The sequence below is a fragment of the Crotalus tigris genome, unplaced genomic scaffold (genome assembly GCF_016545835.1).
Source record: "Crotalus tigris isolate CLP2741 ecotype Arizona unplaced genomic scaffold, ASM1654583v1 scf7180000018301.7375997, whole genome shotgun sequence".
Taxonomy (NCBI): Eukaryota; Metazoa; Chordata; class Lepidosauria; order Squamata; family Viperidae; genus Crotalus; species Crotalus tigris.
In genome coordinates, this window is record NW_024096931.1 from 3,604,020 (window position 1) to 3,676,108 (window position 72,089).

Genomic DNA, 72,089 nt, shown 5'->3' on the forward strand with positions numbered 1-72,089 from the left:
GCTGTGACTTGATGCTTTGTACAAAACAAAAACAGAAACAATGGGGGGGGGAAACACTTCTTTAAGTGCTCATGATTAAAACACAAGCTTTGTCAACTTGCAATTCATGACATGTAGTCAGGCAGAGGCAATCATCAATTGCTCACTTAAAAAGAGACTTAAAGGTTTCTAAGAATTCTCAAGGGTTTTTTTTTAGGCAACAGGGCTTCTGAGTAGGGTCTGAAATCTTCCAGAACGTTTGTCTGCAAAGATGTACGGATAGTGCCCTAGATTCTGGACATACATGACCTTTTTTTTTTTTTTTAATTCTCCACCCGTTTTTAGGAAACTAGATATTGAATTGAATTGAGTTGAATTCAGTTGAATCAAATACTTTATAAGTGTGATGAGGCACACAAGGAATTGGTCTCTGGTGCAGAAGCTCTCAGTGTCCATGCAAAGTAACAATAATCATAATCATACCAGTAAGAGGGGATAGTAAAAAAAAGATAATAAGAAGGATAAATGATAATACCACAGCCATACTACATGGGTAAATATACATGAGCATTAGGCAGCACTGTGAGAATTAGTTGTTCAGCAGAGAGTGATGACAGGAGGGAAAAAAACCCGAAACAGTCCTTGTGTCTAGTTGCTTTGGCCTGCAATGCCTTGTAGTGTTGAAACAGTTTATGACCAGGATGCGAGGGGTGTGCAGATATTTACTCAGTCCTCCTTCTGACCCACACAGTATCCGGGTCTCCTATGGAAGGCAGGCTGGTTGCAATTGTTCTTTCTGCAGTCTTAATTATCCGTGGGAGTCTATATTTGCCCTGTTTGGTTGCTGTACAAACCAGACTGTTATAGAAGTATAAATGATGGACTCAGAAAAGATAGACCTGGAGGGACTTCTCTCTCTAAGGTCTTCCGTTAGAGTGGGATAGAACAGTGGTGGCGAACCTATGGCACGCGTGCCAGAGGTGGCACTCGGAGCCCTCTCTGTGGGCACACGTGCTGTTGCCCCCGCCTCGCCTCCCCCCACAACCCCCTCCTCACCAGCAGCCCCCCTGGAGGAAAGTCGCCCCTGAGCATGGCCCACATGGAGCAGCGCAGCCAAGGACGTGGCAGACAGGCAGCGTAGACAAGACTCTGCCCTCACACCCCATTCCGCACAGTTGATGCTGCGGGGTGCGGGCAGAGGGCGTGGCCGCCATGGCGCTGTTGGGCTGCCTGGGCGATCTGTGGTGGGCCCTGGAGGCAGTGAGTGGCTCTGCGGACAGGCGGGGCGGGGTGGGGCAGGGGCGGGGCAGGGCAGGGGGTGGAGCAGGGGCGGGGCCAGTTTTTGGGCATTCGGTCTCTAAAAGATTCGCCATCACTGGGATAGAATCTTGGAAAGCCAAGGAAGCTGCAGGTGATCAGTGAGAGGGTTAAATAACAGAAATCTCTCTGTTTCCTCAATAACCACATGCAAGACCAACACGGAAGTTCATGAGAAGTTCTTTGAGGCCTTCTCCTTTTAGAAAAGTTTCTGTCCTTGCATCCAATAGAAATAAAACTGGAAAAAACCACGGGGGAGGACTTGTTGGCCTGGAACCCTTCCATCCCACTTTTTATATATGTATGTATATACGTTTGTCTTAACCTTTTAAATGAGAAGTTGGCCACTGCAAAATGAAACAGAACAGTAGCCTCCAGCGTCATCTTTATTTATAAGAATGTTGCTTAGCTCCACAACGGTTAGACGGGGTTGCTGGAAAAAGTAAAAATGATTGGTAACTGCAAGGCAGAATGCATTATTTGGCAGGTTACTTCTCCACTCAGAAACACACACACACACACACACACACACACACACACACACACACACAATTAGGCAGAGGTAAGATGGGAGCAGAAACTCACATCCTGGAGACCTATGGGGCTAAACAAGCATATTCCTTATTGGCCATCCAACTATGGAGATATTTGATGACTAAGAAAATCCTTCTTTATGTCAACCATTTTATGAGCACAGGGACGACTTGCTATCAAAATCAATGATGGTCTGACATTTTGGAGATGTTTATCTTTGACTGTTCTTTCCATTTTTAATTTTTTGCTTTGCTGTTGACTTTATAATGCCTCTGCCCAGATCACAGCTTACTGAATTGTGACATGGTGTAACAGGTCTAGGAACCAGGAAATGGTGAGTTCTAGTCTTTCCTTGGGGATGAAGACCAGCTGGTTGACTTGGAGCCAGTCCCTCTCTCCCAGTCCAACCCACAGGGGGAAAATGTGGGGAAAATGGGAGGCAGAGTGCTAGGTTATATACCATCTTGTGTTGACCAAAATAAAGGTGTGGGGAAAAAAATCTAATAATAAATAAATATCTCATGGACAACAGATGATTATCTGCTTCCATGTTTGTTCTACTTTTTAAAACTTAAATGTGTCTTGAAGTTGCTATAGCAGTACTAAACTATCTCTAATCATCTACTTTTGCTGAAGCTCATTCTAGTTTGTGTGGATACTTTTAATAAACTTAACTTTCCCTATACACACTACATACAATGCTTTTTTTCCCCATTCTCCATTGCTCTTCGTAGCTTGATTGACTGTCTTATGTTGTGATGTCATCTCATTCATTGAACAATCCTTAACAGAGTGGAATTATCTGTTTCACATAATCAAGGAAAAAGGAAAAAGCTGCAATGCGATAGGAATTGGATTGAGAGGCAATATGTTTAACCAGCTCACTAACAAATCTAGCCTCTATATTCAAGCAGCTATCTAAACTTGGTTAGTTTTAAGTAAAGTTAGTGCGTTTTTTAATACGAGGGCAATTCGGAAATAAACCTCCGTTTGGTTATCAATGACAGACACTCGCAGATACAGAACTTTTATTATACACATTAGAAAACTACATTACATTACTTTTTGACATAACCGCCATTCAAATTGAGGCACTTGTGTAACCTCTTACAAGGTCTGAAATTCCTCAGTAGTGGTCACTCAGTGCCAGATCTGGACTATCGGGGGGGGGGGGTGTGATCAAAAACATTCCAATAGAACTGCTTCAAATGTTCTTGGGTGCGGCTAGCAGTGTATGGGTGAGCATTATCATGAACTAACACCACACCGAAAGTCAGCATGCCCCAAAGCTTGTTATGGATAGCTCATCTGAGTTTTTGTAGCGTTTCACAATAAACTTCTGAACTGATGGTTGAACTTTTGTGGAAAACGAAAGGACTCTTACGAATTCCAGAGGGTTTTAGCAGAGAGATTTATTGCGCAGGTTCAGAAGCAATAGCAACTAGCAATTCTGAACCCCGAGGGTTGGTTCAGACTTCAGTTTTATACTTTCCTTTTCTCAGGAACAAAGGAATACACATTGTAATACACATTGTAATACATTAGGTTTGTTTCTCATGGGTATACCATGGAGAGTTTAATACATGCATTGTATCCAAGTGCAATGCGCATTAGGTTAGTCACATACTACTAACACAGCATTACTCCAGTAATTATGCAGACACATCATTATTCTAGTGATTGTTTATTATTCCATGTTAGAACCACACTCCATGAGCCGTACTCCTTTGGCGTCTTCACATTTGGCAGGATTTTTTATAGCACCACTCTTTCAACTCCCTATATACCATTTTGTCTTGCCCTCAAGTGCTTTGGGAAATAGATTCATCTGCTCTTCTTTTTGACAGCCCCTCAAATATTGAAAGACTGCTATTATGTCAACCCCAATTCTTGTCTCTGTTAGACTAGACTTTGCCAGTTCCGGTTACGATGTACATAACATTATAAAACTGTACCGGAGCCTACAGTAACAGCAGAAAGATATGCATAAAATGAACGTTCAGCTGAGCTGTCCTTACAAATGTTGGGGCCAAGCTGACATCAGCAGTCCCTCTTCTTCCAGATTCACATTTGACTTTGCTCACTTTCTTTGATTCGGTACTTTTCTTTTCGCTGATAAGTTGGAGTAACTTGCATTATATAATGACTCCTCCTGGATCTAATTACTCTTTAATTTAAATGCATACACCAACCCAGCAAGGCTCTTGAGAGGAAAGGCAGAAATGTCACTAAAAGCTTGTACTGGATGACCTTTAATGGTGCCCATTATGTAATAAAGAGCATCTCAAATCTTACAAAAAATGACTTTCTGAGGCGTCATTCTCAGCAACCCATCCACAATTTAATTTCCTTCCCACCTGCATTCAAATTTATGGAAAGTAGTCATGGGAGATGAGGACTCATTGTTCACAGTTTCTTAGATCTTCCACTACAGTGTACTTTAAATAAGAGGGCAAGAAAAAAAAAACCTTTTCCTTGTGTTGATGTTTCAACCGTTCCCTCTTGTTCAAGTGGAAAGACAAATAAAATTCCCAGTTTCTCCTCCCTTAAAAATATCTATATTGTTGAAAACAAAAACAACAAGAAGCACCACCTTCGCTGTTTTTAAATGAATCACTTTTTTCCCCTTTTGTGCCATCAAGGAGAAAAGAGCATTATAAATAAAAGGAAGCAGATTTTTTTGGATTTTTTCCCCCCCATAGGCTCCAAAGGGTAAACTTTAGACTTAGGCGGAGGCATGCCTGCATACACACGAGGCTTAGCTTGTTTTTGCTCAAAAACAACAACAAAAAAAAAACAACCCCAAAACAAAAAACCCAGAGATTTCTTTCCTTTCATTAACTTGCTAAAACAAACAGTCCATGACGCTTGGTCTCCTCGGAGTTCACAACAGCTTCCCTGCATAACTCTGCAACTGAAGCATTTTAAAATGAATCAAGTTGAAGGAAACAAAAAAAAAAGGGGGGGGGGCAGAAAATTGTATAAAGGGGATGGGGGGGAGGCTGACTTTGTGTTTTTTCTTTCTTTCTGAGATTAAAAAGGTTTCTCCTGCAGTAATAGCAATTCAGAAATTATTCCTAGGTCAATGAAATCATAATTATGGTTAAAGAAAGCCCTTGAAAGAGATTGAGTTAGTCTCCATGGGGTTGGAAGCTAAGCAAGGTCACGTTCCTACGAGCAATTGAAGAGGAGGACTTCTCAGCTAGCAAGTGAGAGGGGGGGGGAAACTTTCCCCAAAATTTCTGGAAAGATGGGAAGAGCAAACTGTGTCTCCTTGGTCTTTACTTTTGATGCACTGGGATAAATCCTGGCTGAACTGACCTGATTCTCCCTTAAATAATAGCTTTCCAACTACAGGTTTTAAAGGAAGAATATTAAAGCAATATATCAACCGTTTCTAGTATGTCCTGTACCCTTTGTAGTTCTGAGCAGGAACTTTGAAAGAATTATAACAGGGTTTAAGAATTCTGTTTCTTTGTAGCACAAACTTCCCTAAATATTTTTTTTTTCTTATTCCAATCAGCTCCATAGTATTTTTTTTTTTTTCTTTTCCTAAGTCTGGCTTGAACTTATAATTATTTCCTAAACTCTGATTCTTTATTCTTTTGATTTTTTTTTTTTTTTTGCTATTTAGCAGAAACGATCTGGAATAGTTATTTACTGTCAATATTTTTTTCACTCTGCCTTTCACTGCAGTTGTCAAATTTTGACCCTAGTTGGATAGGTTTGATTTTGATTTAAGCTCAAGGAGTCTCTGAGATGTTTACGGTGGAGAGTGATATGTATTGTGCATGAATGCTACATATATCATTACCTTTCCAAAGCGTGCACCAGAACTTATACATCTAAAGTGCTCATGCTCAACTAATCACAACTTCTTCACTTTTGCACAGACCCTGCTTTAAAATGATAATGGTTATTTTTGAAAATGAAGCTATATTCCCATATTCTGGTGTGCACTGCCTGGAATCTGGAGATACATGGACTCTACACAATTCAGTGCTTGCAAAATTCAGAAGACAGCATTTCTGCAGCTATCCCTGAGAAAAGCACCAGCTGCTGATATGGTTTCCATTCTTCCCCAAAAGTTAGAATAGAACAGAACAGAACAGAACAGAATAGAATAGAATAGAATAGAATAGAATAGAAATGGAATGGAATGGAATGGAATGGATTGGAATGGAATGGAATGGAATAGAATAGAATAGAATAGAATAGAATAGAATAGAATAGAATATGGAAAGACTAAACTAGACTAGACTAGACTAGAATAGAATAATAGAGTTGGAAGGGACTTTGGAGGTCTTCTAGTCCAACCCCCTGCTCAGGCAGGAATCCCTATACCATTTCAGACAAATGTTTGTCCAATCTCTGCTTAAAAACTTCCAGTGTTGGAGCATTCACCGCTTCTGGAGGCAAGTTGTTCCATGGATTAATTATTCTATCTGTCAGGAAATTTTTCCTTAATTGTAGTTGCTCTCTTCTTGATTAGTTTCCGTCTGTTGCTTCTTGTTCTACCTTCCTGTGCTTTGGAGAACAGCTTGACTCCCTCTTCTTTGGGGCAGCCCCTGAAATATTGGAACCCTGCTATCATGTCCCCCCTCGTCCTTCTCTTCATTAAACTAGACATACCCAATTCCAGCAGCCATTCCTTATATGTTTTAGCCTCCAGTCCCCTAATCATCTTTGTTGCTCTTCTCTGTACTCTTTCTAGAGTCTCAGCATCTTTTTTACATCGTGGTGACCAAAACTGGATGCAGTATTCCAAGTGTGGGCTTACTTCACATGATCTTGATTCTTGATTCCAAAGAAGAGGGAGTCAAGTTATTCTCCAAAGCGCCTGAAGGCAGGACAAGAAGCAATGGGTGGAAACTAACCAAAGAGAGAAGCAAACTAGAACTAAGGAGAAATTTCCTGACAGTTAGAACAATTAACCAGTGGAACTACCTGCCTCCAGACGTGGTGAATGCTCGAACACTGGAAGTTTTTAAGAAGAGATTGGGCAGCCATTTGTCCAAAATGGTGTAGGGTTCCTGCCTGAGCAGGGGGTTGGACTCGATGACCTCCAAGGTCCCTTCCAACTTTATTATTACTATTAATAGCATTGGTGTGGCTTTTTCAGGAATGTGGGTGTAATAGCAAAGCGATGGATGATCTTTGGAGGTTAACTGAAAGTCTGAAAATTATATAAGGTTATTGAGGGAATAAATTGAGTTTTCCAAGCACAAAGAGGCATATCCTCCAGGCTGCTCAATGCCAAGGGTAAAGTCAAAAAGGAAAAAAAAGAAAAGATTACTGGAATTATCATTAATATTTTAATAAAAGGCAAGATACAGAGAAATAATAAGATGGAGTCAGGCCAGCATTGTTCTCCCTCCGCCCTGGTTAATTGCTTTTTGGTAGGACTTCAAAGTCATTGGGGGTGGGGTGGGGAGGAGGTAATATTATATTTAGAAAGATGCTTTGACACCAGCCAGGTTCATTTACTGACTAGGTAATTGAAAGTAGGGAAGGAATAATAGCCAGTGGATGCTGTAAATTGGAAGAGATGCTAGTGATTTTGCTAATGTCTCTGCAAGTGGGTTTATGATCCAGAAGATTCTGCAAAATATTCTATAGGGGTATATATTGGTTTAGAGAGGGGTTTGGAGAGGTATTTCTCAACATCTGTAACTAAGTTGTGTGGAGTTCTTCCAGCCAGTAGGCTGGCTGGGGGCATTCTGGGTACTGAAGGCCACACAACTTAGTTACAGGGCCTGAGAAACTCTGGTTTAGAAGCAAGTGAGAAAGAATGACTGGCTCAAAGTTACTCAGCTGGCTTTCCTGCCTAAAGAATAACAGACTAATAGAGTTGGAAGAGACCCTGGAGGTCTTCTAGTCCAGCCCCCTGCTCAAGCAAGAGATCCTATACCATTTCAGTCAAATGGCTGTCCAGTCTCTTCTTAAAAGCTTCCAGTGTTGGAGCATTCACTGCTTCTGGAGGCAGGTTGTTCCACTGGTTAATTGTTCTAATTGTCAGGAAGTTTCTCCTTAGTTCTAGGTTGCTTCTCTCCTTGATTAGTTTCCATCCGTTGCTTCTTGTTCTGCCTTCGGGCGCTTTGGAGAATAGCTTGACTCCCTCTTCTTTGTGGCAGCCCTTCAAATACTGGAGCACTGCTCTCATGTTACACCTAGTCCTTCTTTTCACATTTTCAAAAGTCAAGTCAAATGAGGTCACTAACTTTTCAAAAGGTACAAGCTGAAGCTGGTGCTTCTTTGCAGAAGGTCTCAGAATAACCATAAGGTCACATTATATTCCATGATTGTATGTCACTCCAAGAAGTGTTGCAAATGAAGTAACTTCCAAGGAGAATTAGAACACAGCTGTCAGAATGTGGGCCATTTCTAAAATGGAAAAGAAAAAAAGATTTTTTTAACAGCTCTACTAAAAACAGGAGATACACCACTTAAAAATAAAATTTCTCTCTTGTCTTGCCTAGAAATTAGACTATGCAACCCAAAACATCCTGTCTGCAAAGGAGCCGAGTCTTACTACTTAAGGGGATATAAAATATAATCCAAGAATGCTGTAGTGCTTCAAGAATAGCTAGAAAGTTGGAATTTGATAGACATGCACTTTGTATTGTTCATTTGTAGAATCCTAAAAAAGGAGGCATGTTGACTTCTAAAGCTCCAAGTAACAATAATAATAATAAACTAGCAGAGCTAATAACAGTGCTCACTAATAACTCCCAAACAAGCTTTTTCCTTAATGTAAGGGGGGGGGGAAATATAATCAACATGGTGACCCAACAAAAGACACCCACTTTAGATTCTGTGTGATCAAGAGCTGAGCAATATCTTTGGAGGTGACTTTCCCCTCTTTTAATAATAAATCTGTTTATTAGCCCACCTGCACAATATCTGTACTACATTTTATTGCTACATTTCCACTCTGCTTTTACAAGGTGGAGGGGCAACAATAATTTCAAGGTGACTATTGTAATTCAAGGAAATAACTGAACTTCTAAAGTAGATGGGTCCAATCTTGGCAACTTTAAGACTTGTGGACTTCAATTTCCTAACCAGCCTAGGTGGGGAATTACAAGGTTGGACACCCCTGTTCTAAAGGGTTGCGACTACAATCATGAAGAATGTTATTGTGGAATATTGGCCAATGGGTTGTGTTTTATGCTCAGAATCTGCATCTGAAATGAGATTATAGTGTGGCCTGGAATGGAGAAGCAAGGAGTCAAACACAGCTTTGACTGGATCATATTGGTTTAAAGGTGAATAACCGCATTCTAAACAATCACAGTGAGATTTCTGTTAACTTTAGAAGGAGCAGAATTGCCCAAAATGTCTTGAGAATAGAATAGAATAGAATAGAATGGAATGGAATGGAATGGAACGGAACGGAACGGAACAGAATAGAATAGAGCTGGAAGGGACCTTCTAGTCCAGCAGGAGAACCTATACCATCTCAGACAGGTGATTGTCCAGTCTCTTCTTGAATATTTCCAGTGATGGAGCGCCCACGATTTCTGGGGGTAAGCTTTTTCACTGGTTGATCATCCTCACTGTCAGGAAGTTTCTCCTTAATTCGAGGTTGCTTCTCACTTTGATCAGTTTCCAACTAGAATAGAATAGAATAGAATAGAATAGAATAGAATAGAATAGAATAGAATAGAATAGAATAGAACTGGAAGGGACCTTGGAGGTCTTCTAGTCCAGCCCCCTGCTCAAGCAGGAGAACCTATACTATTTCAGACAGGTGACTGTCTAGTCTCTTCTTAAAAACTTCCAGTGATGGAGCGCCCACGATTTCTGAAGGAAAGTTGTTCCTCACTGTTAGGAAGTTTCTCCTTAATTCCAGGTTGCTTCTCATTTTGGTCAGTTTCCAACCATCATTTCTTGTCCTGCCCTCTGGTGATTTGGAGAATAGTTTATGCCCTCTTCTTTGTGGCAGCCTCTCTAATTCTATGCCTCTGTTTGTACAACCCAGGATGGTATTAGCTTTTTTGGCTGCTGCTGCAAATTGCTTGCTCATAGTCAAGTGGTCATCCAAGGTCCCTCTCACAGTTACTGTTTTTGAGCCAGGTCTCGCCCCATCTGTACTTGTCCCCTTGATTTTTCCTGCCTAACTGTAAAACTTTGCTTTTCTCCACATTATTCTCCACATGATTTGTTTCGATTCGGAGGCATCTAACTCTAAAAAGAGCCGAGGTGGCGCAGCAGTTAGGGTGCAGTACTGCAGGCCACTTTAGCTGACTGTGTTCAGCAGGTCAGCGGTTCAAATCTCACCGGCTCAAGGTTGACTCAGCCTTCCATCCTTCCGGGGTAGGTAAAATGAGGACCCAGATTGTTGGGGGCAATGTAAATATATATATATACATTGCTTACTGGTGTACACCGCTTAGAGAGTGCTTGCACTTAAAGCGGTATATAAGTCTCATAAATAAATAAATAAATAAATAAATAAATAAATACATACATAAATTGAATAATTCAGTTCCACTCTCTGATCCAGTTTAGAAAATCAATTCAGTTCAGAGATTCAGCTGAATCAGTTCCGAATGGAATCTCCAAACTGAAGTTTTTTTTTCGCAGCTTCAGTAACAACAAGATCGACTCCTTTGAAACAGTGAAGGACTCCTAGATTGAGCTTCCTTCTTTATAGATTTGGAAGTGAACTTCAAAAGTAATACAATGCATGACGGATCGGGGAGCATCTGTTAAAACAATTATATTTGCCTGCCATTAAACCATTAAATTCCAAATCTATCAGGAAGAAGATTGGTGACATTTCTAATCTTCTTGGGATTTTCAAAAGACAGCCAGAGGTTAATCTTTCCCCTTCCCCTCCCCTCCCCCTCCCCCTTCCCCTTCTCCCCCTCCCCCTCCCCTCCCCCCTCCTCCTCCTCCTCCGTTTTCTCTTCCATACAACCAAAAAGAATATTGGGTAAAAAAAAGTGGTGGAGAAATGTTGATGTGTCTTCCATTTAAAAACTGTAGCAACAGTTCCTTTGGATACTGAATATCTATCTGATGACTACCCACTGAATAGCTGACAGTCATACTTGTTATCTTCTGATATTTTGAGTTTTTGAGTTGAAAAAAATCCTGCAATTTCCCCCTTATCGGTTTTAATTCCATTCAGTGGACGTAGGTAGGTAGTTTGATTTATTCTCTGAATAAAGTAGGGTTTGTCGCACAGTCAGCCAGATGTTTAAACTGGATTTGTCATTTTTCTCCACCTATCAAGTCCTTCTCAAGGACCTGGGATAGGCAGATGTTGATCTTTGGTGGAGTTAAAGGTATTGTTGCAGGATGTAAGCTGTCCCAAGTCAAGCTGTTTTTTGCAATTGACTAATGGTGATTTTGTCAATACCGAAGGGGTTCAAGTGATGTTCCAGATGTTTTGGGATTGCACCCAAGGTGCTTATTACTACCTTTGCTTTCTTTTCCCACAGTATTTCTACTTCTATTTGCAGGTCTTTTTATTTTGTTATCTTCTCCAGGGCTTTCTCTTCTAGTTTGCTGTTTCCAATTACTGCCATGGTCCAATATCCAGACATTTTTTGCCTTTCCTATTGATAATTATTAAATTTGAGGTGTTATGTGGCAGGTGTCTGTCTGTTTAAATTCTAAAGTCTCAGAGCACTTTAGCTTCTTCATTTTCCATAATTGTTTATTTTGTGGTCTCATCAATTCTTGCTTGCAGACCATTTTTTTGCAGATCTTCCAAAGCACCATTCTTGCTTTTTTTGTCATGCTATTGTAGTTCCAGCAGCTAACCGGGTGGTCTACTGTTTCTTTGCAGAGGTGGTACATGCTGTCTGTTGCTGTCTTTTCAATGTTGGCTTTGTTTGCATTGTCTATTCTTGATGTTATTTCCACAGGGTATCATGTTTCCTTCAGTTTTCACTATTTTTCCCCTGTTGATGGTGTGTGTGTGTGTGTGTAGGGAGGTAAAATAGAGTAGATGATGCCAACTCAAAAGTTTTTTAAAAATAAGTATAACTTCTACTGTGTTGCCTGGATTCCCGGGAGGGAGGGGCTGCACTCCAGAGGAGCAGAGACAATTCAGTTTAGATAGCTGTGTGAGCATGAAGACAGCTCCTTCCTCATTGTTTGCAGAGTGGGGATATTAGCATCCTTTAGTTTGGCAAGATTCTGTCTGTGAATAAGGAACACTACAGATGGTCCTCGAATTATCACCACAGCTGAGCCCCAAATTTCTGCTGTTAAGTGAAACAGTTGCTAAGTGAATTTTGCCCCCATTTTATGACCTGTCTTGCCACAGTTAAGTGAATTACTGCAGTTGTTAAATTAGTAACATAGTTATTAAGTAAATCTGGCTTCCCCATTGGCTTTGCTTGTCAGAAAGTCAAAAATGGGGATCATTGCAAATGTCATAAATATGAATCAGTGGCCAAGGGTCTGAATTTTGATCACATGACCATGGGGATGCTGCAATGGTTGAAATAGCAATAGCACTTGGACTTATATAGTGCTTCACAGTGCTTTACAGCCCTCTCTAAGCGGCTTGATAGAGTCAGCATATTTGCCCCCAACAATCTGGGTTCTCATTTTACTGACCTCGGAGGGATGGAAGGCTGAGTCAACTCTGAGCTGGTCAGGATTGAACTGCTGGCAGCCGGGCAGTCAGCAGAAATAGCCTGCAGTGCTGCATTCTAACCACTGCGCTACCGTGGCTCTTAAGTGTGAAAAATGGTCATAAGTCAGTTTTTTTCAGTGCTGCTGCAACTTTGAATGGTCCCTAAATGAACCATTGTAAGCTGAGGACTATCTGTAATCTGTGTGGAAGAATCATGATGTGTCTTTCTGATTTTGGGAGCCTGACATTAGTTTAATTCTTTTTTCTTCAGAACATGCTTTCCAAGTTCAAATTGGAGGAATATCAAAGAAAATCTTGAAAAAGTTAAAAGGTTTTTTTTTGGAACAATAAGAGATCTGGTTTTATTGCTGTTCGATTTCAACATTCACTAGATGCAAATCCCGCTGATCTTTGGGATAAGTGTGTGCATGCTACCTTTTTAAAAATATGGGGTTCAGGGGATTAGAACCAAGCTTCTACTTCCATCCTTTCCCCTCCCATCTCTCCAAATACCAGAAGAAGAAAAAACCCCACTCTTTGAATTCATTGCCTGCCCAAGACTTCCATTTTGGTTTTTGACCTCTGTGTGCCCACCCTGATTTCCCCAACATAGCCACAAAGAAGAATTACATTCCTTTCTTCTTTTGTCCCCCCACCCAGCAGTAGCTTCCATGATGGAGATTTAAAAGACAGACAGAGTTAAAGGGGGGTGGGGTGGAATTAATATGCACAATAAAATTTAGAACATAACGTAGCCGAGGAAAAAGTCTACGCATCAAAAATTGGTCCAGTCCAGCAGTTTTCTAAATGATGTAGGAGAAAAATAATGGGGCAAAGTAACAGATGCCTGACCCTCCTCTCCCATAAGGCTGGAAGATTTATCACCTACATAAGCAGCGTGCTACAGAAAAGAGATCTATCGACTACGGCAATAATTCACAGACCAGCAAAGCTAGTGAAGGCGAAGCATTTGGAACTGGTTCTCCCTGATAGAGCCTTTATTATGTAGTGTTTCAAATGGTTTAAAATAGCCTGGCTTTGCCAGCTCTTGTTTTTTAATATTACAAACCACCTTCGTTCTTTAGATGCACCATTTATTTACAAGAGGGTGATTAGGAGAGGAGCGAGGAAAAAGAAAGAAGGGGGGGGGAGAGAGAGAGAAAAGAATTTGTCATTTTTTCCGATTTATGGTTTCAGCGGAAAACCTCCTTCACATGTGGTTAGAGTAAGAGGGAAAGAAAGAAAGGACCTTACAGCACAAACATATATTTCTGCCAGGACAAAAAGATGCTTAGTGGTGTTTTTCCTCTGTAATTGTATGTAATATTTAAAGGAATGTTGGAGGAGAGGAGAGGAATGGGCTGAAATCAGATGTTAATACCAAAGGGGCCTTTCACATCAGAGTTATTTCTGCCCGCAATTCATTGACAAATATTTATTTCCGTTTCTTTTTCCAGGAACATCTTTGCATAGGGTGTACAGGCGAATGTCATTTGTTTATACCAGGGGTAGGCAACCCAAAACACTCAGAGAGCCACTTGGACCCGTTTCCCACCGAAAACAAAACACTGGGAGTCGCAAACCCCTTTTGATATCTAATAATAATAATATAATGATGATGAGGATGAGGATGAGGATGATGATGATGATAAAGTTGGAATAGACCTTGGAGGTCTTCTAGTCCCACCCCCTGCTCAGGCAGGAAACCCTACACCATTTCAGACAAATGGCTGTCCAGTCTCTTCTTAAAAACTTCCAGTGTTGGAGCATTGACGATTTCTGGAGGCAGGATGTTCCACTGATTAATTGTTCTAACTGTCAGGAAGTTTCTCCTTAGTTCTAGGTTGCTTTTCTCCTTGATTAGTTTCCAGCCATTGCTTCTTGTCCTGCCTTCAGGCGCTTTGAAGAATAGCTTGACTCCCTCTTCTTTATGGCAGCCCCTGAGATATTGGAACACTGCTATCATGTCCCCCTTTGTCCTTCTCTTCGTTAAACTAGACATACCCAATTCTAGCAGCTGTTCCTTATATGTTTTAGCCTCCAGCCCCCTAATCCTCTTTGTTGCTCTTCTCTGCACTCTTTCTAGAGTCTCAACATCTTTTTTACATCGTGGTGACCAAAACTGGATGCAGTATTCCAAGTGTGGCCTTACCAAGGCATTGTATGAAACTAACACTGCATATATCCTTTTTTACCTTTATTATGTGTGTGTGTGTGTGTGTGTGTGTGTGTGTGTGTGTATGTGTGTATGTATGTATATATATACTTACTCTTCTGCAATTCGAACCTGGGCTATATGCATGTTAGGCATATAGCCCACGTTCGAATCTCAGAAGAGTAAGTCTAGCTGAAGAGAGTTAAGACACTCGAAATAGCTATCCCAGTTCTCTATTCTTTGTTAGCAACCTAAAAATGCAAAATGATGTCGCAGTTGGTGACTGCTGCTTGTGGATGGCTCTGGATTGAGCTGATACAGGCAAAAGAAAAGAAAGAAGATTTCTTTCTCCCATATTTGGGCTGACAGGGTGCACATTCAAGGTTATATATATATATATATATATATATATATATATATAATATTGGATATGACAGACATTCTTATAGGGCTTGCTCAGGGATAGGCAACTTGGGCTCTTTTATGACTCATGGACTTCAACTCCCAGAATTCCTGAGTCAGGATAGCTGGGCTAGCTAGCTCTCTCCTGCCCTTCCTGCTTCCTGCTTCCTGCAGAGATGCAGCAAAGGGAGGAGCCACGCCCAAAAAGATTTTCAGCTCGTGGGAAAACACCGTGAGTCCATTCTCTTTTTTACACACAAACAGAGAGAGAGAGAGGGAGGGAGGGAGGGAGGGAGAGAGAGAGAGGCAAGTGCTTCTCTCTGTCTCTCTCTGCAAATGGCAGAGGAGGCTGGGAGCCGCAGCAGAAGGCTCAAAGAGCTGCATGTGGCTCTGGAGCCGCACGTTGCCGACCTGTGGTTTATACGATCGATTCATCAATTTATTTCTTGGTTTGTTTATAGGAAGCTGCCTTCATTAAACTCCCTTTCCATTTCTTTGGGGGGGGGGGATGTGTGAAACTGCACAAAAAAGAAGAATATAAATAGTTTGTGTGTGTGTGTGTGTGTTTGTGTGTTTAAAAAAAGCAGGAGATGATTGCAAGCAGACCTATCCTGGGCTCATTCACAATCCTGAGATGCTTTTGATATCTATAATGGTCAAGTCAATTCTAGAGATATTCAGAACAATATTGTCCATGTTTTCCTAGCTGTGGAGAGAGAGAGAGAGAGGGAGGGAGGGAGGGAGGGAGAGAGGGAGGGAGGGGGGAGGGAGAGAGAGAGAGAGGTCTATACAGGTATATACTAGGTGAAACTTGGCTTAATGCATGGCTGGCTCAGGAATTCTGGGAGTTGAAGTCCACGAGTCATAAAAGAGTCAAGGTTGCCTACCTCTGGTATAGGGTCTCCTACTTGAGCAGGGGGTTGGACTAGAAGACCTCTGGGGTCCCTTCAAATTCTATTATTCTATATCTATGGAGACAGAGGGGGAGCGAGAAAGAGAGAGAGAGAGAGAGAAGGGGAGAGAGAGAGAAAGAAAGAAAGTGAGAGAGACAGAGAGAAGAGAGTGTGAATGTAAAATAATGTAGGAACAGAAAACAGACTCCTGGCTACTGTATCTGTGCAGTTTTCGTAGCAACAGCTGGTTTTTCCAAGATATTTTTCAGTCTACAGTTCTAGCCTTTCTTCATGGTCTCCCATCCAGGCGTTAACAAGGCTTGCCTCTGTTTAACTTGAGATCCAGGCAACGTGTGTATGATGCTGCCATTTGCTGAGACAAAATGAAGGGGAAGTGGTCTTGGCAATGGATTCTGGAGGGGCCCCAGGGACTTCAAAAAGGGGGGGACATTATGCTATGAAGCACCAGGCAGGCAAGCTATAATGATTTTTTTGGGGGGGGAAGAAATTGTCCCCCCCCCCGGGTTTTCTCATTTTGATGCTTAATTTCAAAGCGCACCTACTTTCTTTGGAATTTACCTCTTGTTTTATGATCAGTTAAGGTGAGTGTTTGTACGTCTACATTTATCGCCACCAATGAGGCTGGATTTGTTGGAGTTTTGGTTCAGGGATCAGAAATGGCCCTGAGGCTTCATCGTGTCCCCCCCCCTTTGCATCCACACATTCCTCCTCAACAACACGGACACCTGCTTCCTGCATGGGAAAAAAAAAAAGAAAACAAGCAAGGTGACCTTTCATTGGGGTGATCCTTTGATCATGAGCTACCTGATTCAAAGTCACAAAACCTAGTAGAAATTCTGTTCAGAAGACATCAGTTTGTTTTTCTGGTTCAAAAGTTGGCAGTCTGATCCATATCGGGATGTATTTCCTTTTTGTTGCACTCTTTAAAAGTGAATTTTTTTCATTAATGCCAAATTTAATGAACCTTCAAAAACCCTTCCTTCCTTCCTTCCTTCCTTCCTTCCTTCCTTCCTTCCTTCCTTCCTTCCTTCCTTCCTTCCTTCCTTCCTTCCTCCATCCCTCCCTTCCTTCTTTCTTTCTCTCTCTTTTCTTTCTTTCTTTCTTTCTTTCTTTCTTTCTTTCTTTCTTTCTTTCTTTCTTTCCTTCCTTCCTTCCATTCATCCATCCTTTACTCCCTCCCCTCTCTCCCTCCCTCCCTTCCTTCCTCCTTCCTTCCATCCATCCATCCCTCCCTCCCTCCCCTCCCTCCCTCCCTCCCTCCTTCCTTCCTTCCATCCATCCATCCCTCCCTCCCTCCTTCCTTCCTTCCTTCCCTTCCTTCCTTCCTTCCTTCCTTCCTTCCTTCCTTCCTTCCTTCCTTCCTTCCTTCCTCCCTTCCATCCCTCCCTCCCTCCCTTCCTTCCTTCCATCCATCCATCCTTTCCTCCATCCCCTCCATCCCTCTCTTTCTTCTTTCTTTCCTTCCCTCCCTCCCTCCCTCTTTCTTTCTTTCTTTCTTTCTTTCTTTCTTTCTTTCTTTCTTTCTTTCATTCTCTCTCTCTCTCTTTCTTTCTTTCTTTCTCTGTTTCTCTCTCTCTTTCTCTCTTTCATTTCTCCCCAGCTTATTACTGTACAAAAGACTTCCCAATATCCCAGCAAACATACACAGTCAATAATAAATCTCATTAGGAAACAAAGGATCTTCTTCATGTTTGTGTAAGCATGAAAGTCCCATAAAGGATCACCCAGTTACACCACCCCCGTTCAAGAACAGGATCAATGCCCAGTAATGGCAATCTTTAACAGCCGAGCAGTTCTTTTGTTCTATCTCTGCCCTTTGCCATCGCAAGAATGAAACATTTCAGCGGATACAAAAGTTCAAACCCACAATGGCCTGTGTGAGTGTGTAAAAAATGAAGGCAGAGAAGCAGCTTGTCATTATTTTCCCCAAAGAAACGGCTTCAGGTAGAACCAAGCTGTGCAACGGAGAAACAAACGTACCGTTCCAAAGTGCAACAACTTGCCAAAGTCATTTATTCACAACGAGCACACATCCAAATGGGCCAATATCTACTAGAGAGGAGAAAGGAAATGTAAAGCAAAGTACATCATTTATCATTAGCAGACAGTTCTGCAATATTATGAGCTAAGGGTGGGGGGGGGAGGCTTTGTTCCACTCCTTTCCTCCTCCTTCTGGGGGGATGTTGAAAGAACTCGAGTTTTTTGTGGCGCTTTCAGCTAGTGTTAATTAAGTCTCAGTGCAAACCTATTTAATTGTATATTGGAGAAGCAGTTCTGGATGTGAAAGTCTTCTAAGAAAGGAGGATGAAAAGAGAGCTTAGAAAGAGAAAAGAGAGAAAAGTCAATGCAGTTCTGGGCTGCATCAACAGAGGGATAGTTTCAAGATCACGAGAATTGATAGTACTGCATCCAGTTTGGGGTGCAATGATGTAAAAAAAGATGTCGAGACTCTAGAAAGAGTACAGCAACAAGAGAAGAGCAACAAAGATGATCAGGGGACTGGAGGCTAAAGCATATAAGGAAAGGCTGCTGGAATTGGGTATGTCTAGTTTAACGAAGAGAAGGATGACGGGTGACATGATAGCAGTCTTCCAATAATATTTGTGGGGCTGCCCCAAAGAAGAGGGCATCAAGCTATTCTACAAAGCATCTGAAGATAGGACAAGAAGCAATGGATGGAAACTAATCAAGGAGAGAAGCAACCTGGAACTAAGGAGAAACTTCCTGACTGTGAGGACAATTAATCAGTGGAACAGCCTGCCTCCAGAAGCGGTGAATGCTCCAACACTGGAAGTTTTTAAGAAGAGACTGGACAGCCATTTGTCTGAAATGGTCTAGGGACTTCAGCCTGAGCAGGGGGTTGGACTAGAAGATCTCCAATGTCACTTCCACCTCTGTTATTCTATTCTGTTCTGCTTTATACTGCAGTAGTGAGACCACACTTGGAATACCGCATCCAGTTCTGGTCACTATGATAAAAAGATGTTGAGTTTCTAGAAAGAGTGCAGAGAAGAGCAACAAAGAAGATAAAAGATCTGGTGGCTAAATTGTACGATGAACGGTTGAAGGAACTAGGTATGTCTAGTCTAGTCTAATGAAAAGAAGGATTAGGGGATCACATGATACCTGTAGGACTGTCACAGAGAAGAGGAGGTCAACCTATTCTCCAAAGCACCTGAAGGCAGGACAAGAAGTAAGGGTGTAAGATCATGAAAGAGAAGTCCACCCTAGAAATAAGGAGACATTTCTGATAGAACAATTCATGAATGGTATAGCTTGCCTCCCAGAAGTGTGGGAGCTCCATTGCTGAAAGTTTTCAAGAAAAAAAAAATTGCACAGCCATTTGTCCAGCAGGGTATAAGGTGTCTTGCCTTGGAGAGGGGATTGACCAGGAAGACTTCCAAGGTCCCTTCCAATCCTATTCTTCTATGTACTAAATGCTGCAAAGGCAGGACAAAAATGTTATAATTATGAAAGTAAGGGAAAAAAATGTTATTATAGACCCACTTGTGATGCTAAAACTAAGATGTCAACAGGTTTGTGGGGTGTGTGAATGCAGACCCTGGGTGAGCTTCGGGAGGAAGGAAAGAATGGACATTTTGAATCCTGTCCCTGTTCAACGTAGTGCGGTTTAGGGACACCAGTTATGTTTGTTTTGTCTTCCACGATGACAATGGTGGGAAAACCTGGCAGGCAACATTGCCTCTTTTTTTTTTTTTTTTTTAAGTCACACCAAAAGTACGGCAGTCCTGTGGGCAGCATTCAACGAAGGAGGGTGTGGGTGAAATCACCTCATTGCAAAAAAGCCCAAAGGAGGAAAATGGCATATTGCGGAAACATCTCCTGAGCTGATGCAGCAGATACGACTCGGAAAGGCTGGCGCATCTTTGACTAGCCAGATGTCCATAATGTATTTATGAAATAAAGTGGGTGATTTAATGCAGCTCTGAACAGGTTGCACAAGAGGAGGAGGTCTTCCGTTTGCCAAGGAGGGGATGGACAAATGCCAATTTAAGAGCCACTATTCTCTAATAGTGGAGCTCTCAATAGCATCACTTCATTTCTCCCTCTCCCTCTCTCTCTCTCTCTCTCCCTCCCTCTCCCTCTCTCCCTCCCTCTCCCTCTCTCTCCCTCCCTCTCTCTTCCTCCCTCTCTCTTCCTCCCTCCCTTTCCCTCTCCCTCTCTCTCTCTCCCTCTCCTCCTCTCTCTCTCCCCCTCTCCCTCTCCCCCTCTCCCTCTCTCTCTCTCTATGTTCAGGTAGATTGTTAAGATAATTCAAGCCCTAACATTAGTAGAGTAATAAGTCCATTGTCTAAGTTCCTGCACTTGTGCAAATGTGCCTCAGGCCAGTATTTAATTATTGCTTTTCAGCCCCCTACTAAATAATAATAATAATAATAATAATAATAATAATAATAATAATAATAATAATATAGCCCTTCCCTCTGGCTCAGAACAACAGAGATATGAGTTGCAATGAAAGAGCAGGTAGGGAGAAGGCAATGAAACCATGATGGTTGTTAGTTACTCAGTTACTCAGATGTATTAGAAATACAGGTAGTCCTTGACTTATGATCACAATTGAATCCAAAATTTCTGTTGCTAAGGGAGACGTTTGTTAAGTGAGTTTTGTCCCATTTTACGACCTGTCTTGTCACAGTTGTTAAGTGAATCACTGCAATTGTTAAGTTAGTAACCTGGTTGTGAAGTGAATCTGGCTTCCCCATTGACTTGGCTTGTCAGAAGTTCACAAAAGGGGATCATGTGACCCTGGGAAACGGCAACTCTCGAGCGTCTAAATTTTGATCACATGACGATGGGGATTCTGCGATGGTTGTAAGTGTGAAAATGGCCGTCAGTCACTTTTTCAGTGCTCTTGTAACTTGGAATGATCACTAAACAAAAGGTTGTAAGACAAGGACTACTTTTATATACCACTTCAATAGTAGTAACTGTGAGAGGGACCTTGGAGTCCTAATAGACAATCACCTAATGAGCCAGCCATGTGCTGCAGCTGCCAAAATGGCCAACACAGTGCTAGGCTGCATTAACAGAGGGATAGAATCAAGATCACGTGAAGTATTAATACCACTCTTCAATGCCTTGGTAAGGCCACACTTGGAATACTGCATCCAGTTTTGGTCACCACGATGTAAAAAAGATGTTGAGACTCTAGAAAGAGTACAGAGAAGAGCAACAAAGATGATTAGGGGACTGGAGGCTAAAACATATAAGGAACGGTTGCTAGAATTGGGTATGTCAAGTTTAACGAAGAGAAGGACAAGGGGGGACATGATAGCAGTGTTCCAATATCTCAGGGGCTGCCATAAAGAAGAGAGAATCAAGCTATTCTCCAAAGCGCCTGAAGGCAGGACAAGAAGCAACGGGTGGAAACTCATCAAGGAGAGAAGCAACCTAGAACTAAGGAGAAACTTCCTGACATTCAGAACAATTAACCAGTGGAACAACCTGCCTCCAGAAGCGGTGAATGCTTCAACACTGGAAGTTTTTAAGAAGAGACTGGACAGCCATCTGTCCGAAATGGTGTAGGGTTTCCTGCCTGAGCAGGGGGTTGGACTAGATGAGCTCCAAGGTCCCTTCCAACTTTACTACTACTATATTCATTCTTTCTGGTGGCAGTGCAGTTTTTTTTTTTTCTAACTGAGCTGGCCTTTTCTATGTTGTGATCTTTTAAAAATTGTTCTCTTTTAAAAAATTATTTCCACGTTCTTGAGATCAAACTCAACAGATCTCTTCTTCCTTCTTCTATGGGCAGAATGAACTTTTTAGAAGGCAGTTAAGAAAAAGGAGCTGGGAAGCACCCAATAAATTTCATCGGATCCTGATTTATTTATTTTTTTTAAAAAAACAAAACTTTTATAGGCGCGTGAGTGCTTTCACTAATGAGAGATTAAAGAGATTTCTGGAAATCTAAAATTCAAAATTGCCGAGAAAAGAACACACCTCGGGCTTTTCCTGGATGTGTTTGCTAATATTACAAAGAATATCCCAGAGAAATCTCTAAAGAGCTTGTTTCTTTCAAGCTGGTGGAATGCACAGAATGGGAGGGGTGGGAAAATGAAGAAATGGTACTATAAATTTATATCAAGTCCTTCAGGGAAAGGTCAGACTCAAGTTTGGGAATAGAAAAGCAAATATACTTGGAAGGTAAAGAGAGAAAATTAGCTAATTCTAGGTGGAACGGAGGTTGCTTGAAATGAGTCACCTCCTTTGCTTCTTCCGGGTCCACGAATAAGATTTTGAGAGAAAGAGAGAGAAGCTTCTGAAATACCATTTTGTCTACAGCGTGTTTTACTTAAGATGCGATCTTTGGGAAAATAGTTGAAACAGACGTGAAATTAAAAGGTCGCCGTTCCGGCATCCTTATTCCAAAGCAGCCTCTTGAAATGGGGAAGTTGGTTAATATTTATTGATCTCTTCCTTAAGAAATCCAAGCTCTGCCTTTTGATTTCAAGAGGGCCTCCAGGCAGCTTATAACACATTCATTAAAGGCCCCTAAAAGCATTAGCGAAATCATAAAAGAGAACAGCACACCACAGTATTGGAAAAATGGCATGTATTGAGTCGTATCATTTCACTATTTAGTTATTGGCCATTCCAGCTGTGAAATCTGGACGATGTGAACCCAGTGCATTTAAGGACAGTAGAATGGGAGAGTCTAGGCAAGAGCACTGTCTGAGATTTCCACTGGAGATATTTCCCAGTCTTACCTAATGGTACCCCAAATCCTTATTGGACCATCTTGCACTTAAAGCAGTGGTTCTCAACCTTTTTAATGCCGCGACCCCCAACCGGTCGTAAGTCGAGGATAACTCAACCAGTCGTAAGTCGAGGACTACTCAACTGGTGCAGCACCGTTTGCAGAATGGGACTTTTGGCGGGCTCAGCAGGGCAGAGACAGCCTGGACAATTCCTATTGGCTTTTGAAAGCCAATAGACTTTATTCAAGAGAGTCTATTCTATTGGCTTTCAAAAGCCAATAGAATAAAAGGGAGTAGCACAGCCAAGGAAAAAGGGGAAAAAAATGGCAGACTGCGTTGTTTGGCGACCCCCGTGAAATGGTCGTTGAACCCCAAATGGGGTCCCGACCCACAGGTTGAGAACCACTGACTTAAAGCATGCCCATTGGCATAAGTAAGTGGTGAACTTCTAGAATAAAGCAATAGTGAAATGAAATGAAGTGATGCTAGATCACCATTTAAATATCTGAGTGAACTAGGGTAGATTTCTTCACCCACCTAAAAGACGGTGAAAGTGCTACAACTTCCAGTATATTTGAGGAGTATGACACGGTAGGAAGAGTTGATGTGTCCATATGGTCTGTTTAACCTCAGAAGAATTGCATGCTAAAACATACAACGAACGGTTGCGATATTTAGGTTATGTCTAGTACAGTGAAGAGAAGAATTGAGGTGACATCATGGCAGTCTTCCAGTATTTGAGGGGCTGTCACAGAGAGAGGAGGGGGTGGTCAATCGATTTTCCAAAACCCTTGAAAGCAGGACAAGAAGTAATGTATGGAAAATGATCAAGATCTAGCCTAGAACTAAGGAGAAATTTCCTGACAGTGAGAACAATTAACTAGTGGAACGGCTTTGCCTTCAGAAGTTGTTGGTGCTCCATCACTGGAGGCTTTTAAGAAGAGACTGGACAGTCGTTTGTCTGAAATGGTGTAGGGTCTCCTGCTTGAGCAAGAGGTTGGACTAGAAGACCTCAAAAGTCCCTTCCAACTCTGTTATTCTGTATTCTGTAAGTACTAAGGTGGGACTTGGAGAAGATTACACAGTACAAAAATAGAAGGAAGATGGAGAACAAAATACCCCATCCTTGATTTTGCTTAGCATAGGAGAGGATAGACAGACAAGCTTTCAAGTTTCTGTTAATATACTCTAAAAACTAAAGTAGCATTTCTGGAATCCTTGCAATATCTGCTTCTTGACCTGGTCTACTTCGAAAGGCTAATACCACATTCCCTATTTCTTTGTTTCTGCCCAAAACCTTTTAAATTGTACCTCCATTTACCACTCAAGGCTTGATAGCATCGCTTGACTCACAAAAGGACATGTGGCATCCCTGTAAATGCAGGACAAATAACAAAGCAGAATTAGTTTTGTTACATGTCTGAAAGGCAACAACATCAACATTTGAATGACTTCAAGACATTGCACATCCCTTCCTTGAGTCATCATTTATTTTGAATCTCCCTTCCTCCCTCCCATTTATTTCTTTCCTTCCTTCCTCCCATTTCCTTCCTTCCTTCCTTCCTTCCTTCCTTCCTTCCTTCCTTCCTTCCTTCCTTCCTTCCTTCCTTCCTTCCTTCCTCCCTCTCATTTCCTTCCTTCTTTCCTCTCTCTCTCTCTCTCCCTCCCACCCATTTCCTTTTTTCCACCCTCCCTCCCATTTCCTTCCTTCCTTCCCTCCCTCCCTCCCTCCCTCCCTCCGAAATAAATTTGTTCTATGTTATTCCAATAGCCACACAACTGCCTTTCCAAAAATGAATGAACAGATATTTCAGTGAGCAGTGGCGAAGGAGACTGTGTTTCCGTATTAATGCTTATAGGAAGAGTGGAAGCACAGATTGATATTTGTAGCATCTTATTTGCCTTGTATATGGCTGTCCCTGCTAATGTGGACATTTGCGCAATCCACCCTGCGTTCCGTGACTTCCCAAGAGAGGAGCAGCGGTGGAGCCAATAAAAGCAAGCAATAAACCCCATATTAATAATGCATGCAGAGCTATATGTTTTGTTGTGTACAGCACAGGGGGAAAAAGTGAAATGGCCCTGCTGCTTCCTTTTCTTCTCATTTAAATTTCGGATGGCTGAAAGAATCTGTATCTATCTTTATATACAGGGAGAGAGGGAGTCCTGATTATTCCTGCCAGAGTGAGCCACATCTCGGTAATGCAGCATGTTAAGCAACATTTTTAGATATTGTTTGGTAATATGATCACTCATAGCATAACCAATAGCTTCCCACTATGCACACTGTGATAGACGAATGGAAAGACAAAGGGATCGGAGGGAGGGAGGGGAGGAAGGGAGGGAGGGAGGGAGTGAAGGAGAGAAGGAAGGAATGAAAAGGAGGGAGGGAAGGAGGGAGAGGGAAGGGAGGGAGGATTGAGAGAAGGGAGGAAAGGAATGGGGGAGGGTAAGAAGGAAGGAAGGGGATAGGAAAGAGGGAGGGAGGAAGGAAACAAATTTAACCACATAAATAAAGAAATCAAAATGTTTCCACTGATGGATATTTTAGCCCTGCTGCAAAGAACCAAGGAGACCTTTCACAGCCATAGATAATGGGGAGCCTTGTGTCTGTCCAAAGACAGAACAGAAAAGAATGTTGAAAAATAAATAACACTGCAGTAAACCACAATGGAGAAGTAAAACAAAAACAAAAAGCAAGTGACTTTCTCAAAAAAAGAAAGAAAGAACGTTTTCAAGGAGTTGCTCTGCATGGCTTGACAGCACTTCTTCGCAATGGACTGCTGAGCTGCACACTTCGTCGTGGTGGTTTAGTTAACACGTTCAGCTTTGATGAAAGAGCAAGCGCCTTAGATGATGGCGGAGGGCGAGGAGAAGGAGGAGAGCAAGGTTTCCTTGTGGACGGGTTAATTCTAGGTGGTCTGTCCAGCCACTGCTGCTGGGAGCCCAATTGGAGGGGCAGAGAAGGTGGGAAGGACCTGGTGATGTAGACGTTTCCAGGTGACCTTGGCAGGTCAGCTGCAGAAAAGACAATTCAGACATCCAGACCTCCTTGAATGGGCTAGGAAGGCATGCCCAGAGCAATTTACACCTGGCCCACCTTCGGGTCCCACAGACTTTCTGTTGTTATTCCAGTCATTAGTAAGGTAACACCCATACCGGAATCTGTGAGTTGGATGCCAACTTACGGCTTTGTATCAAGGGTCGAAATTTGTATCTTGGCTGGAAACAAGCACGGTAGGCAGCAGCAGGTAAAAACTGAATTCAGTCAAACCTGTCTTTGATTTCAAACATGTTATTTACTTTTTGTAACTATGATAAATTCCCGTGTGTGTGTGTGTGTGTGTGTGCGTGTGCGTGTGTGTGAAGTATCTGACTAGAAACAGGCGACTGGCTGGCTAAGGAATTCTGGCAGTTGAAGTCCACAAGTCATAAAAGGGCCAAGTTTGAAGACCCCTGGCATATATATTTATATGTGTTCATTTATGTATATTTAAGAATCCTTTAGATGTAATTGTAAGGACCCACCCCACTTTGCATCTTAAGAAGACAGAACTCTTGGAATATTTCTTCCAACAGGCATCTTTTATTAAGAGAAAATGGTTGCAGGCGTTCTAGACAGGACTTGGGGGCCAAGCCCTACGGTTCAAGTTTTTAAGGGGTCCCCAGCAGCCCCACCCCACCCCACCATCCTTCCAGCGACAATCCCAGGCATTACATTTCCACCCCCTTTTTCCTCACTGCCGGCGGAAGGGAAACTTCGGAGGGGAGTAGATGAAAGCTTATGGCCCCATTGTTATGGTTAGTCCTTTTGGTGGTATCCACATTCAGTCTCTTTTGAAGTTGTACCGAAGAAAGTGAGGGCCATAAAACCCCTTTGTTCACCCCCCTTCCCCTTCATCGTATGACAGAATCCAGAGAGGGCAGAAATGAGGTTTTCCATAGTCGATAACTAGAGATGAAATATAATTGGATTAAGAAATGCAATAAATATCACATGATTTTTTTTCTCCCTTTTCTGCCACATTACAAACTACAGCCAGGGTTCAAAACAATATTGATAGAGAGCTACGGATTATCTCCAACATCCAGGAGGTAACTGCTACATATTTTGTTTAGGTGTGTAACGACCTTTTGCCATTAAGGAGCCATAACGAATCTAAATTTCTATAATAGGTTCCAAAAGCTAGCAAACTTCAAAGCACTAAGAAATGGGGGGGGAATAGCCATTCCCCCCCCTCGCTTATAATGCGGCTGTTGTTGTTTTATGCAACTGCAGACCTACTCTTTAAAAGCAGGCCATTTTGTGAAGTCTGTTTGTTTATACCTTTTCGTCTGTTTTTCATTAAAAGTAATCCCCAAGCAGGTTATAACCAAACAAACCAATAAAGCCGTACAAAATTGCAATAGTGAAAAGAAGACGAAAACCATGGTAAAAAAGATGCTCCGTCAAGCTGCAGCCTCAATTCAGCCACAGGCTGAGCAAACAGGTTGCTTCCAAAAGTTATGTAGACTCGGTGTGAAATATACAGTAAACGGCCAGGGAAGGCCATTCAATAATTCATGTATATTATAATGATGCTTTCAAATGGAATACCTCCAAAGGACCTCTCCATTCAGTCTTCTCAGACAGCCAATTAGGTTACCAAAAGCATTCTGGCCAATTTGCTTTTGTCTTGGTGAGAATCCATAGGCAATTAGCAACAGACACAGTGATAAAAATTTACTTGGTCTGGAAACTTGTCACGGCAAAAGTAATCTTTCCCGTCCCTGGAGCTGGAGCATTTCTGAATCAATTCAAAATATAATTGATTCGGTTCAGATTTTTTTTTTAATGGGTTTGGAACATTTACCTTGAGCAAATCAGGCTTTGGAAATCAACTCAGAAAAAAATTATATAATTTTCCTTAAGCTACTGATTTTGGTCACTGTTGCAGAGTGGCTTTGGAGGCATCCAACTTGATTCAGCTTTCCAACTGAATGTTTGAATCAGGTAAGCACTCAATCTTATCCTTGCCATGATCACAACTTGCCCTTCTAATACTGTGGCAGCACCCAAGTTGCTAGTATTCTGGGTCTCCTCTTTGGTTCTTCTTCCTGGCCTAGTTCACAGCTTCTACAAGACAGTGTAGGAGAAGAGGCTAAGCTAGAAGGTGGGGTTAAAGGTGTCATCAGTTTAGAGTCCTTGCATTGTCACAAAATACCTAAGTCCAGCCTCCTGTGAATTGTTGACCCTTATCTAGCACAAATTTAGCTTTGATCATTAATTGACTAGATACTTAGATACTAGAGGTAGGAATAATAAACTCTTCTCTGCTTTGAACTCAATGAATCTGCCTAATTACTTGCACCTGACAGACAGTTCTTAGAACATAGAATAATTGGAATTGGAAGGGACCTTGGAGGTCTTCTAGTCCAAACCCATGCTGAAGCAGGAGATCTCATAAATTTCAGACAAATGGGTTGTCCAGTCTCTTTTTGATGGAGCACCCACAATTTCTGAAGGCAAGCTATTCCACTGGTTGATTGCTCTAACTGTTAGAAATTTTCTCCTTAGATCTAGGCTGTTTCTCTCCTTGGTTAGTTTTCAACCATTGTCTCCTGTCTTGCCTTTTATTGCATTGGAAAATAGTTTGACCCCATCATCTTCATAGGAGCCCTTCAAATATTGGAACACTGCTATTCTGTCTCCCCCGGTCATTCTGTTCAGAAAAACAGAAATACCGAATCTTAAAATTGAGAAATTATTGTAGACAGGAGCTCATCAGTTAAATTATACAAGAAGGAGCACCATCTTAAAACCAAACTCCATCATTTCCTGAGGGCTGGGCCTTCATTTCTGTGTAGTCATATCCATTTCCTCTTCCACGGTTATCATTTTTACTCTATAAGTCATACATTTCTTCACCATTCCTTACTTCTGCCATTGGCTTCTCCAGCAGGACTATAGCATAGGTATGTTCTTCTATGTTTGGTCGAAGGCTGCCTGACAGCTGAAGCAGGAAGTAAAGGAATAGAATCAAGATCACATGAAGTATTAGTACCACTTTTCAAAGCCTTAGTAAGACCACACTTGGAAAACTGCATCTAATTTTGGTCACCATGTTATAAAAAAGATGTTGAGATTTTGGAAAGAGTGCAGAGAAGAGCAACTAAGATGATTAAGGGCCTGGTGAAGAACAGTTGCAGGATTTGGGTATGTCTAGTCTAGTGAAAAGAAGAACTTACTAGAGTGACCTTTTAGCAGTATTCCAGTATTTAAGGGGCCGCCACAAAGATGAGGGGATCAACTTTTCCAAAGCACCAGAAGATAAGACAAGAAACAATGGATGGAAACTCATCAAGGAGAGAAGCAAGCTAGAACTAAGGAGGAATTGCTTGACAGTGAGAACAATTAACCAGCTTGCCTTCAGAAGTTGTGGGTATTCCAGCACTGGAAGCTTTCAAAAAGAGACTGGACAACCATAAGTTTGAAATAGTATAGGGTCTCCTGCTTGAGCAGGGGGTTGGACTAGAAGACCTCCAAGTTCCCTTCCAACTCTGTTATTCTATGTTCTATGAAAGTCTGACTTTATTAACTAGACATGCCTTCTTTTCAAAGCAATTTCTCACATCTACATAATGTGGACACCCATTGATTAGAGGCAGTCCTGGTCTGAACATCTGAATTCGGCTAATTTTGTTCACAGAACGGTGGGCCTTGCGCCGGCTTTCATTAAATGCTCTGCACACATCTGCTATATTCTTTAGGAAGAGGATGAATTTCTCTCAAACAACATGCATAATGAGGAAAGCACGATCCACATGGAGAGGGCTAATTAATCATTAAGCGAGCACTAGTAAATTTTCTGAATCACCAGTTTTGTGACAGGCATGTTGTTAAGCCAGCAGGACAAAACTGCTCCCCAAAACATGCTGCTTGCCCATCAGAAAAAGGACACTTCCCTTTGTGTGCTGATTACTTTTTTTTTTTTTATGAAAATATTACTTTACTTTGAAAGAAAGCCGTACACCCAAATTCAGTTGCAATGGGAAAATTGATGTGCTGGTGGGAAGTGGGTTGATAGATAAGGCAAAAGTCACAAGTCTTCCAACCAGAAAAAAAAAAGTCTTTTTGTTAAAACATTGCAACTCTACTTGTGGATTTCTATGGGATCAAGATCACCTAATTCACCAGAACTTGATCTACTTGAGCACTTCAGTAGAATCCACTAATTTTTAACTGATACGCCATGAAAAAGGTTCCATCCTACAGATATGTCAACCCTTGAAATTTGTGTACATTTTAATTTGCTTATATGCAGGTGGCATGTTTTCCTGGTATCTTGGTTAAAAAAAAAATTGAAGTTGGCTTATCCATGGATAGGTTTATCAGCAATATCTACAAGTACTTTTAAAAAATATTACCGTATGTACCTGTGGAAAGTCCTTCCAAAGATAAGCCAAACCCAATTTCAGGGGCGTATTTTGGTACCTAAATCTCTCGGCTTATTAGCAATCAATTAGAATAGAGCTGGAAGGGACCTTGGAGGTCTTCTAGTCCAACCCCCTGCTCAAGCAGGAGATCCTATACCATTTCAGACAAGTGGCTGTCCAGTCTCTTCTTAAAACCCTCCAGTGAAAAAGTGCCCACAACTTCTTGAGGCAAGTTGTTCCACTGGTTGATTGTCTTCACTGTTAGGAAGAATCTGTAGGTAACTCCTATATATACTGTGCCAGCCAAGGCAGTCAAAGGGAAAGTAACTGAAGCTGCAACGTTAAAAATGTGTGAGGCCTTCAACACATGGTAGACTATATAGATTAACCTCCTTGTGAGGCACACGAGGCAAAGTGATCTGTCATTTCTAGTCTATACAAGGATCTCCCATCAAGAAGAGGCCACATATATATAAAACAATGTCTCTTTTCAGATGCACTAATGCTGTTTTCTGTTATGGCATGCGAAATAAATCACATGGTTATGGCTGCCATTTTGACCTTTTTGACCCCTTGCTTCCAGCATTTTATCTCTCTCTGACTTCTATTTTTTTTTTTCCATGTTTATGGTTGGTTATGTGTGTCATCAAGTTGGTGGTGACTCTGATCAATCACATCAACCAGTGATTCTCAACTTTGGTATCATTAAGACATGTGGACTTCAACTCCCAGAATTCCTCGGCCATCATGACTGGCTAGGGTACTCTGGGAACTGATGCCTACACCTCTGCCACTGATACAGGTTGATGTTTTTCATAATAAAGCCGACTTAAGCTGCGCTGGCTCAGAGGTTAGAGTGCAGTTCTGGAGGTTAACTTACTGCCACAGTTTGATCTTGACAGGCTCAAGGTTGACTCAGCCTTCCATCCTTCTAAGGTTGGTAAAACGAGGACCCAGATTGTTGGGGGCAATAAGCTGATTAGTTATTGATAAACAGATCTCAGAAAATCCAAACAGAGTTGGACCTTATTAGTTCTTGGAAACACTAGGAATACCCATGTTTATAGGCTAGACTGTGATACAGAAGTCGCATCTGCAGAAGCTGGTAATGGCCAGTGTCTTTCATATGGCTATCACAAAGTCAACAGGTCCATGTCTGTGAAGTCATCAGGAGTCAAGATGAAAAAAAGGCAGCGAAGACGGTATTCTGAAACTCTCGATTGATTGAAATAATATTTTCACAAATAATACCTAGATGTTCTCATCAAAAGTTTAGATTGCCTTTTTAACCATGGCATTGGCACGTGGTTATTTCTGGATGGTTCTGCTGGACAATTTCCTACCGCATCTCTCCCCACCCTCCATTAATTTCATTATCATTCATTAACAGAGCTAATTAGGATATAACAGAGATAGCAACACAGGTGCTTACTGAGTTGCAATTATGACATTAATGGGAGCAAGATGCCAATGGCATCCTAATTGTTAATTTGATTAGCGAGTCTTCTGCTCTCATCAGAAAGGTGACATCTGGTGATTACCTTAATAATGGGTTTCCACCATTGTGCATGTGCAGATTGTACAAACTTAGGTTTGTCCTTGTTTTGCATAATTGCTGTCAGCTTGATAGTGGCCAAGGGATCGGTGATGTGCATGGACAACCACATTAAACATTCTGGTTTCCTTTTGGAAGACCCCAAGGAACTCTACCTTCTTAAATCTAAAGGTTTTTGACAAAAACAGGTAGCAATCTTGCAAAGAAATCCACTGAAAAATCTACTTTGTCTCCAAGAAATCTCATTTGCCAGCTCAGAGCTGATGAGTTTCATTATCTGTGTGACAAGTCCTTTTCTTTAGAAGACAAAAATCAAATGTACAAATGCAGAACTATTACATATTCTGGTAATAATAGTTGGGGAAATATGTTGGATGAGAAGAAATTAAATATGAGCTCTTAACGTGGCATGGCTGGAAAGAAACCTAATGTAACTTTAGATTGCGTCATTAGATATATAATTTCCATATCATGGGAAGAAATTATTCAATTCTGGTCTTAATCTGAAGATAGTGTCCAGTTCTGGGTCACAAATTCAGAAGGATTTAGAGAAACTGGAAGAGTTTCATAGGAGGGCAATAAAATGATCAGGGCGATAGAAACCATGAAAAAAACGATAAGAACTGGACTTATATACCCTTGAGGAGGGAAAAAATGATGAAGGGGGGTGATTTGAATAATGTCTTCACACATCTGAAAGTCTTGATAGGATGAGATGATGCAATTGTCTCAAGGCCAAAGGTTTTTGACCCAGTGGACCAAAATACGATTCCATATCATAGGGATACCAAGAACCTTTGTGCCTAATTAAAACATTTGCCTTCTACCTGCTAACACCTAAATGGATAGAAACATTAAATAATGGAGGAGAAAGTTGTTGGGCATTCCTAGAGTTGTTTTTGTATGGTGTGACGTGGTGATACTGGGTGTATTAAAGAGGAGGAATTTGCTGTTGGACATCCAGGTAGTCCTTGACTTACAATCATTCATTTAGTAACCCTTTGGAATTACAATAGTGCTGAAAAAAACAACTTACGATTGATCTTCATATTGATGACTGTTGGAATATTCATGAGCAGGAAGAGTCATGTGGTAATTCAGTCAGCCAATGTGAAGAAAGTGCTGCTGAGTCTGTTCAAAAAGGTATTGAGTTAGGAGCTGGATTTCCAGTCTCAGGTCTGTCTCTATATCTCTCTATAAGAAGTCTTCAATTGAGCTATGTTGCTGTAAAGAAGAATTATAAATTGTAAATATTTTGATATAAATATAAAGAAGTTATTTTGAATCAGCTAAATGCAGTCAACTGTGAGAGCTTCTGATTTATTTTTTCACCAACAGAGAAATTAAAATTCTCTAACAATGACCAATGCAGTGTCCCTGTGGTCATGTGATCACTATTTGCGATCTTCACAGTTGGCTTCCCACCAGCAAAGTCAGTGGAGAAATTGGATTTGTTTAATGATGACATGGTTCACTTAACAACAATAATATTGTAAAATAAGGCACACCTCACTTAATGATTGCATTGCTTAGCAACAGAAGTTTCAGTCCCGATAGAAATAGCAATTGCACTTAGTCTTATACACTGCTCCACAGTGCTTTACAGCACTCTCTGGGCAGTTTATTCCCCCCAACAATCTGAGTCCTCATTTTACCAACTGCTGAAGGATGAAAAGCTGAGTCAACCTTGAGCCGATCAGGGTCGAACTTGCTTGCAATACCGCATTCTAACCACTCTGCTACAATGGCGCCTTATGGTCTTGTGCTGAGGAATATCTGTAAGCAGAACGCAAGAGAGAGTAGCTGATGGAAAGCACTCCAGTTTTGTAGAACTACAAAGTGCTAGAATACAGAACTATCTTGTAACCTCCTCTTTTCTCCCTGGGAGAGAAGTGGGACCAGAAGTGAAAGAAGCTATGGGAAAAGAGAGGGCACAAAACCCATAAGCACTGTAAAAAGTTCCATTTCTATGTTGGAAGGAAGGAAGGAAGGAAGGAAGGAAGGAAGGAAGGAAGGAAGGAAGGAAGGAAGGAAGGAAGGACAAACGCTAGTTTTAGTATTGACAAAACAAGGGCAATATCATAAGATGAAATTATCCACAGACCCCTAAATCAGGGGTCTTCAAACTTGGCCCTTTTATGACTTGTGGAGGTCAACTCCCAGAATTCCTCAGCCAGTGTGCCTGGCTGAGGAATGCTGGGAGTTGAAGTCTACAAGTCATAAAAGGACCAAGTTTGAAGACCCCTGCCCTAAAAAGAAGTGGAGATGAGAGAAAACAAGAGAAGCCACACATTGGCTTGTCAAGGAAATTCACACTGTGCTATGAGGAACTTCAGAACTTACAAGCAAAATGGGTATTTGGGGATGTCTGAAGCAGACCCCAAGTTCATACACCTCTAATATCAACATCTGTGGAATTTGCACAAACCCCATAGTCTGAACTACATCTCTACAACTGCTGACATTTTCCTGTCTTTTCAAAATTGTCAGACAGGGCTGTGGAGCCTAAATGTAACCTGCAGAGAATTTTGTGGTATGAACCCGTGTTCTTTACGTATTAAGTATGCCTGGACTTTTTCTTCTTTTGAGGATTTTCATTTCAAGCACCACTCTCCTCCTTTTGAGTCTAGACAATTGTGCTAATAAATATTTGAAAATGTCAGAAATTTGGCATTTGTCACAGGTTTTGGACCCGGTAATATCATTACCATGTGTCCATTCTGAGAATCAATATATTGAAAGACTTACATAAGGATTTTGTTTTCCGGGCCATGCTTTCTAAAGTGGGCAGAAAATGTAAATGTAAATGAATGGATGGAGTTGAGGAAGAAAATAAAACAGTCTGAAAAAGTATTATTTTAGAGGGGAATTTTGACAGCAATATGCAACTCGTCTTGCTCGGCTGTGGCTTGGAGGGCACTTTTTTTCAGTGCCATTGTAACTTCGAACAGTCACTAAGCGAACTGTTGTAAGTCGAGGACTACCTGTACTTTATCACTTTTTTCCTTTTTTTTTTGACACCTTGCTAGGTGACTGGTGGTACTCGGATATTGCCATATCCTAAAAGTGGTACAATGGGTGAAAAGGTTGAAAAGCCCTGCTCTAGTTAATATTTGAAATGAAAAAAAAAACAAAAAACAAGAAGGGACTTTTAACCATGCATGGTGAATTTGGGAAAAAGAAAAAAAAGATAAAATTGCAGATGATGATACAAAGAATGTTAAAGATCAATGTTTAGATATAACCAGTACTTTTATTATTGATATTTATGGATAGCCAATTAGAAAAGACTCATGGAAGATTGTTTTATATATGGTAATTATAGCAAGACTATTAAATGCATAAAGATAGAGAAATAATAAAATACCCACAAAAGAGGAATGGACTGTGAATATACTGGAATTTGCAGAAACAACAATATTAACTTACTGATCAGGCAGAAAGCAATAAGTACTTTTATAAAAGACTGGAAAACTTTAGAAGGTCACAAACTAAGGACTTTTGAGGGTTACATGAAGGTCTGGAGTATCAAATGGATGCATTTGGGATACTGAGCTTTAAATATCATAACCTTTCTCTCCTGTCATAATTATAAAGCCCAATGGCTTATAAGCACATGTGGAAATGTTCCTTAATATTTACACCCCTCTTTCTATGAAGAGGTCAATGTGCGATCTTAGATATTAATGAATGCCATCTCCTTTAGATGATCAAATCTCACTTGGTTGCAAGCTCACCAAATGACCTTTGGCAAGGTGTCTTCTTTCAGCTCCAGAACTCATCCTATGTCATGAGGGATTAATGCATCTGGCCTGACTTTCAATATGGTTGTGGGAACAGCCAAGAAAATACGTTGGGAATGCATTTTGGCTGAAAGTGAGTACTGAGAGGTCTTAGTAACAGGAATAGAATAGAATAGAATAGAATAGAATAGAATAATGGAATGGAATAGAATTAGAATTAGAACAGAATAGAATTAGAATTAGAATAGAATAGAATAGAATAGAATAGAATAGAATAGAATAGAATAGAATAGAATAGAATAGAGCTGGAAGGGACCTTGAAGGTCTTCTAGTCCAGCCCCCTGCTTAAGCAGGAGAACCTATACCACCTCAGACAGGTGATTGTCCAGTCTCTTCTTGAAGATTTCCAGTGATGGCGCGCTCACGATTTCTGTGGGTAAGCTGTTCCACTGGTTGATTGTCCTCACTGTCAGGAAGTTTCTCCTTAATTACAGGTTGCTTCTCTCTTTGATCAGCTTCCAACCATTGTTTCTCGTCCTTCCCTTTGGTGCTCTTGTGAGCAACCTAACCCCCTCTTCCTTGTAGCAGCCCCTCAGATACTGGAACACTGCTATCATGTCTCTCCCTACTTCTTCTTTTTTTTAGACTAGCCAAACCCAAGTCCTGCAGCCGTTCTTCATATGTTTTAGTCTCCAGGCCTTTGATCATCTTAATTGCTCTTCTCTGATTTTTTTTCCAAACTCTCAACATCGTTTTTGTGAATTGGTGACCAAAATTGACTGCAGAGTTGTAAGAGAGCTTGGAGGTCATCTACTCCAACCTCCTGCTCTCACAGGAGACCTATATTATTTCTGATAAATGACTTCCAGTCTCTTCTTAAAAACCTCCAGTGATGGGGTACCCACAACTTCCAAAGGAAAATTGGTTACACTGGTTAATTGTTCTTACTGTTAGGAATTTTCTCCTTAGTTCTAGGTTGCTTCTCTCCTTGGCTAGTTTCCATCCATCGTTTCTTGTCCTGCCTTCTGGTGCTTTGGAAAATAAGTCGAGCCCCTCCTCTTTGTGGCCACCCTTCAAATACTGGAATACTGCTATTATGTCACTCCTACTCTTTCTTTTCTCTAGACTACGTATGCCCAGTTCTGCAATCATTCTTCACATGTTTTAGCTTCTAGGCCCCTAACCATTTTTGTTGCTCTTCTCTGTACTCTTTTCAGAGTCTCAACTTCTTTTTGGTATTGGGGTGACCAAAACTGGATGCAAAATTCTAAGTGTGGTCTTACCAAGGCTTTGTAGAGTGATAGTAGAACTTCACATGACCTTGATTCTATCCTTCTGTTAATGAAACCTTGAGGCAAGAACTCCATTGCTAAGAACTCCATTAAGAAACCAAGGAGAACCCACCATGAGTGGATCTAAATATCCAAGCTGCAATTTCATTGTTCTGTGTTGCCCCATGCATTCCCTCCCCCCCCCCCCCAAAAAAGGGCTGTAAATGGTTTAACATAAGATAAGCAAGGCAAAAATAGCTTGATGCTTTGAAACAGAAGATCAGCCTGGACTCAGTGACGTGGTACCTCTTCAAGCCCCCTCGGATTTTAAACCCCTTGTTGCCCCTTCTCTCCATCTAAGGGTGGCCTATCAATGATTCACTAGGAAATAAATAATGCATTTATATCACAGGCCTAGTAGTAACATAAAATTATCCATAAATGTTTCATAAATATCCGGAGATGCGTTTGGTGCCTGTGTTATAAATGATAAATAAGTAACAATAGATTCCTTCTGCAATATTGATGCTCCTAGCTGTTATTGTTATGCTATAACTGTTCGAAGGCCATTACACTGAATGGAGTTATCAAGGTTATAGGTGGGCTCAGCAAGCTATTTGTAATAAAACCCAGAGCACTTTGCAAAAGAAAGCAAAGTGGGAATGCATTTGTACCAGTTACACACCAAGTGCAAGCATATAACAACAGGTCCTAAATATAACAGATATTTAGCCTTTCAAATAATTGACAGTGGAATGCAAAGCATGTAAAATATTTGAAGGGACAATAAACCAGCATTATTTTTCTGTATGTTTCTCATATGTGCTATACAACCTAGCCATTGATGAGCTGTGCAAAGCTTTGTTGGGTCCATTCAGTGTGGAAAAGTGGATCCAACTCTTTCACCCAATTCTATTTTTTTTTTTTTTTTGGTTAGAAAATCAGATTGAAGATCCAATTTGATTCAGATTGCAAAAGAAAATCTGCTAGATGTGTGCAGAAGACTGATTTTCCAAGCTGATTTGGAAATATGTATGGATTTTCTTGGAGAATGTCTCCCAGTGGGCTTTGTGCCTAAAGTGGGAGTAGAACTCATGTTCTCCTGGTTTCTACTCAGATGCCTTAACTACTACATCAAACTAGCTCTTTCCTTCTGCTACCCAAGACCTCACCAGAGACAGTCGTTGGTTTCATGGAACCTGCTTAATTAGCCTACTTGGTACCTACATTAAACCAAAAGCTCACCAACAGAACTGGGTCTGTGAAAGAGATTACAAAAAAAGTAATCCAGTTTATCATTCTTTTGTACAATCTAGTTGGCATGTGAACTTATCTTTTTACAAGGCACCTGTATGATTTTTACCCAAAACAGACACAAATTTGCAAGCTAAATAGAATTGGCCAGGAAGGGCCATTATGACCAAACTTCGAAGCTGCCTTATTAATATCTTGAAATATGATTTCAAAAGAGAATCAGGCCCTTGTGGAAATATTCTGATAATATAAGACTCTGATCAGAAATTCCTACCTTAAAAAAATCCCTTCCAATTTCCAAAATTTTCTTCTTTTTTAAAAAAATTTTTTTGCCTTAGTCTTCCATTTTCCATGCAAGACAAAGTTGTTAGGACGTAGGTTGGGATAGTGACGCTGATAGCAAATATTACTAACACTAATGATACTTTTCTTTCTCTTTAACTGGTGCAATCTTAATTTACATGTTCTCGCTCCATTTTTTGCATTTGACGCAGTTCTTCCCTTGTTGTAACGAAGCACACAAAATGGGCTTCTTAGGAAAAGCCACACTTCAAGGAGAACGAAGAAATAACAAAAGGAAGGAAAACTTTGTAGGAAGAAAACTTTTTTTCCCCCGTACGTTAATAAAAGAAGGCTGGAATGGAACCAAGGTCTATTCTGGAATGAGAGTCTTATCAAAAGAGAATCGGAGGGATTTGGCTATCCTTGTGAGAAGGACAACTAAAATTCTTCAACCTTCTTGACTGCCAATCTGCCTCTTAAAATCGTCCCTGGACAAAGAACAGAACAGAAAACAAATTGGCTAGAATACAAAGGAAAGGGATCAGATAATGGGATGGAATGAATAATAAATATAGGCTTTATTTTATAGCCATCCTAAACACGAGAGGAACTTTTGTTACACTGACAAGTTAATGAATGATGAAGTGTACAGAGAACTCCTATTGAAGAGCTTATAACATATCTATTAAAATTAAGTGGGTTCATCATTATTACAACTTGGGTGATGAATAGCAAAGGAATTACTAAATAATTAGGCCTCGATTTTACATAGAGGTTTAAGATATCTTTTCTTTTTCTGTGGAGGAGTAGTTAAAAGGAATAGCCCCATTCTCCTACAGTTATTACTCTGGCTGAGTAAATATTAAGTTCAATAGATGGTCTTCTGAAAAATCTAAAAAAAAAAAGTCTTTCCATTTGCATTTTTAAGCCCAGTTACTTAATTTAACGTCTCCCATATAGATTTGCAAATGGGCATCAACGACCATTCATATTAAGTATTTTTCTAAACTTTGCAATTGTATAAGCAAAAAAAAAATGTGTTTTAAGGAAACATAAATAAACCTTTTAAACAAATCGTGTACCATTTCAGCACACCTTTGCAGACTTTATTAAAAATAATAGACAGAAAGCATGAATGAGACCTAGATGGGGAATTTGTAAAATCTGATATATTTTCTTTATCAGATGATCTAATTTACCTTTCTTAGAATACTGTGCGGATGGGAATATACATAAACTTTTGGCTTCTATGGTTTCTAGTAAGTCATTTGAGCTCACAAATTCTGTGCCAAACTACAGATATTGAAGAAAATCCCCAGAGGTATAAATTAGGGAACACTATGTAAGAAAAATGCATGGTTGAAAGAAAAAAAATTACATACATGAATAAATGCAATGTTATCTCTGTCCTTTAAACTAGACTGACTGGCAAGTCTTATAACTTAATACACGGTACGTTGACACAGATAAAGAGTTAATTCTTGAAATTTTCAGGCTAGGGGAATTGCATGAATTCAGGATATCAGTATAAAGAAGAAAAAAACAACCTTATTTTATGGATTTCTTGTCATATGAGCTGTTTGTTTACTAAAGTTACATTTTACCCTGCCTTTCCAGATTTGTATATTCCTAAGGTTTTCTAAGGTTTTACTAAGGTTTTCCCAGTTGCAATGTATGGCTGTGAAAGTTGGACCATAAGAAAGGCTGAGCGCCAAAGAATGGAGGCCTTTGAACTATGGTGCTGGAGAAGACTCCTCCTGCGAGTCCCTTGGACTGCAAGGCGTTCAAACCGGTCAGTCCTAGAAGAGATCAACCCCGACTGCTCTTTAGAAGGCCAGATCCTGAAGTTGAAACTCAAGTACTTTGGCCACCTAATGAGAAGGAAGGATTCACTGGAGGAGAGCCTAATGTTGGGAAAGATTGAGGGCAATAGAAGAAGGGGACGACAGAGAATGAGATGGCTGGATGGAGTCACTGAAGCAGTAGGTGTGAATTTAAATGGACTCCAGAAGATGGTAGAGGACAGGAAGACCTGGAGGAACATTGTCCATGGGGTCGTGACGGGTCGGACACGACTTCGCAATTAACAACAACAACAAGGAATCCCTGCGGATTTTACTCTACTAGTTGTTGCTGACTATATGGGCAGTAGTGGGATTCAAATACATGAACAACCGGTTCTCTGTGTGGATGCAGGCTGGGCCTCCGAGGCCTAGAATGGACTTCCGGAAGTAGCATCCACGCACTACTGGCGGACCATTCTAGGACTAGGAGGCCTCATCCAAGCCTCTGAGGCCTAGAATGGACTTCCGGAAATGGCATCCAAGCACTTCCGGCACTTACGGAAGTAGCATCCACACACTCCCGGCGGGCCGTTCTAGGCCTGGGAGACCTCCTCCAGGCCTCCCAGGCCTAGAACAGACTTCCGGAAGTAGTGTGCACTCAACAAAATTTAGCTACCGGGTCACCCGAACCGGTGCGAACTGGTTGAATCCCACCACTGTAGAGGGGGCAGTGCTTACCTCCGTTTCAAGGCCATTGAGCCAGTGCGGTCCGAAGACATTTCTGCAGTCATGTGGTCAGCATGAAGTCACAAAGCGCTGTTACCTTCCCACCGGAATGGTACCTATTAAGCTACTTGCAGTTGCATGCTTTCAAACTGCAAGTTTGGCAGGAGCTGAATCGTGGACAGGAACTCATCCTATCACATGGCACTTGGGTCTGAAACCTGGGCTGCCAGTTTTCCAGTTGATAAGCCCAGCATCTTAACCACTGAGTCACCATGCCACCCACAAATATTTCTAAGGCAGCTTACTATTAACATCAACAATTATAATAAAATAATTTGATGGTAATGGCCATAAATAGACCTCCGGAATATTTTGCAGAAGACAACTGATGGCAATAGAACCATGTATAGAGTCTAGCTTAAGGATTTGAGGTTTTGTGTATACTTTTTCTTGTAATTTTGAGTCATTGTTTTGACTAGTTCTACAGTTATCTTGGTATGAGAAGTCCTTTGTCACTGCCTCCCAAGTGATTGACTTAAGATGGCTTTGTGTCCAAGCTGGGACTAGAACTTAAGGTCATCTGATAAGAACTACTATAAGAGTTGCTGAGTATGGGGAATATGTAGTTGTTCACACATGGCTGAGCTATATTTGTTCCACCATGCTTCCCCACTGATAACATTAGCTTTGGTCTGGGAAGAATTGTCCGGGAGACCTTGGCCCCAAATGATTGCATAGAGTTTTCTGATCTACTACAAATGACTTTGGTTATTGAGTAGGAATAATAAAAGCAAAGATGACCAATTCAGCTAATTAAGGGCATAAGGTAGATATACATTTTTAAATATAGCAGTTTTGCCTTTTGGAAACAACTGAGCTGGCCAATGATTAAATGTTGAACATACCTTAGCAGTGAGAGATCTCAGTCCAAGAATCTGACCTGAGAGATGCTTTGTTATGAATACCTCTTCACCTTTAATTTGCTTTTTTGGCCTCAATATCAGAAGGATACTATAAGTTTGCTAGACTATAACTTCGCTAGGTAATAGTTTCATCTGTACTCTTCCAAAATAGGTTTGACAGGATAGATATATAGTGGCAAATGATGCCACCTTGGTTTATATGTTATAATCATTATAATTGGGCTAATTATTTTTTTAAAAGAAAAAATAACTGTATTGTATTGATGCTTTGTAAGTCACCCATTTTCTGAAAATGGAACAGCATAAACATGGAACTAATGAGGAAATAAAAATATATTTAAAAATTCCTTCAAGGTTCTAGTTGGAGAATCAGACACAACTAATTGACAAATCAAAGTGAAAGGTTAGACCTTATGGATTACCACACAAAATTTGAATCATTAAAACCTTAGATGACCAGTCAGCACATGGAGCACCATGTAACTGTGAGAATATCAGAGCCATTGAAGCATTTGATTCAAGGATCTGAAGGCAACCACATTTATTTCCAAACTGAATCCAATTTTCAAACTGAATCACAAAGTTGATGCAAAAAAAATCAGATTCGGTTGAATGCCTCTGAATCAATTTGCATGGCTCAACTGATGCTATGCGTGCAGACACAGCCTTTTCCCAAACAGTTCAGAGATCGAAACCAACTGGGTTCGACAGTTTGAACCTAACAGCTTAGTGGATTGATTTTTCCAAACTTTGGGAAAAAGTGCAGAGAATAGCAACTAAGGTGATTAAACATATGAAGAACGGTTGCAGGATTTGAGTATGGCTAGACTAGAGAAAAGAAGCACTAGGGATGACATGATAGCAATGTTCCACTATTTGAGAGGCTGCCACAAAGAAGAGGGGGGGCAATTTATTTTCCAAAGCACTAAAGGGCAGGACAAGAAACAATGGTTGGAAATGAATCAAGGAGAGAAGCAACTTGGAATTAAGGAGAAATTTCCTGACAGTGAGAACAATTAACCAGTGGAATAGTTTGCCTTCAGAAATCATGGGTGCTCCATCACTGGAGCTTTCAAGAAGAGACTGGACAGTCACTTTTTTGAGATCATATAGATTCTCCTGCTTGAGTGGGGGGCTGGACAAGAAGACCTCCAAGGTCCCTTTCTATTCTATTCTATTCTATTCTATTCTATTCTATTCTATTCTATTCTATTCTATTCTATTCTAATTTGATTCACTGAACTGAATCAGACTGCCTTACCAAACTGAATTGGTTTCTTGCTTAGGACAATTGGAGACAGCTGTGACTAAGGCTAGGGCTTATGGTAAATTCCATAAGCCAGTGGTGGCGAACCTATGGCACGGGTGCCAAAGGCAGCACTCAGAGCCCTCTCTGTGGGCACGCATACTGTCGCCCCAGTCCTAGGCCTTCAGCTGGGTTTTATAAAACCTTTTCACTTTAGGCCTCCGCTGCCATGTACAAAAAAAAAAGGTCCAATCAATCAGTTCAATTTCAACTTCTCGCGGGAAAAAAAAGATCTTGCAAAGTTGGAATTGATTGATTGAACATTTTAGTCCCACCCAGTCTGCTGTTACTACTGCAGCCATGCCCACCCAATGGGCCACACCCACCCAATGGGCCACACCCACCCAGCACCCAACGATGCATAAATGGGTTTTGGGTTGCAGTTTGGGCACTCGGTCTCTAAAAGGTTCGCCATCACTGCTATAAGCCCTACCCTTAGTATTGTCTGATGCGAAGGAAATCAAATATTTCTCTCTCTCTCTCTCTCTCTCTCTCTTTCTCTCCTCCACTTTAGAGAAACAGGGTGCAAGTCACTAGAACAAGAACCAAATGCTGCCTGTTAACTCATTATATTGTTTTGTGATCAATGTTTAAGGAGATTCTCCGTCATCCAGGTCATGTTTGTTCCAAAGATGCTTTTTCAAAAGGCAGCGGGACTTCAGAACTGAAGGAGCTTCTTGGATGAGAAGTAAAACATCTTCAAGCAAAAACTAAGAATGTCCAGTTGCCTTTTGAAAAAAAACACACCTTTGGTTTGTAGCCAGTTACCCCAAAGCGCCTCATACTGCCTTTGTGGAATATAATTAGTGCAATTGGGAACATATTTTTTTCTGCATCTGGATATCTCCTCTCGTGCGATGATGAGAAAGCATTTGACAGAAAGCCAAGATGTGAAAGATATTAATAAAAACCTCAATGGCCTCCAGCCATAATTTCTTCTTCATGTAAATGATGAAAAATTAGGAAAGCGCATTGAAAGTGGCAAGTGACAAACAGCAATTTGATCGGGGGGGGGGGGGTAAACAGGAGCTTCTTTTGGCTTTATCAGGATATGATTAAATAGTTTATTCATTGCTGAACATATATAGAGGAAATGGAAATTATCCTTACTGTGATATCCAATGCTGTAATATTTTTCATTACGATAAGCTATTGAAAACAACTATTTTATTGAGATGCCATCCATCTTTGCCAATATTATGTAAAGGGAACATACAGCTCAGTTATTTTATTCTTATTATCATTCCACATATTATTATTTTTTAATGTTTTCTTAATGTTTTCCCAAGATGCTTTGTCTTCTCATTTATTTTTTAACGACCCTATTCCCCATTTCTATTTTATTTTAATTTATTTTTTTTTTAGAATTTGGAGATAAAAAAAAACCCTACCTAGAAAAGAGAGCAATCTCCCGATCAGAAGAGTCTTTTTTTCTATTGGATATTGTTGTTTGCCTGAAATAAATGGAAAAGTACTTTTTAAACCAATAATGACTGTTTCAACATTATAGGATGTACACCATAACTTTACAGTATCTTAAGATGGGCTTTGAATAAAATTTAATTTTTGTAGCAATTTTTTGAGGGTTGAGATATTTTGGGGATTCAGTTTGAAGGGGGTTCCATCAAATTTCCACACCAACTCTCTGCCATGATTTGAAACATTGACTTGGATAACGCCAAACAGATTCAGAAAGACCCAAATTAAATATGACAGGTTTTTGTACATCCACAAAAGCTTCCTTTTCAAATCAATTGTATAAATCCAAAACCTGTCAAATAAATTCTTTGAGCTGAATTGGGAAGTTGCATTGAGCCAGTTTGACTTTTTGAACTGATTTAAAAATTCAAATCAAATCAGGATGAATCAGTATGCTGCTAAACAGGTAATTCAAAAAAGCTCCAGGCAGCTCCCTAAAACAGAAACGTGTAATAAAATCCATACCATTGATTAAAAACACAAGATCATAATTGGAAACAATTTAAAATTCTGATCCCTTTTACACTGTGATGGGGGCACAGCTACAATTTCCCCAAATTTATTCCCTAATCTAGGCCCAGCTAAGTAAGATGCTGGAGGTGTGTCATCACTCACCCAAACCCTTTAATTTACATTAGAAGCTTTCCCTCCAGATTTCTATAGTCATTTTGAATAAATAGACTTTCACATTCAAGGGAAATTTCAAGACAGATGTGTTGAGCACAAAGAAACATCAGTAGCAGAAGTGTCAGCCAAATACCATGAAGGCTATAGTGGAAACCATTCATGTTCTGAAATCTTTTTGAGCCTGGCATCTGTGGATCTACAGGTAGTCTTCAACTTGCAATCATTCTGTCAAGAACGAAACTTTTGCAGATACATACCTCTTTGTTTTGACTTGCCATTAGAGTTTTTTTGGGGGGAGGCGTTGGTTTAGAAGTGTTTAGGTGCAGAAATGAAATCTCTATGATTCCACTGAAGACCATGAGAGCATGAAACATTTCCAAGGACATTGAAGCAGGTGTGGAGGAGAAGCAGATGGTTCCCATAACAAAGTGAAATTGTTTACAAGGACTACGTGAGAGGGTGGGGGTTTGGTCAGAGAAATTATTGTTTAATTCTATGACTTGGTGTCTGAGAACCTCAGAGTTAGTTTTGCTTCGATATTACCCGACTGTGTCTTCAATAAACAGTAAGAATTTCGGACATAGAATGAACCTGGTCTTTAATTTAATGGATGTTGACACATTCATTTTGCGACTGGGAAAAATTACAATGACACTGACATACAACCTTTCCTTGCACTTACGATGAATGCCTTCAGCTAAATATGAAGCAAGGTAAGGCAATATGTACAGGTGGTCCTTAACTGACAGCCATTTGTTTAGTGACTGTTGAAAGAAAAATCAGGTCCAGTTCCAAGTTGAGAGTAAAATAAAATGGAGGCTAAGATGCTGGAAATAAAAGGGAGGCTAGCTCAGTAGTGGGATTCAGCCAGTTCTCACCACTTCGGCAGAACCGGTAGCTAATTTTTTGTTGCCCAGGCCCAGAATGGACTTCCAGAAGTGGCATCCACACAGAGAACCAGTTGTTCACATATTTGAATCCCACCACTGGGCTAGCTGCTTTAGGAAAGAAGATTCAGTGATGAGCAGAACCAGCAACAGCAAGCAGTTCTAGGACAGCTGACAAAATGGAGTTGAGAGTGGGTGGGTTTTTATAACTTTTGGGGGCTTTGTATTTGAGGTGCCTGTTCCTGTGCAATGTACTTTGACCTGTGCTTGAGTGGTATTCTAATTATTGTTGCCTGATTCCTATTGTGGCTGGGAGGTCCTGTCCTGTCCTTAGAGCTGGGTGGGGGAATGTAAATTCTTAATCCCATCAGTTGTGAGGACTGAAGACATTTTGCTTATGAATAGTGTGCCCCAGTCTTTCTGAATGGATGATCAAATCTGCATTTCTAAAGATTAGCCTCTGCTTGAGACAGGAAGACTGGGGGGAGGGGGTTGTTTTCTGTCTTTGGTAAGGTTTGTTTTTTCATTTGTCCCTTAGGAGAAATATTCTATCCTGCCTGTTTTTAAATATTCCCCAAACTATTTCATTCTCTGGGCATGTGTTGTGTGTGTGTTGACTCCCTACATGACCATTATACTGACACTGAAAAAAATCAGTCCCCATATTTATGATTGTCACAGCATCCCCATGGTCACATGATCAAAATTTGGGTGCTTGGCAATTGGCATGTATTTCTTTTTCTTTTTTTTTTCAAAATTTTATTTATAATACAGTTAAAAACACACAAACATTGGATTTAACGTGACATTCCAGTATATACATTCTTATCAGATTATTCCACTTTTTACAACCAATTCTTCACCTCTACATATACATCTAAGTTTTATATACAATACTTGTTCTAAAATAACATATACTTCCATCTTAACCTTCGTCTTTAATCCCGACCGTCCTCTTCGAATTCCTCCAGCGGTAAAATTTATCCCAGGTTTCATAATAAACTGATCCACATTTATCCTTTAATATCATTGTGAGCCTGTCCATTTCCGCACATGCTAATATTTTATGTATTAACTCTTCCTCTGTGGGAATTTCCTTGCTCTTCCATTTTTGCACTAAAGCAAGCCTAGCTGTAGTCAGGATGTGGAGCAGCAGGTAGCTTGTTCCCTTGTCGTATTTTTCTGTTGTTATTCCCAACAGGAAGAGTTCAGGTTTTAAGTCTAAGTCCAGTGTTAATATATCCCTCAACCAGTTTCGTGTCCTGTTCCAATACTCATGAGTCTTTGGGCATTCCCACCACATATGGTAGTATGATCCTATTGCTGTTTTACATTTCCAGCATAGGGGTGAGATGTTTGAACCCATTTTGGCTAGCCTTACGGCTGGGAAATGCCATCTATAAGACATCTTGTAAAGATTTTCCTTTACAAGATGGAGGTAGCTAAAGTGAGTTTCCTATTCCTTTCCCACAGTTCTAATTGGCATGTATTTCTGATGGCTGCAGTGAGCTGAGATCATGTGATCATCATATGTGATCTTCCCAGCTGGTCTAAATTGTTGTCATAAATTGAGGATTACCTTTTATTGAAGTTTCTATAGTATGTCTTTATGGGTTTCTTCCCCCCCCCCAAGGTCTGTGTCCATTTTATATACTTTGAGGCGTTTAATGAGGCCCAAAGACTGACAGGAGCACAGGGACCACTTCAGCCTGATTGTGCCAGGGGCAATTGGTTGTGTTCATTTTCTACAATTTCCCCAAAGAAATGCTAATCTAGGACATTGTGGGACGTTAAAGTGGCAGCCAACCACTCAATCTCCTGGAAGGTCCTGTATGCAGGAACCCAGCAACACATGAGAACACATTACTTTCTTCAAACCTTGACTATTTTTAGTTTCTTTTGCAGGGTCTCATACAACAAAGAGTGGATTCTTCTAAGGATGAACAAGGTCTGTCTCTCGGCACTTTTTCCCAGATACTCTGTGCATTCAAAAACCAGTCTTTAGAAGTTCATCATTATTACATCAAGGTTTAAGACCCATGACAGTTAACACTCTACTGTTCCTTCTCTTCTCTTGCTTTGCCTCCTGGTGTTTCAGTTTATTTCATACTTTTATTTTTCTTTATTTTAATTGCTCTCGTCTTCCCCAGATGTGTCCATGGTAGCTACCCCCTGTTTTGACTTGGCCCTTTGCAAACTTTTGGGGAAGGAGTAGCCCCAAGCATTGTAAGTCTGTTCTTCAGCCTGGAGAGAGAAAAAAAGTGTGGACCTTCATTTGCAAGAGATTGTAAATAATCTAGCACTGTTCAAAAAAACAGTGAGGTGGGAATTCTATAGTTAGTTTCCAAATCACCTGGTTGGATTGATTTCTTTTTTATTCTTTTCTGGGTGCCTTCTCATTTTGTATGCAGCCTGGGCAACTTCCTTGCCTGCTGGAAGTAGAAGAAAAAGAGCTTCATACTACCAATTACAGATCCCATTAATAATGGAACAATAGTTTACGGCTGGCATCGTTCTGCATTTGGTATGAAATCAGCTCTAAGGGAAGAAAGGAAGAAAGAATGAAAGGGGGGAAAAAAGATAAAGCAGCTGTAATTAAATTAATGAGCCCTGTAGGTGTTTCAGGAAGCAAGCAGAAAGTCTGAAGTCACACTGAGTCTGCTTTAAAACCTTTTAAACTGGGAGGAAAAAAGGAAAGTTTGCACAGGATTTCAAGGCAGAGTGGGGTAGTTCTTTGCACTATGGCCATGGAAGGAATTCTTCTGATAGCAAAGCTGGCAACTGCTGGCACCACATAAGGTCATCTGTCCAATGGGGATGATCTGTGAGCCTAGCTTTTTTCCTTGCCCTATAGGAAATTGATTTGAATATCTGACTGCATGGTTAATCTTGAACTCTAAGGGTAGCCTTCATTATAAATTAGTTTTGTTTATCCTTGGGGATATCAGCATATGTTGTGGCAGGATCAGGGGCATCACGTGATCCCTGATTGGCTAGGATTGTTTACTGATGGTCAAAATAAAAGATCCAAAGGGAAATTGTGACTAGGAAATGTGGGGAAAATACAATATAGTACTGTATATAGGGGGGAATATGGGAGGAGGAGGAGGAAGAAGAGGAGGAGGAGGAAGAGAAGGAAGAAGAGGAATTAGAGGAGGAAGAGGAGAAAGAGGAAGAAGAGGAGGTGGAAGAGGAGGAGGGGAAGGGGAGGGAGAGGAGGAGGAAGAGATAGAAGAAGAGGAGAAAGAAGAAGGGGAGGAAGAAGAAGAGGAAGAGGAGGAGGGGGAGGGGAAGAAGAAGAAGAAGAAGAAGAAGGAGAAGGAGAGGGAGAAGGAGAAGGAGAAGGAGAAGAAGAAGAAGAAGAAGAAGAAGAAGAAGAAGAAGAAGAAGAAGAAGAAGAAGAAGAAGAAGAAGAAGAAGAATAAGAAGAAGAAGAATAAGAAGAAGAAGAAGAATAAGAAGAAGAAGAAGAAGAAGAAGAAGAAGAAGAAGAAGAAGAAGAAGAAGAAATAATTTAGAAAATTTCTCCTTAGTTACTGGTTGTTTCTCTCCTTGATTAGTTTCCATCCATTGTTTCTGCTCTTGCCTTTTGGTGCTTTGGAAAATAATTTGACCCCTCTCATCTTTGTAGGAGTCCCTCAAATATTGGAACACTGCATTCCAGACAAATAGTTGTCCAGTCTCTTCTTGAAAACCTCCAGTGATGGGGCACCCATAACTTCTGAAGGCAATTTGTTCCACTGGTTAATTATTCTCTCTGTTAGGAAATTTCTCCATTCTCAGTTGCTTGTCTCCTTGATTAATTTCCATCCATTGTTTCTTGTCCTGCCCTCTGGTGCTTTGGAGAATAGGTGGACCTCCCCCTGGTCTTTGGAGGAGTCCCTTAAATATTGGAACCCTGCTATCACCACATCCTTCTTTTCACTTATTTCATTAAATATAAAACTTAAATATAAATTTATATTTTAAAATATGTTTATATCTTAATTATAAGAAACTTTTTGGAAGGAAGGGGTTGTGGTGGCAACCAACATTTGTCATCACAAACAGGATTGAGGATGTGAAGATACAGGCTTTATAAGGAAGTTTATCCTGTGGGATAAATTCCTCAGTTTCACATTCTCCCAATCATAAAAACTGCAATGTGGACGGGAATTTCTTTCTCCCCATTTATGAAGATATCTGTGAAGGTTAGCTCTTCCCGCTTCTTTTCCTTTCCTTTCTTTTCTCTTTTTTCATTTTTTTTGTACATAAATGTACATTTATTTAGATTTTGTTTCAGAAGAAAAAAGTGAAATCTCAAAATACTTATTGTTTGGAGTCCTGCAAAAATCTTCTACACTCTGAGAAGCCCACTAAAAGAAGAACAGGATTCCTTTGACACCTTCTTGGAATCATGGAACAATAGGAGTTAATGATGAGGATCTGCTAGGTCTATCAATAATGAAAAGAATCTCTGTTTCTTTCTTTTTATCTTGCTTTCTCTACACCTCCACCCTGCCTAACAGGCTTCTAGATGAATCGATTGATCGTGCTGACTAGGACTTTGTGGAGAAGTTTAAAATCCGTCTAAGGGTTGCTTTTCACTGTAACGGTTGAAGTAGTTCATACCAAAACCCAAGAGGAAGGAATAAACCTTCTACATCTGTCCCACATCTGTTTTGTACTTTTAAAAAACCATAGGATGGCAAAAATCAGAGAGACCTCTTCCAATCTCTGCAGATTGTCCAGTTAATTGCAAAACACACTCGTCAGTGAACCCAAATAAGTGTTCTGCTCAAGCCATTTTCACTTTCTGCTCAAGCCATTTTCACTTTCAATTACCTGTGACTGACAAGAAGGCCAGAAAGGAAATTCTATCAAACCACATCTAAATATGGTCCCAGTGGGGGTCCCACAATTGGAATCAAAGACCTCTGTCAGACTGCTATGCAGCTTCATTTAAATGCCCAGGGAGATACGCCTTAGTTGAAGACCTACCAAGAAACTCATTTTGAAATGGAGAATTTCAGCTTCTCAGCTGGAGGAGCTCTTTTCCTTATTCTTGGGGATTGGATTCTCTCAAGAGGCAATGCTAGGAGTCCATCCCATTAGAAGGATCCCAGTGAGCAACAAGCTCTGTAGGAGGTTGCAGAAAAGCATCCAATTTCTTTTTATAAATTTATCAATGGTGGCCCTGTCTGCGGCACAATAAGCTTATTCATAGAGCCACCAGGCTCAAGACTATCTTATCTAAGTAGGAATGGCAACTAATTGTTCTTTCTTGCATCTTGCTCCAACTGACGGAGTCCCACTTCATTTGAACTTCAGTCATGAGAGCAGAACCTTTTGATTCATTTGTCCTGATTCCAAAAGCATCAACCTGTAGATGATCAGGCTAAGCCTGAGGAAAGGAGTCAAATGCATTATCAGTCTCGAGTCTCTTTGCATCCACAAGGTTGCTAAGTCCAGCCCACCGTGAATTCCATTGACTCTTATTTACCACCAATTTGCTTGGACCGTTAGTAGTTCAGATTCTTGCAGAGAGCTTAAGCTTGCAATAAATCTTTATGTTCATTTGAACTGCCTTGATTTTCTGATTTCCCCTGACACAGCCCAGCTGTCTTCTAAGGAACGTTGGGAGGGTAAGGTTACTGGGAGGAAGATGGCTTACACAATATATTAGAACATAGAATCACAGGGCTGAAAGGTCTCTTGGAGGTCTTCTAGTCCAACTCCCTGGCAAGAGACTTATACCATCCCAGTCAAATAATTGTCCAGCTGTAAGGACCCACCCCACTTTGCATCTTAAGAAGTCTTGGAATATTTCTTCCAACAGGCATCCTTTATTAAGAGAAAATGGTTGCAGGCGTTCTAGACAGGACTTGGGGGCCAAGCCCTATGGTTCAAGGTTTTAAGGGGTCCCCAGCAACCCCACCCCACCCCACCATCCTTCCAGTGACAATCCCAGGTGTTACATTTCCACCCCCTTTTCCTCACTGCCAGCGGAAGGGAGATTTCAGAGGGGAGTAGATGAAAGCTGATGGGCCCTATTGTTATGATCAGTTCTTTTGGTGGTATCCACATTCAGTCCCTTTGAAGTTGTAAGGAAGGAAGTGAGAGCCATAAAACCCCTTTGTTCACCCCCCTTCCCTTCATCTTATGACAGAATCCAGAGAGGGCAAAAATGGGGTTTTCCATAGTCGATAACTAGAGATGAAATATAATTGGATTCTGACACCAGCCTATTTTTGAAAACCTGCAGTGATGAAGCATCCACAACTCTGGGAGGCAAACTATGCCATTGACGAATTGTTCTTATTGTCAGAAAATTTCTCCTACTTCTAGGTTGAATCTCTTTTTTATTGATTGATTGATTGATTCGTGTTCATAAACCTTTCCTACAGGGATTCATGCCAATGAATATAACAATCTATTTTCCAGTTATTCTTACAACTGATGCCCTTTGGGGGAGATTGGGCTGAGTCATTGCCCCAAAGCCGCCCAGTTGGTTTTCATGGCTGAGAATGGCCAAGGATGTGTGCTTCTCTGCTCAGGGTCCAACATCCTACAGGTAGTCCTTGACTTATGACCACAGTTGGGAATTTCCATTGCTAACCAAGGAGGCTGTTAAGCGAGTTGTGCTCAATTTTAATATGTTTTTTGCCGTGGCTGTTAAATGAATCACAGCAGTTGTTGTGAATGCTGCCGTTGTTAAGCAAATTCAGCACTCTCCATTGCTGTTGCTTGTCAGACGTTGGTTGGGAAGGTTGCCGATGGCAATCACATGACAGACACACACACCCCGGTGCCGCAATCATCATAAACACATGCCAGTTGCCAAGTGCCCAAATTTTGACCATGTGACTATAGGGATAGTGTGACAATCAAAAAAGAAGAAGAAGACTGGCTGTGACTTTTTTCAGTGTAATGGTCACTAAAGAAATGGTTGTCTATGGAGATTCTCAGCCATCCAGGTCACAGTTTTCCCAAAGGTGCTTTTTCAAATGATAACTGGACATTGTTTTTTCTTGATGACATTGTGCCTCTCATCCGAGAAGCTTCTTCAGTTCTGACTGAATGGTGGAGGATGGAAGGATTTATATTTTTAGAATAGGCTAGAATAACAGAATTGAAAGGGGTCTTGTAGGTCATCTAGTCCAACCCCCTGCCCAAGCAGAAACACTGTTTCTGACAGATGGCAGTCCAGTCTCTTCTTGACAGCTTCTAGTGATGAAGGCACCCACAACATCTGAAGGCAAACTGTTTCACTGGTTGATTGTTCCCACTGTCAGAAAATTTCTCCTTATTTCCAGGTTGAATCTCTCCTTGATCAGTTTCCATCCGTTATTCTTTATCTGGCCTTCAGGTGCTTTGGAAAATAGCAAATTGATCCCCTCTTCTCTGTGACAGCCCTTCAAATATTGGATCATTGCTATCATGTCTCCACTGGTCCTTCTCTTCACTAGACTAGCCATGCCCAGTTCCTGTAACCGTTCTCCATATGTTTTAACCTCCAGTCCCCTAATCATCTTTGTTGCTCTTCTCTGCACTTTTTCTAGAGTCTCAACGTCTTTTTTATAGTGTGGGGACCAAAATTGGTTGCAGTATTTTAGGTGTGGTCTTATTAAAGCTTTAGAGAGGGGTATTAGTACCTCATGTGATCTTGATCGAATCCCTCTCTTAATGCAATTTAGGATTGCATTGGCTTTTTGGCCGGCATGTTCCTTGAAGTTCTTGATGACTGCATCAATGAGGATTGTAAGTCAAGGACTCTCTGTACCCATTGCCTTGCCCAGCTTCAGATTTAGCTGCAGGCATTCTGCACTGGGCTGTGCTTGTACGAAATTTCTTCTCTTTACTAGAAAGGAGAGTTTGAGTCGTGTAATTAGCTGAGCAAAGAACAGTGGGCCTTCGTTTGCAGTAAGAAGACAAATGGAAGCTTGACATTTAGAAACAAGTTTTTGGTGGTAATTTAGCCACTTCAAATGAATGGTAATATTTTCATTATCTTGTTAATATTTTAATGGGGAATTTCTTGTACTGTGCAGGAAGGAACGGTCGCGTCAAAAGAAGATCTTTATCCGCTGTAATAGAAACCATTTGCAGATCAGAGGAGGGTTAATAAAAACTGGCATTTATTGGAGATCCAGTGTGAAAATATCGCATGTTGAGCTGCAGCAGAAAAAAAAAAAGAATTAGCTCTATATTAAATAGCTGGACTTTTCTGAAATCCGTTTAGGTGTCTGATTAGTGGCTGGAACTGCTTCTGTCAGAAGCATTAAGACAGGGATGGCGAACCTTTTAGAGACCGAGTGCCCAAAAACTGACCCCGACCCTGCTCCACCCCCTGCCCCCCATCCCCCCCCATCCCCCACCCCACCTGCCTGCAGGGCCACTCACCACCTCCAGGACCTGCCGGAGATTGCCCAGGCAGCCCAGCAGCACTATTGCGGTCACACCCTCTGCCCGCGCCCTGCAGCATCAACTATGCACAATGGGGTGTGAGGGCAGAGTCTTGTCTACGTTGCTGGCTGCCATGTCCTTGGCTGCGCTGCTCTGCATGGGCCACGCTCAGGGGCGACTCTCCTTCTTCAGGGGGCTGCTGGAGAGGAGGGGGTCACGGGGAGAGACGAGGCTGGGGCAACGGCATGTGTGCCCACAGAGAGGGCTCCGAGTGCCACCTCTGGCACCCATGCCATAGGTTCGCCACCCCTGCATTAGGAGATTCTAATTTTACTCCTAAAGGCTCTTCAAGAGTTGGAGGCTTCTCTTGAAAAACATCGAGCCAGAATTCCCATTGCAAAATGGAAATTGGCTTACATGGCGAGCTCTACCTCCTTCTATGACAGTGGTTCTCAACCTTTTTAATGCCGCGACCCCCAACCGGTCATAAGTCGAGGACTACTCAACCGGTCGTAAGTCGAGGATTACTCAACTGGTGCAGCACCGTTTGCAGACTGGGACTTTTGGCGGGTTCAGCAGGGCAGAGACAGCCTGGACAATTCCTATTGGCTTTTGAAAGCCAATAGAATTAGACTCTATTCAAGAGAGTCTACTCTATTGGCTTTCAAAAGCCAATAGAATAAAAGGGAGTAGCACAGCGAAGGAAAAGGGGGGGAAAATGGCGGACTGCGTTGTTTGGCGACCCCCATGAAATGGTCGTTCGACCCCAAATGGGGTCCCGACCCACAGGTTGAGAACCACTGTTCTATGACCTTCTGCAATCCATGCCAAGTTGAGTCCTCCCTCTAATGCCTGTGGTCATCTTCCAATTGCAGTTGGTACCAATCTCCTGCAATCCAGGAAATCCATTTGACGCCAAGGCCAAGACTGACTTTTCTAGCAGGAGGTTGATCAACAGCGGGTGACACCAAGAGGAAGAAGAAAACAGGGTGTCAGTTTGGTTATGGGTTAAGGCAGGGGTCTTCAAACCTGGCCCTTTTATGACTTGTGGACTTCAACTCCCAGAATTCCGCAGCCAGCGTGCCTGGCTGAGGAATTCTGGGAGTTGAAATCCACAAGTCATAAAAGGGCCAAGTTTGAAGTTGCCTGAGTTAAGGCTTCAGGTTAGAAACCAGGAGATGGTGAGTTGTAGTCCCACCTTACGCATGAAAGATGGCTGGGTGACTTTGGGTCAGTCATCAGGAAATGGTGAATTCTAGTCCTGCTTTAGGAATGAAAGCTAGTTGGGTGACTTTGGCCAATCACCAGGAAACTGAGAGTTCTAGTTCTGCTTTAGCATTCACAGCCAGCTGGGTGACCTTGCACAGTAAATCTGAAGTTTGGGTGGAAAATTGGAATTAATAAGGTGCTTCTCAAGGAGAGAAGCAACCTAGAACTAAGGAGAAATTTCTTGACAGTTAGAAAAATTAACCAGTGGAACAACCTGCTTCCAGAAGCGGTGAATGCTCCAACACTGGAAGTTTTTAAGAAGAGACTGGACAGCCATTTGTCCAAAAGGGTGTAGTGTTTCCTCCCTGAGCAGGGGGGTTGGACTAGATGACCTCCAAGGTCTCTTTCAACATTATTATTATTATTATTATTATTATTATTATTATTATTATTATTATTATTATTATTATTATTATGTTAAAACTTAACATCTTCTTCCAACATAAAGAAAACCATTAAAGGGAAGAAGATGTGATAAAATTCTTTGATTATTTTCCCCCTTTCCATTCTGTCCACCTTATACTTTTTCAGATTTAAACATCCAGCCTTATAAATGCACTAATAATCTGATGTAAATATATCCTAATTTAGAAATGGAGAAATTACAAAACCCAGTAAAAGGAAAGCTTCTGATATACTCCCATTTTATTGGTAAAATAAAACAAGTTGGGAGCTTGTGTCAGAGAAGGAAACAAAAATTTGGTTAGGTTGTATCCTGACTTCATAGTGCAACAGTCAATAATGTCTCAGAAACATTTGTTTTTGGTTTATTGCTTAATTAGATTGCTCCTTAAGTAATAATTTTCTATTATGGAGAATGTTCAGCTCTTGGAAAAAAAGGTGCTTGAATTGATCCAAGTAGTTTTGCTGGGTTTGATTTTGATTCATTATTCCATGGTAGATGTTTTTATTTTTTCTTTCCAAGAATGGGATTCAGAAAATGACACAAGGACCATATATGTTGATTTGCACTTTTTATGATCCCTCAATACCTACATGTTGAGTTTGGGGGCATCTACTAGATGTTTTACAAAAAGAAAGCTTCTTTTAAATATAGATAGATTATAGACAGACAGATGATAGATAGATAGATAGATAGATAGATGCTAGATAGCTAGATTGTTAGATGGATAGCTAGCTAGCTAGCTAGCTAGCTAGCTAGCTAGCTAGCTAGCTAGATAGATAGATAGATGCTAGATAGCTAGATAGTTAGATGGATAGCTAGCTAGCTAGCTAGCTAGATAGATAGGCAGGCTTCAAAACTCAGCATGGAAAGCTTAAAGCTAAACTAAACTGTAGAAGGTGAGAACTAACCAGCCTTGAATAAATGCAATTATTGGTTTTTTCCTTGGCATCAATAAATGATGTTGTTGCATGTATTACATAAACACAAGCCTTTGTCTTAGAAGCTGTGATTGTCTTTTACATTTTCAATGTGACTGTCATAAATATGAGTCAGTTCCCAAGCATCTAAATTTTGATCCCGCGACCATGAGTAGGCTGCAATGATAGTAAGTGTGAAAACAGTAATAGGTCACTTTTTTCAGTGCCATTATAACATTAAAATGGTCACTAAATGAACTATTGAAAGTTGATGACACCCTGTATAAACTATTCCAATTTTAAAATGAGCTGCGTTAGCCAAAATGTCTGCCTTCTTTTTAAAAGCAGCAGAGAAGTTCTGGAAAAAGTTATTTTTATTTATTTAATTACTGAACAAATTTATACAGCCGCTCAATTCACACCTAGATGACTCTTGAGGTAAACAGAATAACAGAATTTGATTTCCTCTAAAATGGGCATTTATTTTCTGAACTTTTCATCCTGCAGTTTTGCTGATTGTTTATCTATTAACTTGTTGACAAGCCAAGAAATGCACCATATTGTTAGGAAGTGTAAATGTTAGTTGATCATTTTGTTCTGGTCCACAAATTAATCTAAATGCTGATTGACTTAAATTGGATGAGAAGCATCCCTCTGTGATAAAATTCCCAGAAAACTTGTCAGAATGGGGAAAATGATATTTTAGAGAAATGCTCTAGTGAATTCTACCACTCTGACTTTCTTATTTTTTTTGAAGGTCTTTTGAAAACTGTCTTTGCTAAGGTTTCATTACTCGGGCCAAAAATGCTAATACAATCCTTGGTTGTATAAACAGAGGCATAGACTCAAAATCACATGAAGTATTTGGTACTGTTTTATAAAGCTCTAGTAAGGCCACACCAGTTTTGGTCACCACATCACAAAAAAGATGTTAGACTTTGGAAAAAGTGCAAGGAAGAGCAACAGAGATGATTAAAGGCCTGGAGACAAAAAACAGGTGAAGAATGGTTGCAGCAACTGGATATGGCTAGTCTAGAGGACTAGGGGAGATATGAGAGCAGTATTCCAGTATTTGAGGGGCTGCCACAAAGAGTAGGGGGTTAAATTTATTTTCCAAGGCACCAGAAGGAAAGACAAGAAACAATGGATGGAAACTCATCAAGGAGAGAAACAACCTAGAACTAAGGAGAAACTAGAAGCAATAGTTCACGAGGGAGGGTATGACATGGCATAACAGAAACCTGGTGAGACAAAACCCAAGAATGGAATGGACTGATGGATGGATACAAATTGTTCAAAAGAAACAGGTCTACAAAAAGAGGAGGGGGAGTTGCACTATATGTAAGAGAACACTACATATCTACAGAAAGGCACATGATCTAAGATAAAATCTCTCCAGAATGTATATGGGTCAATTTAAAAGAGGAAAAAAGTGACATTACCATAGGGTATCCTGCTTGAGCAGGTGGTTGGACTAGAAGACCTTCAAGGTCCCTTCCAGCTTTATTCTGATTAAAGAATGCCCCACCAAGACATTGTTTTAATTTAAGAATTCTATATTGCTCTGCCTCAACCAAGAGTTTATTTCTTATATTTTCCAACACTTTATTTCTCGTGGTTATGTAACATTCCATTTAGTTGTTTCTGTTGTCTTTTTGGGACTGCACACAACTGTGTTCACTGACTGCCTAAAGATCTGATTGGATACGAATTAGGGTCAGTGGATCTGCTTCATTTGGACAATCTGCTGACAGTCAGTGACCTTTTTGCATATGGTTTATGAGGTGCAGATGCTACTGTGATCAAGAGACCTAAAAGTGCACAGCCACTTTGCTCTGTGGATTAGCCACTTCACTTCCTGGAAATGATTGCCAAGAAGTTCTCCAAGGAGATGCTCCACTTCCAAGGTACATCTCATTGAGATCTCTGATGTAGAGAAATGTCAATTAAAGAGCTTCCTCACTCTAACTTGGTAATATATGAGGGATCCTTGGAGCTCTGTGAGCTTGGTGTTTTTCTTGCAGATGTTTCATCACCCAGACTAGGTAGCATGAGGAGGAAGAGGAGGAGGAGGAGGAGGAGGAGGATTGTGAGGTGCTTATTGCTCTCTGAGCTTGGTGGTTTTCATGCAGATGTTTTGTTACCCAGTGCTGATGATGTTATCTAGTTTGGGTAGTGAAACATCTGCAAGAAAACAACCAAGCTCAGAAGGCACCATGGACTTTTCATTTCAACCCTGAGCTACAAGTATTTTCCTTTACTGATAGTATATTAATGATTTTTTTTTTGCTCTTGACATGGTCATATCAATAAAAAGAAAGCTTTGGAATGATATTTTTAGGGATGGATAGATACTATGGATCTGATCTTTCTCCTAAATCACCACTTATTGATGAACTTTTAGCAGAGACAAAAGGCTGGATTAACCGTGTTGGGTGATCTGGGTTTTCCCCTGACGCAGGAGGGCAGGCCAACTCAACCAGCTCCGTTCTACCGAGGAATGCGTTGCCTCATCAGACCAACTGGGGCAGCTGTCCTAGGAGAGACCATTTTGGCAGGCCTTAGACAGACTCGCTTTCGCTGTGTACATAAGAGGAAATAGCAAATCGAGGTTCAAACAAGCACTTCAACTGATTTATTCTGCCATTTTCTCTCTGCTTTAAGGTTAGAGATGTACAGCATCCCCCGTGAAATGGTTGCTAGTCGCACTTGAAATAAATTTGATTCAGAACCCCTTTGATGATTTATGAAGCTGAATTTCAGAAGCCTCGGGAGAAGCACTTGCTCATGCATGCCAGCACAACCGTTTATTGCTGGGGTGCAAAAAAAAAGAAGATCTTGTATGGACACAGAGGTGCCTGGCATGGTGGGCCGTGATGAATATGGGGGCCCTTCTGCCCCATATTCCCTTATCCCGATCCTATTTTCCTTAACGTGTGTGTTTGTGTTGAGGGTCTATATTAGGGCTTTCATATTCTCGAACAAACAAGTTTCCAGAATACAAGTAATCCTCTAGATCAGTGGTTCTCAACCTGTGGGTCGGGACCCCATTTGGGGTCAAACGACCATTTCACGGGGGTCGCCAAACAATGCAGTCCGCCATTTTTTCCCCCCTTTTCCTTAGCTGTGCTACTCCCTTTTATTCTATTGGCTTTTGAAAGCCAATAGAAGAGACTCTCTTGAATAGAGTCTAATTCTATTGGCTTTCAAAAGCCAATAGGAATTGTCCAAACTGTCTCTGCCCTGCTGAGCCCGCCAAAAGTCCCAGTCTGCAAACGGTGCTGCACCAGTTGAGTAGTCCTCGACTTACGACCGGTTGAGTAGTCCTCGACTTACGACCGGTTGGGGGGGTCGCGGCATTAAAAAGGTTGAGAACCACTGCTCTAAATTATCACCACGACTGAGCCCAACATTCCTGTTGTTAAGTGAGACATTTGTTAAGTGAGTTTTGTGCCAAGTTACCATTTTTTTTGCCATATCTGTTAAGTGAATCACTGCAGTTCTTAAGTGAGTAACATGAATCCAGCTTGTAAAGTGAATCCAGCTTCCCCATTGATTTTACTTGTCAGGAGGTCTATGGAGATTCTCCATCATCCAGGTCATGGTTGTCCCAAACGTGCTTTTTTTCAGGAAGCAACTGGACTTTCTTGGTTTTTTTTTTCTTTGAAGGCATTTTGCATCCTATCCAGGAAGCTTCTTCAGCTCTGACTGGATGGTGGGGGAATGGAAGGATATTTATACTCCTTGCAGACAGCTGGTCATTTGCATTCTTTTAGAGAGCCGTTTAGGCTACTTGGAGGTTTATCTGTGTCCTCAGGGTCACCTGAGTAATGAAAACGTGGAGTGTGGACCTTTCTTGGTTGCAGGATGTTTTCTGCCCTGTATCTCTTCACTGTTGAAGACAGGTGCAGGCTGTCAGAAGATAGCAAAAGTGGATCACATGACCCTGGGACACTGCAACCATCATAAGTATGGTTATTTTGATCCTGTGACCATGGGGCTGTTGCAACAGTCATAAGTATGGGAAATGGTCCTTTTTTTCAGTGCCCTTGTAATTTTGAACAGTCACTAAATGAACTGTTGTAAGTCAAGGTCTACTAATACTCTTCTGTGCATGTGAAGAAGACCAAGAAGCAATTGCTTTCAGACTTCAGATAGCCACAACTATTTATTTGGAAATAAATAAAAATCCTGCCTCACAGTTAGCCCTCTCCTTCTCTTTTTGGAGGATCGCAAACGCTGTCATACAACCACTTGGTATAGTCTTGAGTTACTGGATACTGCTATGCCAGAAGATTAGAGAGGATAAAACTCCTTTTGCAAACTTTAAAGAGAGATTGCACAAAGCGTTTGGGTGGGTGGATGTGCTACTGAAAAGAAACAAAGTGGATCTTCTTCTGCAGTACAGACATTAACCTGAACCGGAGAATAAGTTGAAAGTTTTAAAAACTCACTTCTAACAGAATCCAACAGTGAGAAGACTTAATCAGTGGAATAGCTTGCCTCCAGAAGTTGCGAGTGCTCCATTGCTGAAGACTTTTAAGAAAATGTTGGACAACCATTTGTCTGGAATGGCATGGAATCTCCTGCTTGAGCAGAAGATTGGGTTAGATGACTTCCAAAGTCCCTTCCAACTCTGTTATTCTGATTATTTCTGATGAAATGTAGAATTGGAAGGGTGTCAAGGTAGACCAGACTAGGAAACCTATGCCCATGCAAGTCAGTGCTGCTGTCAAGTTTTGAAGCCCAGTTTTGCTGATGTGACAAATATTGCTTCTCAGCTTGCCAACGAACTTGGGGGCAAGAGAGAGATTTGGAATGCAGACTTCAAAGATTAAGAAGCCAGACTGTGAGGCTCAAGGACGTTACACCAGGTGTCTAGCCAGACCTAGAGATGCTTTCTCATAACAATATTTTTCCACTTGATTGGGCATCATGACCTGGATCAGAGGGAAGAGGAAGAATTCAATGCTTTTACTATATGGCAGTGGTGGCGAACCTATGGCACGCATGCCAGAGGTGGCACTCAGAGCCCTCTCTGTGGGCATGCGCGCCATGCCCCAGAGACGGCAATTGCCCCTCTTCAACCAGGCTAGATTTGCAGAATCTTGCAAATCTAAATAGGACCCCCACCACACTGGATTTTTGTGTTTAATAGAGAGGGGCTTGTCTGAGACAGTTGTTTGCTTTGCCCTTAAGTTCCTTTTATCTTGCTTTGGGAATGATTCTTCCTTTGTCCCTGTCCCTCAAGACCAGGGGCTTCCAAACTTGGCAACTTTAAGACTTGTGGACTTCAACTCCCAGAGTTTCAGTAAAAAAAAAATACCACTCGTGTTATTGTTGCTTGTCCCACATCTCACCAGCATTACTCTTTAGGTGGAACATTTCTTTCCAGGAATAAAATGGGTCCCAACAGAAAATAGTAAATAGGTTGCCGATGCCAGGTTTAAAAAGTGTGAATTTCTCCAATTCACTCAAGAGAGAGTAACCACTTGGAAAATGTTTGTTGACTTGTTGCTACCGGTCATCTCATCTTAATAAAATAGGATCTCCCAAAATTAATTTCCACCAAGTCCTATAAGGAGTGATTGAAGGGATTGGGTCATTTAATGATCAGAAGAGAAGACTATGGACAGATATGATAAGAATATTCTTCACAGAGAATAGGGTCTCTGAGACCTGTATTCCCTCCTTCAAAGACTATTTCCAAGGGCACAATGAGCTGCAGCTGCTAGTTAAATTAGGAAGGCTCGTCTGTGATGGGATATTTTCTTATCAGAGCATCTAATACTGGCTCTTGTGCTAACTGCACAATGTCTGTTTCCCTTGTTCCTGCCTTTGACAGTAAACTCAATGATCAGTTGATTGGGCTGGCCCATCTGTCTGGCAGTTGACATCCACCGCCTGAGAGTTTCTCTTTTCCCATTCCATTTCTCTATCATTCGGTAACTTCTGTTTTCCTCTGAGGTCACCGTCAAAGGTCTCCGTGTTGTGTGTTTTCATTTCTGCCTTGTCAGGAAAAACTTGCCAGTGCATCTATCAAAGTAATCATTGGGCCTTGATGCTGAAGTGTGGTTCTTCTCACATTTTTCATTACCGGGTAATTTATTAATATCCTTTGGAACAACACAAGATTTATCTTGATAGAAAGGGCTATTGGCGATGACACAGTAGGCTGAGCTCAGAATGGACAACTTGGTGGCAAGTGCTTAGAGTGGAGTCCTCCTCACCTTCACCCAACCTTTTCACACCGCTCTGGGGCTAAGAGAGATTTATTTTTTCCTTCCTGTTCAGAGCTTCTCAACCTTTTCTTGCTTTGCTGAAGGCGGCGTTTTAAAAGGCCTGCAAACCAAATGGTATTCAAGTAAGAAGAAGGCTACAATTTGAGTGAGTCTTTCCAAAAGGCTACTCAAGAGAAATTGACCAACTAAACTACTTGTGTCCAGCCCATCCTTTTCTGCAATTTATTACTTCCTCATCAGAAGTTTTTGAGGACCACCACTTAAACTAGGGATCAACTAATGTGTCCTCTTCCAAATGATGCAGGAACCCAAACTTATTTGTTTTAAAGAAATGGCAGAGATTGTGCTAAATGGTTAAATAATATAGCAACATTTTACCTGCCTAGCCCATGAAGAAGAACCTAGTAAACATACAAAGCCTTGTAGTAATGTCCTGGTCTTTGTTCATGGGATGCCAGACTTCTAGTCCAATGAAAAGTAGGACTAGGGGTGACATGATAGCAGTGTTGCAATACTGGAGGGACTGCCATAAAGAAGAGGGTGGTCAACCTATTCTCCAAAGCACCTGAAGGCAAGGCAAGAAACAATGGATGAAAATTTATCAAGGAGAGAAGCAACCTGGAACTAAGGAGAACAATTAGAACAATTAATCAGTGGAATGACTTTTCTTCAGAAGTTGTGGGTGCTCCATCACTGGAGGTTTTCAAGAAGACATTGGGCAACCATTTCTCCAGAATGGTGTAGGATCTCTGCCTTGTGTAGGAGGTTGGACTGGAAGACTTCCAAGGTCCCTTCCAGCTCTATGATTGTATGATTTTAAGATTACTCAGATCCCAGTCAATTGTTCTAAATATCTGGCTTTTATTGGAGTTCATATTGACAACACATGACTTTTATGTTTGAAGTTCTACCTATATCGTTCCTCTCATATTTGGGAGCTCAAATATGATGGTCTTACTTTACCCTTTCTTCTTTTTTCTAGTGAGTGATGGAGTGGGGAGATTAGTTTAACTTAAGCACAGAAGACAAAGTCTCTTCCTTAAAAGTAATCCTTGACTTATGACCTGTAGTTTATGAACAATTTGAAGTTACAATGGTCTTGGAAAAGGTGACTTATGACTGGTCCTTAAAGTTATGACTATCAGACCATCCCCAAAGAGTCATGTGATCGCAACTCAGGCATTTAGCATCTAGCTTGCATTCACAACGGTTGTGGCGTTTTGTTGTCATGTGATCACAATTTTGCAACCTTCTCAGTCAGCTTCTGACCAACAAAGTTATTGCGGGAAACCAGTTTCACTTAACCACCATCTAATTTGCTTAACAACCATGTGCTTCACTTAGCAACCATGGTAAAAATAGTTGTAAGATGGTCACCTGATGACTATCTTTAATGACCGCAGTGCTTAACGACTGAAATTCTCGTCTCAACTGTGGTTGTAAGTCCAACAGTATTTCAGTGCTGGCTGTATGTTTTGAGGCATGTGGAACCCTCAACCGCCCTCCCGTGATGCATGTGTAAAACAGAGCACATTTAAAACTTTTCCCTACTTTACTTATCAATCGTAGAAAAAAAGGATGTGATCTTTCAAAAAAGAAGTGCTTGAAAAGATCAATTCCATTTTTCCTTTTAACATCAACCTGTATGGGAAATCATTTTGCCTTCCCCAAATAAATAAAGAAGGACCAGTGGTGACATGAGACCAGTGTTCCAGTATTTGAAAGGCTACCACGAAGAAAAGGGGGGGGTCAACCTATTTCCCAAAGCACCAGAAAACAAGACAAGAAACAATGGATGGAATCTAATCAAGGAGAGAAGTAACCTGGAATTAAGGAGAAATGGCCTGACGGTGAGAACAATTAACCAGTGGAACAGCTTTGCCTTCAGAAGTTGTGGATGCTCCATCACTGGAGGTTTTTAAGAAGAGACGGGACAGCCACTTGTCTGAAATGGTATAGGTTCTCCTGCTTGAGCAGGGGGCTGAACTAGAAGACCTCCAAGGTCCCTCACAACACTGATATTCTGTTATTTATTTTGTTACATATCCAGCTTCATCATCATCATTTTCGTCCTAGTCACACAGTCCTACAATTCCCCCCGCCTCCCTACAATGGAAGGAGGGGGGGGGGAAGCAGGAGAAAAGACATGTCTTCTGATCGTGTTTTTTCAAGGAACATGACGAAACAGCGCCCCGGCCTATTCCTTGGTCTGCCATTCATCAAAATTCAGGCACAGGACGCCTTCCGCAAAAGACGGCTGGCTAATGGCTCTCCAGCCAGACATTACAGGGAGAGAGAAGACGGAACCATTACACGAACGGCAGCTGTGACGGAACCATTTACTGCCACCCGGTTCAGTTCTTTCATTAATTGGGTTTCACAGTTCATTTCTCCATATTATGCTCTCCATAAACAAACAAATAAACAAATGCCTTTGAAACGGGGAGAAAATGGGTGCCCAGAGACCAGATCTTACAGTCTTCTCTTAGAGACTTCCTAATTATGAGATAGAAGGAAAAAAAAAAGACAAGAAATCAAGCCTTTCCTCCCTCCCTCTCTCTTCTCTCTCTCTCTCTCTTCTCCTCTCTCTCTCTCTCCCCTCTCTCTCCTCTCTCTCTCTTCTCTCTTTCTCCTCTCTCTCTCTCCTTTCTCTCTCTCTTTCCTCTCTCTCTCTTCTCTCACTCTCTCTCTTTCCTCTCTCTCTCTCTTCTCTCTCTCTCTCTTTCTCTCTTCTGTCACTCTCTCTCTTTCCTCTCTCTCTCCCTCTTCTCTCTCTCTCTCTTTCTCCTCTCTCTCTCTCTTCTCTCATTCTCTCTCTTTCCTCTCTCTTCTCTCTCTCTCTCTTTCTCTCTTCTGTCTCTCTCTTTCCTCTCTCTCTCTCTCTTCTCTCTCTCTCTCTTTCTCCTCTCTCTCTCTCTCTTCTGTCTCTCTTTCTCCTCTCTCTCTTTCTCCTCTCTCTCTCTTTCTCTTCTCTCTTCTCTCACTCTCTTCTCTCTCTTTTTTTTCTCACTCCTCTCTCTCTCTCTCTCTCTTCTCTCTTTTCTCTCTCTCTTCTCTCTCTCTCTCTCTGTGATATATTTGACAATAAGCTGGCTTCTGGATGGATTTCTTTCTTTTAAAACAAAGGGTGGTACATTTGGTTGGATCTGGTTTTTCAGATCAGGAATAAAAAAGCAGTGAAATCTTTATTCTAATCGGGCAGGCAGCCAATCTTTGTCAGAAAAGCTCATCGGGGCTTAGAAAACAGAAGCTGAAGAATTGCTCCTGGTCAGCATTTTTAAGCAAAAATGCCCTAGGATGGGAATTCTGGCCCAGTCAAAGCACATTTATTCTTTTGCAAATCTCAGCCTAGGGAGGAAAAAAATGGCAAAAATATGAATTGAAGGGTTCTGGTGATACCTACGTTTTCATAGGAAGGATTTTTGTATTGGTGCAAACTTTTTTTTTTTTTGCTGCCCTTCTTAATCCAATTAACGATTAATCTGTTCTTTCAATGATAGCCGGGATTATTCCTTAACTTATCACTGAGAAGGAAGATTCGTTTAGTTTGAGGTTTTGTTTCTGCGGGGCCTTTAAAAGGCAAAAAAGGATGGAAAGATATTAGGGTTGTGTGAAGTTTCAGTTCAGTTCATTTGATTTGAAGGGGACTCAATTGCCCCCGTGAGCTGAATTGAGTTTTCAAACTGAACCAGAAGTGTCAGATTGAAAGACTGAACCAAATGGGATGGGCCTCGATTTCAGATTCAAATTGGTCTGATGACTCGAGTGCTTTCAAAGCTGATCTGCACCACTTTGCAAGATGCCAATCTTCAGAATCCATAAAATCCAACGCTCCTGTTGAAGGGAAAGCTCTGTGTGGTCCAGAACAGCATGTACTTTGTGAACTGCCACAAAGAAGAGAGGGTCAAACTATTCTCCAAAGCACCAGAGGGCAGGACAAGAAAAAATGGTTGGAAACTGACCAAAGAGAGAAGCAACCTGGAATTAAGGAGAAACTTCCTGACAGTGTGGACAATTAACCATTGGAACATCTTGCCTCCAGAAATCATGGGCACTCCATCACTGGAGGTTTTTAAGAAAAGGCTGGACAATCACCTGTCTGAGATGGTATAGGTTCTCCTGCTTGAGCAGGGGGCTGGACTAGAAGACCTCCAAGGTCCCTTCTAGCTCTATTCTGATTGATTGATTGAACTAATCAAGCAAAGAAGCAACCTGGAATTAAGGAGAAGCTTCCTAACAGTGAGGACAATCAACCAGTGGAACATCTTACCTCCAGAAATCGTGGGCGCTTCATCACTGGAGGTTTTTAAGAAGAGGCTAGACAGTCACTTCTCTGAGATGGTACAGGTTCTCCTGCTGAAGCAGGAGGCTGGACTAGAAGACCTCCAAGGTACCTTCCAGCTCTATTCTACTCTACTCGTTTGCAGAGATGGTACAAGATGGAACACTGCATTGAGTTCTAAGTCACCATGATACAAAAAAGACATTGAGACCCTAGAAAGAATGCAGAGAAGAGCAAAAGGAGGCTAAACCATACAATGAAATGTTGAGGGAATAAGGTGTGTCTAGTCTATAAGAGAAAAACTGGGGTGACATGAGGGCAGTCTTCCAGTACTTGAAGGGCTGACACAGAGAGGAGTGGGTTGACCTATACTTCAGAGCACTTAAGGGCAGGACAAGAAGCATTGGATAGAAGCTCATTAAAGAGAGGTCCAACCTGGAATGAAGGAGAAATTAAACTAGTGGAATGGCTTGCCTTCAGAAGTTGTGGATGTTTTTAAGAAGAGACTCCACAACCATTTGTCCAAAATGGTATAGGGTCTTCTACTTGAGCAGGGGGTTAGACTAGAAAATCTCCTTCCAACTCTATCATTCTATGTTCTAAGTGTAAAACATGTTCTAATCTCTTCCCAACCCTACCTCTTATTATTAAAGTAGAATTAAAATAACAATCCTTGAAGGCATCTGATCTGCAAAGATGGATGTGAATGAATCCAGTGTACAAGGATAGTACAAAAAGCAGAGTATCCATCCATACAATATAAATCATATGTATTTATTAAAGCCCCGAGGCCAGATAGTAATAACAATTGAATAAAAGAAGTCTTACATCCTTCTTGATATATGTATATGTGTATAAGACAAAAACAATGAGTATAACAGAATCTAAAAATAATTAAGAATTTAGGTACCCAAAACCCCAAAATGCCTTGATGTTTCGATCCTAAATAATGGTGCAATGTATCATACAAATGGGAGCACAAAACTGGGAACAACATAACTGATATAAGACAATGAATAACAGTACAACAGGAAGGAGAAACAGATAGCAAAGTGTCCACAGTTCTTTGGGAAAAGCCCTGTTTGACTTGGATGAAACAGTTTATCATGTGAATATGCCTGCTCTGGCCGTATAAACATATTTCGTTTATTTTTCACAAACTCTAGCACATGAGCCATTAAAAAAAAAGATAATGTGGTGAGATGTAAATACCACATAAAAATGTATTTTGCATGCAAGCATTAATTAAGCCCCCCAAGACAATGGAAATATGGGTCGATTTAAAAATTAAAAAAAAAAAAGCACAGATGGCGATGGAGCCAGTGATGAACAGCATTATGTTAGCCTTACAGTCACCAAATAAATACACCAACCACACTAATTAGCCATTTAGTGCCCTGGTCTAAAATTATAATAAATTATAATAGTGGTATAAGACCTGTTTGGCTATGTAGTGCAAATGCATGTAATTCACAGGGAGATAAAAGAGCTTAGAGACCAATTGAAAATTCTGGAAGGCCAGATCCAGCAGTAAACTTTGCTACTGTTTTCATTATTGCAGCCAGCATCTCTCCAGTTTTGGTGGACAGATGGCTATTCAAAATGCTCATCTGCGCATCAAAGAATAGACGTCAACAGTGACAGAACAGTTTGGCTGCAAACATGAACATGTGAGCACATTTCATAAAACTGGAGCTGGATAAAATGAGGAGTGATAGGGTTGGGCAGGAAAACTCAATAAGTCTGTGGGTGAAAGAAGGGTTGGGATGAGCCTTCAATTTCCCTGCCCTCTCCGAACTTGTAAAAGCATACGGTGAACTTCTGACTTGTCTTCGCTGGCTTGCAGCAACTTTCCTGGCTAAGCTGGTTGGCACCGACCAGAATTTCATGTCAGAACACAATCTCCATTGGGCTGCACACTGTGAAGTTGCTGATGGTTTTGGAGATGCTTGGCTGAATTTCAAAGAGGTTGCACTGCCAGAGTCCGTACACTACGCTCAATTTGGTGGATGTGCACACTCCAATAAATCCTAAATTCGTTTGCCAACCTGAGTTCATACAACATCTTATGCCCAAAGGTTTAAATCAATCCAACTTGTTTAGAAAGTCTATCTGCCAGAGGATCTCAGTCATCCAGGTCATGGTTGTCCCAAATATGCCTTTTTAAAAGGCAACTAGACATAATAATAATAATAATAATAATAATAATAATAATAATAATAATAACAACAACAACAACAACAACAACAACAACAACAACAACAACAATATAAAGTTGGAAGGGACCTTGGAGGTCATCAAGTCCAACCCCCTGCTCAGGCAGGAAACCCTACACCATTTCGGACAAATGGCTGTCCAGTCTCTTCTTAAAAACTTCCAGTGTTGGAGCATTCACCGCTTCTGGAGCAGGTTGTTCCACTGGTTAATTGTTCTAGCTGTCAGGAAGTTTCTCCTTAGTTCTAGATTGCTTCTCTCCTTGATTAGTTTCCATCCATTGCTTCTTGTCCTGCTTTCAGGCACTTTGGAGAATAGCTTGACTCCCTCTTCTTTGGGGCAGCCTCTGAGATATTGGAATACTGCTCTCATGTCCCCCCTCGTCCTTCTCTTCATTAAACTAGACATCCCCAAATCCAGCAACCGTTCCTTATATGTTTTAGCCTCCAGTCCCCTAATCATCTTTGTTGCTCTTCTCTGTACTCTTGTTTTTCCTTGAAGATGTTTTGCTTCTCATCCAGTAGCTTCTTCAATCAGAATAGACCTAGAAGGGATCTTGGATGTCTTCCAGTCCAACCCCCTGCTCAAACAGGAGACCCTATACCAGGGATTTCAAACTGCCGGCCCGTGGACTGGATGCGTCATGCTGAAACCACACCCACCCCATTGCCAGCAATGGAGAAAAAGTCGCGATATGTCATGACATGTCACGTGACATTGCAAGTTTGACACCCCGGCCCTATACCATTTCAGACAGGTAGCTGTCCAGTCTTTTCTTAAAAACCTCCAGTGATGGAGCACCCATAACTTCTGGAGGCAGGTTGTTCCACTGGTTAATTGTCCTCACTGTTAGGAAGTTTCTCCTTAATTCCAGGTTGCTTCTCTCCTTGATTAGCTTCCATCCATTGTTTCTTGTTTTGCCTTCTGGTGCTTTGGAAAATAAGTTGACCCCCTCCTCTTTGTGGCAGCCCCACAAAACCCCTCAAATTCAGTTCTATTCAGTTCTGGTCTGTTCTTCAGAACTGAAGAAGCTTCTTGAATGAGAAGTGAAATGTCTTCAAGGGAAAACAAAGTCCAGTTGCTGTTTGAAAAAGCATCTTTGGGACATCCACTAGTTAAATATGCTGTGTGAAACCAGAGGCTAGTGTTAGGGAGGTAAAATAAACCCACTAACACATCACTTCCCACTTACTACCGTCTGAGAAAGACATTCTTGCTTATTTCTTGGTTGATTTGTGTTAGCTTCCTGGACTGCCACAATTTCAGGCGGCAAAACTCTCTTGGGCTGGATGAAAAGTGGGGCTAGAAGCAGCCCTAAGGAAAATGAGTCCTGCATTCTGAAGTTGCAGTTCTCCACCTCAAGTTGTGCTGAATGGGCAATTCTACAGAAACCGATCCTGTCAGTCTCTGGGGTAAAACCTTCGTCTGAGTGGCTGAATTATTTCCCAGTTCAGCATTAGCCTGGCTGCTGTAAGCAGATGTCAGCATCCTTTTGTGTGGGGCTGGCAGAATTCTTTACAAATGGAATTAGGAACGACAGGCTGCAGAATGCAACCTCCCCTTTTCTGATACAGGGTGAAAACGAGCAGCTGCTTCTGAATTTGGGATGTCAGAGATGCTCTCACTGAATAGAATTGAATGTGTATGTGTGTGTGTGGGGGGAGATCTCAGGTTGATTTCTGCACAAGTCCTCATCAAGTCCTCCTCATCATCATCGTGAAAGAGATCAAAGGAGGAGAAAAGCATTAATTCTCAGAGTGTTGGTAGAAGGTCAGAAGAAATGGGTGATAAAGGTAAAGATACAATTGATTAAAGATAAAGAAATGTGTTACTGTTTCTTGAGGGCCCTCATGTCAACAGTCCGACTAGTGAATTCAACACTGAGGAAACTCTACGGTGCCGTAAAAGATAAACTTTATTGAACACATCTCGGTACTGAAGAAACAAAATCAGCTCTAAGTTTCCCACTCGAAAATCTGGTTAGTTAATACTCATTCTGGTTAGTTAACACCCCCACCCACCAAGCATTCATGCTCCCCAATCATATTTCTTTGGTTTGGTATGAGAACAGTCACTTCTCCATCAGACACCTGCTTTTGTGACCTTGGTTCTCACGGTCTGTAGATGGCTTCTTAAAATCCCATTTCTCCCAGGCTTCCCCTCCCCCCGTTTGTTGTGATTCCATGCAGCCTGTGCTCCTAACAGCTGACTCTGAGGAATCTGTCCAGTCGTGTTCCTGATGAAGCTTAGCTGTGTGAGGAGCATGAGTCAGACCCGGACGACCCACACCTCATGGACTTGCTAATTGATGCCCGCACATGTCGTCAATTAGCGAGAATAAATCAACAGCAGTCAATGTGGCACCTCCAGAGTAAAAAGAGAAGGCAATGAGAGGCAATGCTTTGGGACTGCTGAATAAAGGGAGAGGTGTGGGCGGTGCTGGTTGCTGAAGGCAACCGTTTGCAAAGTGCTCCTTGGAATCCTGGTCTGTTCGTCTT